Below are 72,089 nucleotides of genomic sequence, written 5' to 3'. Positions count from 1 at the left end.
ATAAAGTTGAGACATGTCAACAAAAGGAAAGCATCTCTTACTCGTTAATTTTTGCCAAAATAAAGACATACAGACAGCCTTTGTATAGAGGCAAACTTGCCATGTTGCCAAAGTTCTAGAAGGCACTACAATATAAAAAATGGATTTGCAATTAAAATAAATTAAGTTGCAAGATGTGAATATATTCAAAATCGAAAGCTTGTAAGAATAGAGATGGTCAAATGGAACATACCGACACCCCACTAAACAAAATCACGAGGCAAATGCCCCTTCCGAGAGCTCATTGCAGTAAATGTTCGAATAATATCCTTATCATCAACAAGTCATTGAACCATTCATTATTGATCTTGCTACGTAGTTTAGTCTTGATAATCTTCATTCCTGAAAAAGCTCTTTCAACAGATACCGTTGACACCGGCAATATCAAGGCCAACTCAATAAGTTTGTATACCAGTCAAAATACCAAATGTTTCTCAGTTTCAACCATCTTCACGGCCAAACTTTGAACATCATCACAAGTAGAAAACCTCCTCATTGGCAATGTTAGGAGGTGGGTGTGCCTCCAGTTCTATGTCCGGTTGCACACTATTCGCATTTTCAGTGCTTGGTCTATTAACCAAAAAAGTCCTCATCTCTGAAATTTAATATAAAGTTTGAAGTTAGTTGTTAAACAAGTAAATGAGCTACAAGTAAGAAGTTCATAGTACAGAACTAGTTGCATCAAAGAAATATTGTATTCTGAGTAAGCAACTAGAAAGTAATAAATATCGCATTAATACAAGTTCCTTTTCTTATATACTTTGATTTTCTAGTTTCCAGAAGACAACAAATTCAATTTATCTCTAGTCATGAAGTCATGATCGTTCCGAATGAAAAATTCCCTAAATTTAAGTTAGGGTTCAACGAACACGACAAACAAAGCTCTCAAATACTAATCACATTTACAAAACATTTGCTAGTTAGTTAGTTCTTGTACAGATTAGTTGACCTGAAAATAAATACTTATACATGAGAAAATCATATGAGGATCAAAACTTTCGGAGACCCTGACCTGAAAATAAACACAGAGTAACCTGTAATATGTTTTATCTTCTCTACTTGAAGAAGTTCAGTGATGTGCGCTGGTGCAAGAAGCTCTCCCTCTCCTTCCAATTAGTTATGCAAGAACAAATAATTCAGAGACGAAGATGAGGGATCCCTAGCCGGCTAACCCTAATTCTAATGGAGGATTCTCAGTTTCTTACCGAACAGAGCCGAGGCGGAATGAGAAGAAGGAGGGGGTTGAGGGAAGACCGGACGAGTAGACTGTCTGGACGCCTTGCGTCCGCTCGCCGCCGCCCGCCGGCCTTGCGTCTAGCCGTCTAGGGCTCTAGCCCCAGCCGCCAGTCCCTGCGCTCGCCGCCTGTGTGGAAACGAAGAGACAGGGAGTTCGAGCGATCGATCTGTACAACCTACGTATTTCCTTGTTTTTTTAGGTGACTTCTGTATCGGCCTGGCCTGCTGACTGCTGTTGGGCTATGAACCTATGAAAACCGAAGGCCCAGTTCTTTTTTGCCCGGGTAAACAAGCTGTCGAACATGTTTAGCGCTTCGTTAATTTGGATCGATCGCTGCTATCGAGGACTAGCGAGCCCGGGCAAGTGCCCAGGGTCGCTGGGCGGTGCCTCCTCCACTGGTTGTCTAGTTCAGCTGCTTGCACGTCCCGCCGAAGCAGAGCTCACTTTCCAAACGGCGCGGTTCGCTGTGCCCCCTGGTTCAGGGAAGCAGTCACTTGTGCGGTTCCCTGGCATGGAACGCTACAGGCTGCAGCGAGCAACGTGCACTGCTCGGCTCCGCTCCATGAGATAAGATAAGGTGACCCCACCTCTGCTCGTCCACACGTTTGGCCAAGCATAATTCAACTTCCTCACTGTTCACTCCAGCTAACACGCTACGGTACTCCCTGTGTCGAGGCGGACACACAGTAATTTGCATAATACAAATGTGCCTCGACCACTACAGGAAAGATAAATACTTCACAATTCTTGTGATACTGTATAGGTGTTGAATACGTGCCAGAACAATATGGTTGCATGTCGTCCGGGTTATTAAGGGTGTGTTTGGTTGCCGTCGCCTACAGTACCCGCGTTGCATACACATCTCCACTCGGCCTGACTCTAGAAAAACAACCTCATATACGACATCTGCGAGTTGTTTGGTTGCCTGCATATGAACTGCCTGCATTAGGAGATCAACTTTGGCACGTGTTTGGTTGCCTGCATTGTCTCGGCGCATGCAACTACACGCTATTTGGTTGCCCGCATGGGGTATGATTAAGAGCTAGCACTTGCACATAGCACACAGGGTTAAGAGATAGTAGAGGAAGTGGGAGAAGAAATGCAGTGTGCGCCGGACCATGACGACTGCGGTGGATAGTGGCCGTGGCGCCGTGTCCGACATGACGAGCATGGAGTCGTGGACGAGCGACCCCGTCGGTGGCACGGCGAGCGACACCGTCGGCGAACTAGTTGCGGTGCTCGCGCAAAGACAGTCGACAGAGGAGGAGAATGCAGTGCCCGCGCCATGGTATCGTCAGTGCAGTGGACGAGAGAGGAGGCCGAGATGATCGACACCGGAAATGACTCCAGTGTAGTAGGGCGAGAGAGAGGAGGCCAAGATGATGATCGACCCCGTCGGCGGCGCGCCGAGCTGCAGTGTGCACGGAGGCAGAGGACACAAGAAAGCAGTGTGCACGCCATTGCAGCGTCAGTGCAGTAGGAGGACGACAGAGAATAGGCCGAGATGTGCGACGCCGTAAGCGACTCTAATGTAGTAGGACGTGGGCAAGGAGATCAAGAGGAGTCGGCGTCGAGAGGCACGAATAGGAGGACTCTGAGCAGAGGACAGAGGAGCTCGACATGGCGGCGTCAGTGCAGTAGACTGCTGCTCAAAGAGAGATGAAGCTACGATCGTCGAAACCAAAAACTTACAACACGAATGTTGTGAGGAACTGCGAGATTAGGCTGCTGGTCAAAGGAAATTTCAAACGATCGATCGTGCGCGATGAATCTGACAAAATTCGTCAAGAATAGCTTCAAACGGGAAGATGAAATTAAAAACTTATAGCAGATGAAACTACGAACCGATCGCCTGAATGGAACCGTAGCATCGAGGTGCATCTTTTTCGTGTAGAGCTTACCTCGAATCGAAGCACCGTTGTGTAGATCGTAAGGGGCTAGGAAGAACAGAATTAGAGGGAAGGTTACTTGAGGTAGGAGAAGTTAAGCACGCACAGGCTGACCTTGTGCGCTCGCCTCAGCCTGGCTCGCTAGAAACTGTCGATCTGAGCGTTTCCAACGAGTCCGGCCAAGTGTGCTTTAAGGTTCGTGCCATGCGGGCCGCACAGTAAACGCAGGCAACCAAACGGGTCATTTTCTTCCCGCGCGGGCCAGACTGGGCCTAATGCGGGCAACCAAACACGCCCTAAAGTTGTGTCGAATATTGTGTACAAGATAGATTAGAGTTAGAGACTTTGAGTTGTATTGTGTTTACAGGGTATGGAATCATATCCTAGTAGGACACTTGTATCATATGCCTCTCATATATAGTGGGGGTAGACACACGAAGTAATACATGTCAACATAATAGCACATGCGCGCGCAGGGGGAGCCGACAGCATGTGCCGGCGCCCGGGTGGGCGTGGTGCGGTATTGTGATGATGTCATGGGGAGGAGCGCCCGTAGTCAGGCCCGGGGATGTATTCATATCGGTGAACTTCGTTAGCAAATCTCCGTGTCGTGTTTGTGCGATTGCTTGGTCCTTGAATGATCGACTATACGCATCGGGTATCTCATGCTGTTGTTCATTGTCGATGGCGTTCGTTTAGATGCAGCTGGCGGGTGTGGCGGACCACATCGTTATACTGTGTAGTGTACATTTAGGCTTCCTCTCATTTTTTCCCCTAAACCCATACGGTTAGGGCAAACTTTTCTTTTCAGATTTTACGGGCGAGCCTATGGATTTGCCTCCCCTCTGCCTGCCGCCCTGGCAGCCGGTGGTGGAGAGGGAAATCTCTGTGCCTCCACTCTGATTACTAGTTTAGGTTAGAGTTTTTTAGTCCTTATCGGTGTGACGCTATGATGTTAGCGCTTCTTCTTTGAGTTTGTCTATCAGGCTCCGATCCTCCTCGAGTTCATTTGTCTGAACATAGTCGACGGAGCTACGGCATAGATTCATATCGTCTTTGTGATGGTGACGTTAGGTTTCTCGTCATGTGGTGAGGTTTGGTGTCAGATGCTTCATATCTATGTAACACGTTACAGTACTATGTGTATCAAGGTGACACAGTAATCTTCATAATACAAATGTGCCTCGGCCACTACACTAAAAATAAATACTATGCATTTTTTGTAATATTGTATAGGTGTTCAATACGTGCCAAAACAATATGGTTGCATGATCGTCAAGGTATCTCGTGCTACTGCTCATTGTTTCTATACCCGGATGGCGTTTACAATGCAACTAGCGGTGGTGGCCGACCACATCATTATACTTTGTACTCCCTTTGCTCCGTATTTTTTGTTATGGTTTTAGTATGAATTATGAATTGGAGGGAGTATTGCTTATGTTTTTATGGTTACTAGCAAAAGGGCCCGTGCGTTGCAACGGGAGAAAAGAATAACACACGCTCTTAATTTACAAAAAAGATCTATAATTTGAGTATTTGTAGCTACGGCCCAAACAAAGATGGTCTTTGCCAATAAAAATGGGAGTTCAAGATTCCACATGTCTTCTATGTAAACACGGCTTGCATGTAGATTTAATACGTATAAAGAAACGGGCAGAGAAATAGGCAAGTGATTTTTAATTTGGTCTCCAATCCTGATTTTGCTAAGATGTTTATTTATCCACAATCCGGACCAGTACCGATATGAAAGAAAGACAGATAATGCACTGTTGATTAAGATTGCACCCTAAATAGTATTATTTTTTAAATGGTTAACAGGTAAAATAACATCATATTTAGATTCTATATTTTTTTCTAATATGAAAGAAAGACGGTGTACTGCGGGTTTAATGTCAGAAACATCAGGGGTTTTTCTATAAAGTAGTATGGAGGCGTGAAAAATTTAAGTGTTGGTTTTTTTTTGAGCGAAATTGAAGTGTTGGTTAGAAGGATCGAACCCACGATCTCATGGAAGCAGGCAACGTACTTACCCGCAGGATCAAACAAGGTTGTTGGGGCAAATTGTTTTTCTTTTTCTTTTTGAGCCTTCTTCACGTCAGCATAAAAAAGTCATCTTTTGGGTTTTCTTTGGTTTACTCGGTGCACTATTTTATTTGTGTTCCCATGAATTATAAAGTTTTTTTCTCATGTGTCATCAAGAAAAAAAATGTTTGTTTGAAATATCCCCTGATAAATTCTTTGTAATGAGCTTGATAATTTATGCACCACAAACCTGATAGCTTACATACAAACATCGTTAACTTTTTGACCTAGAAAAAACCATTGAAAACATATTCTCGATAACTTCTGTGTAAATAGCGTGGTAATACACGTGTCGCATACCCGATAACTTACATCTAAATATCATGGTAACTTTTAAGCCAACGGAAATTTTCTTTAAACATACCCCTGATAAATTGTGTGTAAGTAGCGTGGTAACTTACGTACTACATACCTGCTAAATTAGGTACAAACACCATGGTATTTTTGCGCCATGAGAGGCGGGGGGGGGGGGGGGGGGGGGCTAACATCTATGTAAAAATAGCATGGTAAAATACACAACGTAGAGTTGATAACTAATGTATGGACACCGTGATAACTTTTTGACTGAGGAAAGTTGTTCAAAACATAACCCCACTAAGTTATGTGTAAATAGCATTGTAATATGCACCACATACCTGATAAGTTATGGACAAACACCGTGGTAACTTTCGACCTAGTGGATAAAAGTTGTTGAAACATACATATGATAAGTTCTTTGTAAGTAGCGTGGTAAGTTACATGTTGTAGACCTGCTAAATTAGGTACAAACACCATGATAACTTTGAACCAGGAGAAAAAAGTCGTCGAAAAGATACCCTCGGTAACATAAGTGTAAATAACATGGTAAATTATACAGCGCGGAGCTGATAACTCATGTACGAATACCATGGTAACCTTTTTGACCCTCAGAAAAAAAGTTGTTGAAAATATATCCCGGTAACTTTTGCGTAAATAGCATGGTTTTTTTAACGCATTACAGACCTGATAACTTATGGGCAGGCCCCTTGATAATTCTGACTCGGAGATTTTTTAAATTAAAAATATACCCCGATAACATGATAATTTACACGCCACACACCTGATAACGTACGTATAAACACCCTGGTAACTTTTGTTTCCATTAAAAATAAGTGTAGAAACATCTCCCGATAAATTCTAGGTAACTAGTATAACATGAGGGACATGGAGACACCATATATCCATCCGTGAAAATTGTGCAGTACATAAATCCAAGGAAAAAAACTGAAAAAGCATGTTTCCTGTACTATACGTAGAAAACAAATGTCTTAATCTAATCACTAGCTCAATCTAGACCGAGTGGTTGCAAGCTACCGCGGGCTATCAAGAGGTAGCGGGTTTGAATCCCACTTCTGCCAATTGTTTTTATTGCGCTAGAAAAAAAAGAAGACGCGGATGTAGCGCCAGGAAAATCAGAGCGAAGTGGATTGTACGTGGGTGGAATCATCCGGATCTGTCGCTAACAACCGGTCGACTGGTCGTTAGCACAGTCCTTCTTTTATTAGTAGGTATAGATTACTATATAGCACGATGAAGCATGCATCTACCGGCTAGAACTTATTCATACCAATATATTTTGACTTGGTGTCAAGTGCACAACTTTGATGCATGTTTTCTATATAAATATGGTTGAAAGAAAATCCTATGAGACCGGGTCTCATAACCCATCCCGTGAGACCCAATACAGAAGATGCCACATGGCTAGCACCCATCTCAAAGCAACTTCTTCCACGACTTCGCATCTCCGCCGAGTTTCCTGTGAGCCACTGCCGTCTCCATTAGCTCGGCTAATTCTCGGTGGCCACGTCGGGTTGGCCATGCCTAAGATTCCATTAGCTCTGCTTTCACCCTACACGGTCATGGCCATGGCCACGCCAATTTGCTACGAGCAATCATCAGCGTCGGTACTATTTGCCACGTCACCGCGGCATGAAGGAATCGGTGCTAGCTTTTACATACTCCTATGCCATGAGAATTAATACGAGCTTCACTCATGTGTTGATTGATTGAACAAGGAACGACCCATGGCTAATTATAAAATACGAAGATAGCCTCCTACAGTTCATAAACAGATTGATTGGCTTTGGCTGGGGATATTTGGATAGTGAGCCGACCTCCTCCTTTTTATGGCCGGCAATGAGGTAGGAGAGGGCTAGCCACTAGACGGCAGTACGTCTCGTCTTGTGCAAGTTTATCAAGCTGCATCATGTGTTCTTCTTTTCCTCTTTTTATTTCTTCTTCGTTTTCTTATGTTTTATCGGGTCTGTCGTCGTCGATATATACCCCTCCCGATAACTTCAACACAAGGGGGGATCGATATACCCCCTCCCCGATAACATTATTTTCCCATGTATATATGTCGTCGTTGTCGATATAACCCCCTCCTGATAACTTCAACACGTGGGGGGGGGGGGGTCGATATACCCCCTCCCCGATAACATTATTTTCCCGTGTATGTATGTTGTCGTTGTCGATATTACCCCCTCCCGATAACTTCAACACGAGGGGGGTCGATATACCCCCTCCTCGATGACATTATTTTCCCGTGTATGTATGTCGTCGTTGTCGATATAAAACCCCCTCCCGATAACTTCAACACGTGGGGGGGGGGGTCGATATACCCCCTTCCCGATAACATTATTTTCCCGTGTATGTATGTCGTCGTTGTCGATATATATAACTCCCTCCCAGATAACTTCGACATGATGGACGGTCGATATGTATACCCCCTCTCGACCGTGATAACTTATACCACGGGAGCACCCCCCAGCCCTCTCGCTCGACCAAAACTCTCGAGGACACCCAAACCCTAGAAAAAAACGATGTCGGTCTCCTACCCCCTCCCGCCGCGCCCCTACCCTTGAAGCGTTGCCTAGGCCACCCCAAACCCGGAATAAGCTAGGTCTACGTTTGCACTAATATATCCACCTGCTGTCATGTTTGTGTAATAATTGCCATGTTGTAATATTTGCAGAAACAATGGAGCACGGACGAGATAAGCAAGCAGAAGAGGTGTTGGGGGACATAATCTTAGCCGGAGGTGATATCTTGTCGTATCTTAACGACAATGATGGTCTGGAAGAACAGGGTGAAGAAGCAGGCTACGGTGATCGAAGAGTGGAGGAGGAAAGACATGACGGTGACCCAATGCTGGTGCAAGAAGGAGCCCGTGGTGACGGCTCCGGTGAACGAACAGAGTCCGGCCAGGTAAATATATTAGTTAAGCCTGTGCTGACTAGCTAATTGATGCATTCATTGTTTTGGTATGTACACATATTAATTAACACTCGTCTTTCTTCTTTTTTCTAGCCCTCCGGATCAAGCACAACTGCGGTAAAGAGATGAGGCCCGAAGAGAAAGTTGCGCTCGGATGAAAGGTTTGAGATCACAGCAATCGCGCGCGACGGCCAACCGATTGAACCCCTCCGGACAAAGGATGCTTTTGCTGCTCAGTGCGGGGTTCTAGTTAGGGACAAGATCGGGATCAGCATCCACCAATGGTATAAGCCTAAGAAGGAAGACCCTGAGGTGTCTTATGTCAATGATATGCAGAAAGATGATCTTTGGACTGAGCTGAAGGCAAATTTCACCCTACCGCCAGAGGAGGATCCGGAGAAGCCAGTTATAGAGCAATTAATCAAGTCTCATGCTCTTAAGAAGATGGCAGACCTATTCAGGAGGTGGAAGAATGAGCTGAAAACGTTTGTCGACAAAGAAGAGACACCAGAATTCATCGGCCGGTATGAGAAGATCAGAGATCACTGGCCCGCATTTGTGGCCCACAAGACATCGGAAAAGAGTAAGAAGATATCAGCGACAAACAAGAAGAATGCTGCGAAGAAGAAGCTTCACCATCGCACGGGGTCAGGTGGCTACCTCAAAGCCCGGCCTAAGTGGGCCAAGTCTGAGAGGGATCTGCTTGATAAAGGGATCGAACCAGAGACAATGAACTGGCCAGACCGTTTCCGGACTTGGTTCTTCGGGGCTGGCGGAACCTTGGACTCTGTATCAGGGAGGTGTCGTTGGACGAACGAGCAACTTGCAATACCCGTCAAGAAGCTTAAGCACTATATCGATGCAGCGCAACAAGGGACGTTCGTTCCAGACAGAGAGAACGACGAGCTCACAATGGCCCTCGGGAATCCTGAGCACCCTGGACGGACACGAGGCACGCCAGGCTCCGTTCCGTGGAAGGCTGGTTTTCCGGACGCGGGCGGTTACAAAACCTAGGAGAGGAGGAAAAAAGTGGAGCATATCCAAATTCAGAAGCTGCACGAAAGGGTTCAAGCGCTAGAGGAACGAGACGGCAATCGAGATGCCGAAACTGCCCCCCAAGCTACACCGCCATCTCAGCGGAGAAGCAGCGTGGCTTCCACCGAGCGGCCTCAGCTGGAGCATGCGGGTCCTGCTAGCTACCCCGTGGATGCTATCACGGAGTCTCAACATTGCCACCTTATGGCGGAATGGCAGAACTTGAAAGTCAAGGCGGCTGTTGGCTCTGTTTTACCTACTGAACCCGGCGCAACCTACCACTGCCGGCCGATTCCAGAAGGATATGCTAGGGTGATGGTGGATGAAATAACGGAGGGATTTGAGGACCTCCAGCTTGACCACCCTACCGGTGAAGGGGAGACTCGGCTGGGTTTAGCTCTGAAGACTCCATGCCTATGGCGGAAGGAGCTCATCAAGCTTCCGAACTGGACGGCTCCGGCGAGTAAGGGCACTCCGCCTCCTCCTCCGCCGAGTGATCAGGGCACTCAGCCTCCTTCTCCGGCGCGTGGCGGCACTCCGCCTCCTTCTCCGCCAGCGCCGGCGCGCCAGAGCAGCCAGCCTCCTCCTTCTCCGCCTCGTCAGCAAGGGCGGAAGAGACCCGCCGCTGCTGCGGCTGCTCCGGCGCGTCGTAGTCCTTCTCCTCCGCCTTGTAAGCAAGGAAAGAAGATAGCCGCAGCCGCTCCGTCTGCTCTGCCGGCGTCTAGCAGTACAGCTGCCAGAGGCGGGAGGCAATACAAATTCGGTCCTTCTCTGAAGACTCCAGAGAAGTTACCATATGAGAGGACCGAGGAGGAGAACGCGAAGATCGTGCGAGCCGAAGTGAAGAACTTCTTTGAAGGGGTGAAAGCAAAGAAACATCCACCTCCGGAGGAGAAGGTAGATCCGGTGAAAGCAAAGCGCACTCTGGCTGCCCTGACAAAACCACCAAAGTCTCCGCCGAGAGGCAACTATGAGCGCGTTCTTGCAAAGGCATATGCCGAAGCGGAGCGGTCGGGAAGTACTGTCAGTGATAAAAGGATGAAAGAACGACGAGCTGGGAAAAAAATTGCCCAGCTCGGCGAACAAGCGAACCAATCGTGCCCCCCGCTCAAGGTGTCAAAAGACATCGTCGCTAATGATCCGAGTATGGTGCCCAGTTATAGCAATCTTGGAGATTACCTGCCCGACGATGTACATTATGAAATCATGGAGGTGGACGAACACAAATACCATTACGGGAAGCCTCTCATCAAAGATGTCAGATCTCTAAGCACGATGATGCGAAGACTACATGATTGGTACATGAAAACCTGCAGAGAGTCTGATGGGATGAGTACTTTGACGCTGAGAGTTAAACCGGAGCATGACCTCGTTGGAATTGAACTGCTGAATGTTCCATTTGAGGATTTGTTCCAGTTTTACAATCAAAAGGCCCTCGATAAAACAACGATCACTTGCTACTGTCTGTAAGTAGTACTACTTCTGCCATTAAGTCTCTCTATATAGGTCAGCTCTTTCATTGCATGTATTTATACTTATCCTCACTATATTATGCAGATTGAAGATCGCCGAATTGAAGAAAAGACAAATCGGTGATATTGGGTTCATTAACACAAATCTCATAGATGCATATACGGTTGAAAAACATCCCAAAGAAGCCGAGGCCAACTTGCTACAATCGTTGGTATTAAATCAAAACAAAGATATAATACTCTTTCCTTACAACTTCAAGTGAGTGTTACTGTCTTGTGCATATTCGGTTTCCCTTATTAGTCCAGGTTATGGTAATGTAATTGATGACTTATGCATGCATGCGCAGCTTCCACTATATTCTCCTAGAGATTAAGCTTGAGCCGGGAGTAGTAACCGTCTTAGACTCGAGACGAAAAGATCCCCAGGACTATGCGAACATGACTCAAATGCTCCAGAAGTAAGTTAAATCGATCATTATCCACCATATCAGCAACTTTGTTCATTTCTTGATATCAAGTAAATGTTTTGTTTGTCTGGCAGGGTTTGGAGAAAATTCACCTGAAAGCTCCGGGACTGCCGAAGAAGCTGCAATTTAATCACCCGAAAGTAAGTACTATAGTAGCATGTTCCGCGCATCTCCTAGTGATTCAAGCGGTAGTTTCATCAATACCATTTAGCATGCTTGCTTATCAGTTTGATTGACCTCTATTTCTTGTAAAGTGGTTGTGGCAGGAACCCGGGAATAATTACTGTGGATACTACGTTTGCGAGTCCATCCGCTACCATACCTGTGAGCGGGGCTACACTGAAGAACAATATGAAGTGCGTAAGCAATAATATTCACAATTCTATTTTATTACCATCATTTGTGTTGAGTTTCATTTATTCATATATATATGTATTGACCCCCTTCTTCAAATTAGATCTTTCAGATGCGTGATGAACTCCTAGCACCAGATCCTATGCGAGGAATTCAAGAGGAATTGGCGGCATTCTTCCTTGACCACGTGATCGCTGAAAACGGAGAATACTATGTGGACCCTGTGTTCCTACAATATAATTAGGAGATTGTATTGTAAGAGATAATTATTGTATATATGTAGCCGGTAGTGTCGGATAGATATACGAGAACTTGTTGTTCGACAAATATCTCGGAGAAGGAGAGGTGGTCGATATCACTTCTCTCTGTATGCATATGTTCATGACGATCTTCTATTTCCTTCATTTGATTACTAGCTAGCGTGTCTACTCCTCTCCATACGTATATAGTACGTAGCGTCGACCAAGCACGGAGATAAGAGAGGACACTTCTCTCTATTAATTAGCTAGCTAACACAATATATGAAACACCTAAATTAACCCCCCAAAACCCCTAAACCACCCCTTTAAAAAAACAAAAACCTCAGCTCCTGCCAGGTGCTGACGCGTGGATGCCTATTGGTCCCGGTTGGTGGCACCAACCGGGACCAAAGGCCCTCCTGCCTGGGCTCCCCGCACCGGCCACGTGGACGGCCTTTAGTCCCGGTTCGTGTAAGAACCGGGACTAAAGGGCTAGGGCATTAGTAACGACCCTTTAGTCCCGGTTCCAGAACCGGGACTAAAGGCCCTTATGAACCGGGGTAAAAGCCCCTTTTCCTACTAGTGATGGGATCACATCATTAGGAGAATGATGTGATGGACATGACCCATCCGTTAGATTAGCATTATGACCGTTACAGTTTCATTGCTACTGCTTTCTTCATGACTTATACATGTTCCTCATACTATGAGATTATGCAACTCCCGAATACCGGAGGAACACCTTGTGTGCTATCAAACGTCACAACCTAACTTGGTGATTATAAAAATGCTCTACAGGTGTATCCGAAGGTGTTTGTTGGGTTGGCATAGATCAAGATTAGGATTTGTCACTCCGTGTATCGGAGAGGTATCTCTGGGCCCTCTCGGTAATGCACATCAATATAAGCCTTGCAAGGAATGTAACTAATGAGTTTGTTGCGGGATGATGCATTACGGAATGAGTAAAGAGACTTGCCGGTAACGAGATTGAACTAGGTATGAGGATACCGACGATCGAATCTCAGGCAAGTAACATACCGATGACAAAGGGAACAACGTATGTTGTTATGCGGTTTGACCGATAAAGATCTTCGAAGAATATGTAGGAGCCAATATGAGCATCCAGGTTCCGCTATTGGTTATTGACCGGAGATATGTCTCAGTCATGTCTACATAGTTCTCGAACCCGTAGGGTCCGCACGCTTAACGTTCGATGACGATTTGTATTATGAGTTATGTGTTTTGATGACCGAAGTTTGTTCAGAGTCCCGGATGAGATCACAGACGTGACGAGGAGTCTCAAAATGGTCGATATGTAAAGATCGATATATTGGAAGGCTATATTCGGACATCGGAAAGGTTCCGAGTGATTCGGGTATTTTTCGGAGTACCGTGGAGTTACGGGAATTAACCTGGAGAAGTAATGGGCCTTATTGGGCCATACAGGAAATAGAGGAGGCAGGCCGAGGGGAGGTCCCCCCCCATGGGTCCGAATTGGACTAGGGGAAGGGGGCGGTGCCCCCCTTGCCCTTTCCTACTCCCTCTCTCTTTTCTTCTCTCCTACTCCTAAAAGGGAAAGGATTCCTACTAGGACTTGGAAGTCCTAGTAGAACTCCATACACTTGGCGCGCCCCTAGGGGGCCGGCCTCTCTCCCTCCCTCCTTTATATACGGGGGCAGGGCGCACCCCAAAGACACACAAGTTTCACTTAACCGTGTGCGGTGCCCCCCTCCACAGTTACACACCTCGATCATACCATCGTAGTGCTTAGGCGAAGCCCTGCGCTGGTAACATCATCATCACCGTCGCCACGCCGCCGTGCTGACAGAACTCACCCTCGTCCTCAACTGGATCAAGAGTATGGGGGACGTCATTGACCTGAACGTGTGCTGAACGTGGAGGTGCCGTACGTTCGGTACTTGATCGGTTGAATCACGAAGAAGTTCGACTACATCAACCGCGTTATTGAAACGCTACCACTTTTGGTCTACGAGGGTACGTGGACACACTCTCCCCTCTCGTTGCTATGCGTCACCTAGATAGATCTTGAGTGATCGTAGGAAAGTTTTTGAAATTACCGCGTTCCCCAACAGTGGCATCCGAGCCAGGTCTATGCGTAGATGATATATGCACGAGTAGAACACAAAGAGTTGTGGGCGATAATAGTCATACTGCTTACTAGCATGTCATACTTTGATTCGGAGGTATTGTTGGATGAAGTGGCCCAGATCGACATTACATGACCGCGTTCATGAGACTGGTTCTACCGACGTGCTTTGCACACAAGTGGCTAGTGGGTGTCTGTTTCTCCAGCTTTAGTTGAATCGAGTATGGCTACGCCCGGTCCTTATTGAAGGTTAAACCAACACACTTGACGAAAAGTCGTTGTGGTTTTGATGCGTAGGTAAGAACGGTTCTTGCTAAGCCCGTAGCAGCCACGTAAAACTTGCAACAACAAAGTAGAGGACGTCTAACTTGTTTTTGCAGGGCATGTTGTGATGTGATATGGTCAAGACGTGATGATATATAAATTGTTGTATGAGATGATCATGTTTTGTTAAAGCTATCGGCAACTGGCAGGAGCCTTATGGTTGTCTCTTTATTGCATAAGATGCAAGCGCCATATAATTGCTTTACTTTATCGCTATGCGATAGCAATAGTTGCAAAAGCAATAATTGGCGAGACGACCATGTGACGACACTTTGATAGAGATCAAGATGATGGAGATCATGGTGTCATGCCGATGACGATGGAGATCATGATGGTACTTTGGAGATGGAGATCAAAGGCACAAGATGATGATGGCCATATCATGTCACATATTTTGATTGCATGTGATGTTTATTTTTTATGCATCTTATTTTGCTTAGTACGGCGGTAGTATGATAAGATGATCCCTTACTAAATTTCAAGGTATAAGTGTTCTCCCTAAGTATGCACCGTTGCGACAGTTCTTCGTGCTGAGACACCACGTGATGATCGCGTGTGATAGGCTCTACGTTCACATACAATGGGTGCAAGCCAGTTTTGCACACGCAGAATACTAGGGTTAAACTTGACGAGCCTAGCATATGCAGATATGGCCTCGGAACACTGGAGACCGAAAGGTTGAACATGAATCATATAGTAGATATGATCAACATAGCGATGTTCGCCACTGAAAACTACTCCATCTCATGTGATGATCGGACATGGTTTACTTGATTTGGATCACGTGATCATTTAGATGACTAGAGGGATGTCTATCTAAGTGGGAGTTCTTAAGTAATATGATTAATTGAACTTTAATTTATCAAGAACTTCGTCCTGATAGTATTTTGCAAATTATGTTGTAGATCAATAGCTCGCGTTATAGCTTCCCTATGTTTTTTATATGTTCCTAGAGAAAACTATGTTGAAAGATTATAGTAGCAATGATGCGGACTGGGTCCATAATCTGAGGTTTATCCTCATTGCTGCACAGAAGAATTATGTCCTTGATGCACCGCTAGGTGACAGACCTATTGCAGGAGCAGATGCAGACGTTATGAACGTTTGGCTAGCTCAATATGATGACTACTTGATAGTTTAGTGCACCATTCTTTACGGTTTAGAATCGGGACTTCAAAGACGTTTGGAACGTCATGGAATATATGAGATGTTCTAGGAGTTGAAGTTGATATTTCAAGCAAATGCCCGAGTTGGGAGATATGAAGTCTCCAACAATTTCTATAGCTAAAAGATGGAGGAGAATAGCTCAAGCAGTGAGCATATGCTCTGATTGTCTGGGTACTACAATCGCTTGAATCAAGTGGGAGTTAATCTTCCAGATAAGATAGTGATTGACAGAGTTCTCTAGTCGCAATCACCAAGTTACTGGAACTTTGTGATGAACTATAGTATGCAAGGGATGACGAAAACAATCCCCGAGCTCTTCGTGATGCTGAATCAACGAAGGTAGAAATCAAGAAAAAGCATCAAGTGTTGATGATTAAACAAGATCACTAGTTTCAAAAAAAGGGAAAAGGGAAAGAAAGGAAACTTCAAGAAGATTGGCAAACAAGTTGTCACTCTCGTGAAGAAGCCCAAAGCTGGACCTAAGCTTGAAACTAAGTGATTCTACTGCAAAGGAAATGGTCACTTGAAGCGGAGTCATCCCAAATATTTGGTGGATAAGAAGGATGGCAAAGTGAACAAAGGTATATTTGATATACAGGTTATCGATGTGTACCTTACTAGTGTTCATAGTAGCCCCTGGGTATTTGATACTTGTTCGGTTACTAAGATTAGTAACTCAAAACAGGAGTTACTGAATAAACAGAGACTAGTTGAGGGAGAAGTGACGATTTGTGTTGGAAGTGGTTCCAAGATTGATATGATCATCATCGCACACTCCTTATACTTTCGGGATTAGTGTTGAACCTAAATAAATGTTATTTGGTGTTTGCGTTGAGCCTGAATATGATTAGATCATGTTTATTGCAATACGGTTATTCATTTAAGACAGAGAATAATTGTTATTCTGTTTACATGAATAAAACCTTCTATGGTCATACACCCAATGTTGATGGTTTATTGAATCTCAATCAAAGTAATACACATATTCATAATATTGATGCCAAAAGATGCAAAGTTGATAATAATAGTGCAACTTATTTGTGGCACTGCCGTTTGGGTCATATCGGTGTAAAGCGCATGAAGGAACTCCATAAAGATGGACTTTTGGAATCACTTGATTATGAATCATTTGATACTTGTGAATCGTGCCTTTTGGGTAAGATGACTAAAACTCCGTTCTCCGGAACAATGGAACGGGCTAATAACTTATTGGAAATAATACATACCGATGTATGCAGTCCGATGAGTGTTGATGCTCGTGGCGGGTATCGTTATTTTCTGACCTTCACAGATGATTTGAGCAGATATAGGTATATCTACTTAATGAAACACAAGTCTGCAACATTTGAAAAGTTCAAAGAATTTCAGAGTGAAGTGGAGAATCATCGCAACAAGAAAATAAAGTTTCTACGATCTGATCGTGGAGGAGAATATTTGAGTTGCGAGTTTGACCGTCATTTAAAACAATGTGGAATAGTTTCATAGCTCACGCCACCTGGAACACCATAGCGTTATGGTGTGTCCGAACGTCGTAACCGCACTTTATTGGATATGATGGGATCTATGATGTCTCTTACCGATTTACCACTATCGTTTTGGGGTTATGCATTAGAGACAGTTGCATTCACTTTAAATAGGGCACCATCAAAATCCGTTGAGACGACGCCTTATGAACTGTGGTTTGGTAAGAAACCAAAGTTGTCGTCTCTTAAAGTTTGGGGTTGCGATGCTTATGTGAAAAAGTTTCAACCTAATAAGCTCGAACCCAAATCGGAGAAGTGCGTCTTCATAGGATACCCAAAAGGAAACTGTTGGGTACACCTTCTATCACAGATCCGAAGGCAAGATATTCGGTGCTAAGAATGGATCCTTTTTAGAGAAGGAGTTTCTCTCGAAAGAAGTGAGTAGGAGGAAAGTAGAGCTTGATGAGGTAATTGTACCTTCTCCTGAATTGGAAAGTAGTTCATCACAGAAATCAGTTCCAGTGATTCCCACACCAATTTATGAGGAAGCTAATGATGATGATCATGAAACTTTAGATCAAGTTACTACAGAACCTCGTAGGTCTTCCAGAGTACGGTCCGCACCCGAATGGTACGATAATCCTGCTCTAGAAGTCATGTTACTAGACCATGATAAACCTACAAACTATGAGGAAGCGATGATGGGCCGATTCCGCGAAATGGCTTGAAGCCATGAAATCTGAGATGGGATCCATGTATGAGAACAAAGTGTGGACTTTGGTGGATTTGCCCGATGATCGGCAAGCCATAGAAAATAAATGGATCTTGAAAGAGGAAGACGAACGCTGATAGTAGTGTTACTATCTACAAAGCTCGACTTATCACAAAAGGTTTTCGACAAGTTCAAGGTATTGACTACAATGAGATTTTCTCAACTGTAGCGATGCTTAAATCTGTCCGAATCATGTTAGCAGTTGCCATATTTTATGAAATCTGGCAGATGGATGTCAAAACTGCATTCCTAAATGGATTTCTGGAAGAAGAGTTGTATATGATGCAACCAGAAGGTTTTGTCGATCTAAAGGGTGCTAACAAAGTGTGCAAACTCCAGCGATCCATTTATGGACTGGTGCAAGCCTCTCGGAGTTGGAATAAATGCTTTGATAGTGAGATCAAAGCATACGGTTTTATACAGACTTTTGGAGAAGCCTGTATTTACAAGAAAGTGAGTGGGAGCTCTGTAGCATTTCTAATATTATATGTGGATGACATATTGTTGATTGGAAATGATATAGAATTTCTGGATAGCATAAAGGGATACTTGAATAAGAACTTTTCAAAGAAAGACCTCGATGAAGCTGCTTACATATTGGGCATTAAGATCTATAAAGATAGATCCAGACGCTTGATAAGATTTTTCAATGAGTATATACCTTTGACAAGTTTTTGAAAGAGTTCAAAATGGATCAGTCAAAGAAGGAGTTCCTGTCTGTATTACAAGGTGTAAAATTGAGTAAGATTCAAAGCCCGACCACGGTAGAAGATAGAAAGAGAATGAAAGTCATTCCCTATGCTTCAGTCATAGGTTCTATAAAAGTATGATATGTTGTGTACCAAACCTATTGTGTACCTTGCCATGAGTTTGGCAAGGGGGTACAATAGTGATCTAGAAGTAGATCACTGGACAGCGGTCAAAATTATCCTTAGTGAGAACTAAGGAAATGTTTCTCGGTTATGGGGGTGATAAAGAGTTCGTCGTAAAGAGTTATGTCGATCCAAGCTTTTACACCGATCCATATGACTCTGAGTCTCAATCTGGATACATATTGAAAGTGGGAGCAATTAGCTAGAGTAGCTCCGTGCAGAGCATTGTAGACATAGAATATTTGCAAAATACATACAGCTCTGAATGTGACAGACCCATTGACTAAACTTCTCTCACGAGCATAACATGATCACACCTTAGTACTCTTTGGGTGTTAATCACATAGCGATGTAAACTAGATTATTGACTCTAGTAAACCCTTTGGGTGTTGGTCACATGGCGATGTGGACTATGGTGTTAATCACATATAGCTAGATTTGAACTATTGGTGTTAAATCACATGGTAATGTGAACTAGATTATTTACTCTAGTGCAAGTGAGAGACTGAAGGAAATATGCCCTAGAGGCAATAATAAAGTTATTATTTATTTCCTTATTTCATGATAAATGTTTATTATTTATGCTAGAATTGTATTAACCGGAAACTTAGTACATGTGTGAATACATAGACAAAACATATTGTCCCAAGTATTCCTCTACTTGACTAGCTCGTTAATCAAAGATGGTTCAGTTTCCTAACCATAGACATGTGTTGTCATTTGATGAACGGGATCACATCATTAGGAGAATGATGCGATGGACATGACCCATCCGTTAGCTTTGCATTATGATCGTTACAGTATCATTGCTACTGCTTTCTTCATGACTTATACATGTTCCTCAGACTATGAGATTATGCAACTCCCGAATACTGGAGGAACACCTTGTGTGCACTACAAAAAAAAGACACATCCGTGACATTTTGGGCCGAACGAAATTTTTTTCTGTCATACATATGACACTTCTATGACGATAATTGTGACAAAACCCGGTATCATCATAGATGTGGTGGGCTCCTACTTCTATGACAAAAAATCATGACAGAAAATGGGCTTTTCGTCCGGGGCGGGCCGGAGACGCAGCTGCATGACATTCTTTGGGCCGTCCATGACGGAAAAAACCGTGGTAGTAGCGAGGGGGAGGAAAATTTCGGGGAGTTGCCGGTTACGGTGGGAGGTCGGGGGCCGAGCGATGCGCGTTTCCCTCGTACAGGTGCAAGGCGTTGGCTCTAACTGAACCCGAGCGAGGCGTTGGGCTCTAACTGAACCCGAGCGATTGCACTACAGGCTACGCGTTACTGAACCCGAGCGATCGATCGATGGCTGTTAACTAAACCCGATCGAGCGATTCCTTCGCTACTGCTGCTAACTGAAGCTGATCGATTGGATGAACAGTGAGCGTTGCGAGGGGGTTTGGATGAACAGTGAGCGGGGGCGTGCCTCTGGATGAACAGGACCCCGTGGTGTGGAGGGCTAGATGAACAGTAGACGGTGGAGGGGTGGCCGTGGAGGGGTGGTTGAACAGGACCCCGTGGTGTGGAGGGCTGGATGAACAGTAGACGGTGGAGGGGTGGCCGTGGAGGGGTGGTTGAACAGGACCCCGTGGTGTGGAGGGCTGGATGAACAGTAGACGGTGGAGGGGTGCCCGTGGAGGGTTGGTTGAACAGTAGCCGGTGGAGAAGCGCGCGGTGGAGGCTGGATGAAGAGGAGCGTGTGGAGGCTGGAGGAGGTCGACGGTAGCCCGTGGAGGTTGGAGGAGGTCGACGGTGGAGATGAACAGTATCCCGTGGAGTCCCGTTTTGCGGTACGCCACACCCCTCCCGATGAAGGACCCCCGTTTCGACCGTAGCGCTCCAACACAAGTCCGTTTCGTCCGTTTTGCGGTACGCCACACCCCTCCCGATCAACAGTTCCCCCGTAGGAGGTCCGTTTCGTCCGTTTTGAGGTATGCCACACCCCTCCCGATCAACAAGACCCCTGTTTCGACCGTAGGAGGTCCGTTTCCTCCGTTTTGCGGTACGCCAGGCCCCTCCCGATCAACAGGATCCCGTTTCGAACGTGGTCGATCGAACACAAGGCCGTTTCCTCCGTTGTGCGGTACGCCAGGCCTCTTTTCCATCGCCTGTTCCGTCCAAGCCCTCCCGATGAACACGACCACGCATTCCGTTCCGACCCAGCCGGTTGGCTCCCCATGAACACGACGACGACGCTGTTTCTCCGTTCCGACCCAGCCATGTACGTATGCGCGAGTAGGCGTTCGAGACCCTGCCCGTACGTACGTACGTGGCCGTATTTTCTTTCTAGCACCCTCGCCGCTGTACGTACGTGTACATGCTACGTGCGCGCCTCTACTACGACACGTGTGCTCCTCTACTACGACACGTGTGCGCCTCTACATCGACCAGTATGTACATACACGTTCGCGACCAGAATGACAACGTTACGTACGCTTCGACCAGGTGGGTCCCGACTGTCAGGCACTTCCTTGCCTGCGAAGATGTAGCTGGTGGGTCCCAGCAGTCAGGGGGGCGAATCGTTTTGTTTTTTTGCCCGGACGCACTTCCTTGCGTGCGAAGATGTAGCTGGTGGGTCCCAGCAGTCAGGGGGGCGAATTGTTTTTCTTTTGCCCGGACGCACTTCCTTGCGTGCGAAGATGTAGCTGGTGGGTCCCAGAAGTCAGGGGGGCGAATCATTTTTTTGCCCGAACGCACTTCCTTGCGTGCGAAGGTGCAGCTGGTGGGTCCCAGCAGTCAGGGGGGAAACGTTTCTTTCGCGAAATATGGTGGCCCGTCCGGTGGGTCCCCGCTGTCAGGTGGAGGAATAATTATTTTCCGCGTAATAAGGAGGCACTTCCTTGCTGCGGCCGTGGACCCAGCTGTCAGCCTCTCCACATACAGTCCACGTCTGATGGAAGTCGTTCCTTGACCACGTTGACCACGCCGCGCCGAGAGCACCAGGGCGGTGGACGACGGCGAGGCCTAGGAAGGGGACGACGGGGAGCCGGGGAAGATGCGGCAGTGGAAGCCCGCGCGGAGAGGAGTACGAGGGTTCACTGGTTCGGCTGCGGTGTGAGGCTGCCGTCGCCGCAGGGCCTGGCCCGCGGTGAGAATAGTAGGGGGCGGTGAGGCCTCCGCGGCTGCACATCCGGCCACGGGAAGCAGGAGCATGCGGCACGACCGGCGCTGCTTTGGGCGGCTGGAGCAAGAAGACCAGAGGTTGAAGAAGCACTACGGCCGTTGGATGGACATCGTATGGTCACTGGAGCTAGAATCATTTATATTGACTAAGTTGACAAAGCCCTCCGTCCCCGTCAACTTAGTAGGCCCACAAGTCAGCCTCCCACCAAGGTGGGTCCCAGCTAGCAAGGGGGTATTCATTTTTTTGTGCGTAATAAGGAGGCACTTCCGGTGGGTCCGAGCTGACAGCAGGGGGAACGTTTTTTTCGCGAAATACGGTGGCCCGTCCGGTGGGTCCCAGCAGTCAGGGGCAAACGTTTTTTTCGCGAAATACTGGTGGCCCGTCCAGTGGGTCCCTACTGTCAGGTGGAGGAATAATTATTTTCCGCGTAATAAGGAGGCACTTCCTTGCGGCTGCCGTGGACCCAGCTGTCAGCCTCTCCACGTACAGTATTCTTCTGATGGAATTCGGTTGTTGACCACATTGACCATGCCGCGCCGAGAGCACCACGGTGGTGGACGACGCGGAGCCGGAGAAGATGCGGCAGTGGATGCCCACGCGGAGAGGAGTACGAGGGTTCACTGGTTCGGCTGCGCTGCCGTCGCCGCAGAATAACAGGGGGTGTGGGTGAGTGGAGTGGAGGGATGGCCTGGCCAGCGGTGGGAGTAGTATGGGGGCGGTGAGGCCTCCGCGGCAGCACAACCGGCCACGGGAGGCAGGAGCAGGCGGCACGACCGGCGCTGCTTTGGGCGGCTGGAGCAAGAAGACCAGAGGTTGAAGAAGCACTACGACCATTGGATGGACATCGTACGGTTAGTCGAGCTAGAATCGTGCATATTGACTAAGTTGATAAAGCCCTTCGTCCCCGTCAACTTAGTAGGCCCCGTCAACTTAGTGGACATCGTACGGGGAGTATTCTTTTTTTGGGCGTAATAAGGATGCACTTCCTTGCGTGCGAAGATATAGCTGGTGGGTCCGAGCTGTCAGCGGCGGTAACGTTTTTTTCGCGAAATACAGAGGCCCTTTCGGTGGGTCCCAGATGTCAGGTGGAGGAATCATTATTTTGCGCGTAATAAGGAGGCATTTCCTTGCGTGCGGCCGTGGACCCAGCTGTCAGCCTCTCAACGTACAGTCCACTTCAGATGCATGTCGGTCGTTGACCACGTTGACCACGCCACGCCGAGAGCACCAGGGCGGTGGAAGACGGCGAGGCCTAGGAAGGGAACGACACGGAGGCAGGGAAGACTCGGCAGTTGTTTCCCACGTGGAGGGGAGTACGACTATACGAGGGTTTACTGGTTCGTCTGCCGTCGCCGGAGAATAACAGCAGGTGTGGGCTGTGGGTGAGTAGAGGGATGGCTAGGCCAGCGATGGGAGTACGGTGGGGTGGTGAGGCCTGCGCGGCAGCACAGCCGGCCGCGGGGAGGAGGGAGCAGGCAGTCCCGCCGGCGCTTGTTTGAGTGGCTGGAGCAAGAAGAGCAGAGATTGAAGAAGCACGACGGCCGTTGGATGGACATCCAACAGTATACAGGCCATCTGTGGAAAGCCTCAAATCTGTGGAAAACAGCATCCAGCCCATCTGCCATTATTTCAAATAGTTTACAGCCCATTTGCTAATTCTTACGGGTTTTTTTGGAGCTCATATTCTTTTTGTTAGCATTACAGCCCATATTGTGGCCATGGTTAAAAAATTATACGAAATTTTGCATATGTCGGTGCGGTCTGAACTGTTTTTAATCCCGAAATTTCGAGTCACATTCAGACTGATTTTAAAAATAAATGTATATCAATATAAAATCCAATAAATTGTCCACGCATAAAAATCAATGCAATTTAAAATCTCGAAATGAAAAAAAAATATTTTAAACTAATTGCCGGTTTGATGTGTTTTAAAAATGTACAACCCATTTCTCATTACTGATAGGCCATTTTCTCGGCCAGTCGAATGAAGCTCTCCTCGTCTTGAAAGATTTGCAGTCCAACAGGCCTGATAAAGCGACTTACTTGACAAATCACAAAAAAACTGAGCTAGCCATTTTCAGAAAGAAAAAAAACTACTGGGCTGGTCTGTGGTAAATATAAAAGAAAAGGCTGTCTAGACATGCCAGAGTGTCCCGCACAGCCCAGTTGACACCCTGCTTTCGTCTCAAAAACAAATTAGAAAAATGCCACTCCAATTATGGCGATTCATAAAAATGCCACTGCAATTTCCAAACTTTGAAAAATGCCACTGCAATTTTTGCAAACTTTGAAAAACGCCACTGCAGTTTGCAAACTTTGAAAAACGCCACTCCAGACTTTGAAAAATGCCACTAGAAATGGCATGAAATGGCATTTTTGAAAGTTTGGAAATTGCAGTGGCATTTCTCGGAGGCATTTATCAAATTAACCCAAAACAAAAATAACTAGGCGAGCTGCTGGGTCCCTGGTGTCAGCCGCTCGTTGTGCAATTCTCTCGTTTATTGACTACGTTGACAATGGCATGGGACCCAGATGTCAGAAATCCACTAGGAGGAGCCATTTTTTTATTGGCTTGAAATAAGGAGGCACTTGCTTGCGTACTGCCATGACCTTGGCGGGCCCCTGCTGTCATCCTCTCCATGTACAATCATCTCCTGATTGTGTACGCGTCAACTTGCTAGGCCCACAAGTCAGCCTCTAAACCCGTGCAGGACAAGTACAACCCATTTAAAAAATAACAGCTCATTCCATATGTTCAAACGGAAAGTTCAACATTCAGAGCAAAGTAACAGGTCTGATCCACATATAGAGTACTGAACTTCCACGTTGACAACCATCATAGCCAAGTTAACTATCTACTCCAACTAGACAAGTACTAACTTACTCTTAGCTAACTAGACGATGCCGGCCGCCATCTGTGGTACACGCTAAACGCCGGCACCGGCGTCCTGCGCCTCGCCTCGGACTTGCCAGAGGTGCGATAGGGCGCGTTGCTCGCGCGCGTTGGCCCTTTCCATGCCGGCGTGGTCCACCGAAGCTTCGGCTTCCAAGCGGGAAACCCACTTGACGAGCTAGTAGTAAAAATCGGCATCGCGAACGCGTGCGTGCCCGACAGGCTCCAGCTCTATTTGTCGGGCGCCGGCCTCCACGTAGTCGGCCCAGTTGCGGGCGCTCTGCTCGCGACTCAAAGCGTCGGTGCGCTGCTGCTCCATGTACCGCTGGCGGCGCAAATCGGCGATACGCTGCTCCTCCGCCAGGCGGTCACGCTCCAACAACTCCTGCTCCTCCGCCATGCGGTCAAGCTCAAACAACTCCTCGGTCTGCGCATTGCCATCTAAAGACAGATAGAATGCCTCCTCCCTCAGTCTGCCTTCCGGTGAAAAACCGAACACTAGTTCCGGCGGTGACCGCCTCCGGCGTCGCCTACCGTGCACGGGCGGGGGCATGGCGGACGTGGCGAGCGACGTCGGGCCGGTGGGAGCTTATGAGGATATGGCGAGTTGGGTCACGGTGGCACCGGGGAAGGCCGGGAAACAGTACTTATTGGGGGAAGGTAGCGCCCGCAACAATTAAAGCGTATCTTTTTTCGCATCAGTTAGCTGCCTTAATTACGGCCGGCTGCATGCAGGCACTCAGAATCGCTCGCAGGCAGTACGCGAAGCAGCATGCAACGAGTCGAAATCGCTGGAATTAATTAGGCTTAAACTTCTGCATGCCGTTAATTATTGCCATGCCTTGGTCTTGCTGCTTTGCTCACGGGACTAATAAACCCGGACGGAGGGAGCACCTTGGTTGGTGAGAGGTTTGAATTAAGCCCTGCAAACCGGAAAGGAGGTACTAGTACGTGCGTGATCCGCTATTTATTCGTGTAGGATCGAGTAGGTCGTTTCTTGAATTTAGCCCTGCAAACCGGAAAGGAGGTAGTACGTGCGTGATCCGCTATTTATCCGTGTAGTGTCGATAGTGTAGCTTGTCAGTTTCTTCAGAGGTAGGCATTTTTATCCATGTAGGATCGATAGTGTAGCTTGTCAGTTTCTTCAGAGGTAGGCATTTTTATTCAAAAAACTGCCACTTTGCATCTTGCGTCGCTAATAAAACTGCCAGGAGCGCATTTGTAGGCTAGCTAGTGATCGATCAGTAACTTGTAAACACTGAGCAAACAGAAATAAGTAACTGTTAATGCATCTCAATGATTCACAGAGCATATACAAATATGTAGCTGCAAAAGCAAAGATCAGCCACTTCGGATCTTGCGTCGCAAGACTCGCAACTAAAACTAACTAGTACGATTCCCATACATAAGATCAACATGTTAATGCATCTCAATGATTCATAGATCATATACAAGTATGTAGCTCCAAAAGCAAAGATCTAAAAAAAACATCTGTTCTTCCTACTAACATGGATGCTTCTCTTGGCCAACATTCAGTACAGACTGAAATACAAATTTGTTTGTGAAGTCTACAATTCCTCTTGCAAACGTAAGTGGTTTCACCAACAGCTGGAACCATGAGAATGAACCACACGTGATGGAGGAACATCCACTGCAATATGATTTGGTCTTCTCTCGATCACACTGCGAGACTATTTTCGGAATACAAACTTTAACTTAGGGAAAATGATGCCCATTGTATAATCAGACCAAAGCAATGAAGCACCTAGTGTTGGCCAGTAAATAGTACAATACTACTTTTCTGCAGTCCATGAAGTGACTATCCAATCTTTGTGTCTATTTTCAAATGGCACTGCATGCAGTGACTATACTATTCTCTTGTGCAGTTCAACCAAAATTGCGGACACTTTGTTTGTTTGCCAAATAGCAACGGGCAGACATCTCTGTCTGCACAAATATCAAGCAGCTAGTAAACATATACCACACCAAGTTCGCAGTGATGGAAGAGGTGAAATCGATACAACCGAAATTGAGCATCCAATCATTGAATCCCGTCCTGCACCTCCAATGTACGTCCACCCTGCCAATAAATTCACATGCAAACCACTAGTATTACTATCTAATGACAGTACAAAAAGAGTAGCAAGATAGTAGCAAACCATGTACCTTCCTAATGAACAGCTCATAGTGCCACCAATTGGATATAAAGGTTTGGAAAAAAACATGCTCCTAATGTTGAACCAGTTGGACTTTTTGTGCAGTTCCACTAAAATCAAGCATCCCTGTTTGCATAGATATTGAAAGTGTGATTACTATAAAAGTGGCACTAGTTGAAGCATAGACTCACAAATATAAGCATTCCAATTTCTTAATGGGAAAAGGTAGCAAGACTGTTTCTAACCACCTGTTTGAAGGAATAAATAAAGCAACAACGGCTGATGTCAGGAAGGCATACATAGTTTTTTCTGAAAAACTGAGCCATTCCTGACCTTTCCTCTTCTTTTAAGCAAATTTTGTGCAGTTCTACTAAAATAAAATGCCATCACCGCCTTGACAATTCAGTGACACTGTACAAAAGGAAATGGCTTAACATTACATCATGATGTCGGGTATGTAGCCGACAGGCATTAGAGACAAACATACAGACCTCCTCCGATAACATAATGAACATTAATTTTAACAAAGGTGTGACTAGCTTTACCGGGATAATTTGAGTGAACTCTACACCCTCTTTTCCTTAATATAAGACGTTTTCGCGGTTCAATTTAAAGTACCCAAACGTCTAGTATTTAGAAAAACAGGTAGTAGTTTTCGTGAGCACATATCTGGGAAAGCTTGCCACACTTTATTTATGTCCATACGCTAATGCAACACCATTCGAATACTACAAATATACACTAGTCCAGTGGCTAGTGCAATTAGTAGAGTAGTTAGTTTATTACAGGGTACAGTACAATGGTTTTACTTAACAGATTTCAATAAACTCTAGCACTGGAAGGTTTCTATAAGAATTAACAATACCAAAATGTAAAGGTAACAAGTTTCAGGATTGGTATACTAGCTGTCCATGAGCATTAAACCAAATACAGAAGTCTGAAGGTAACTAGCATTATTAACTAATGACAGTATAAAAAAATTGCAAACCATGTACCTCCAAGGTAAATATCATTTCGAACTCGGGGGGACCTTAAAAATTGCTATCCCAATCTTGATAATCGATCAAACATAAAAACTTGATCGAACGAATCAAGAGAACAGCCGGAGGAGGAGGTGCCCACTCTTGACCTTTCCTCTTGTCTTCGTAATTGTCTGTGCAGTTTAACCAAAATAAAATGACATCAGCGCCTTGGCATTTTGGTGACACTGTACAAAAAAATTAACTTATCTCATGAAAGTGAGGTATGTAATCTATAAGCATTAATAGTCCAAAAATCTGAAGGTAGTAACAAGTTTCATCGTTGGTATACTGGCTGTGCAACAGCATTAGAATGCCTTAGCTGAAAAATCTTTAATACATCCACAATCAATAGCCAACCCTGAAATAATCCAGTGACATTAAATGGCATTGCTTAAATTTATCGGTGGCATTAGACTGAGAGCGGCATTAGTTAAATGTGGCATCACTTTAGCAGTAGCATTGCTTGACTTGACTGCTGGCGTTATACTAACAGCAAAAAAAGTGGCAATAAGAGCATGGGAGGCCCATTCGGACAGTGGGCGCACCAGTACGATGTACCTCCACGGACGCAGAGTGGTGAGGGAGGTATGGTTGCCCAGAGCAACAAATATCCAGGCAGCATATGTGGATTACGTCCCATTTTTGTTCTCTTTAGCCACCTTTTTCCTATGTGAGGACAACAAACTGATCGACCTGGTCATTCTCTATTGCGTTGTCATGCCTTTCTACCCTTCTTCAACCAAGAGACACGAGACTCGTTCCTTAGCTACTGATTTTCCCCTTTTCAACCTAGATGCGGGTTCGATGCCTACTCTCTTGGACAGTACAGTCTCCCTTCCTTTCCTTATTCAACCCAGACATGGATTAGTCTGCATGAAGTAGGGTTTCCTTTAATAGTGCAAATTATGGTTTTCGTCTGCGTGGCGAGCAGAGCAGAGGATAGCAAATTGGGAAGATGGTGGAGTGGAAAAAGATCCACATGGAACGACGTGCCAGATGGGGCAATAGAACAAGGGTATGGTTCGAAAAGAGGTAGCGTACCTGGGGTCGGCGGGAAGTGGCTTCGCTCGTGGTCGTCGTCCTCCGCACACACTACGGTAGCGAGCTTGGGGACGGAGGCCATCCCGCGCGGGCGCTAGGTCTGAGAGGACGGCCTTGTCGTCAGTGCGTGACCTCGCTCGCCGACGACGAGTGCGTCAACGCTGCACGTCCTTTTCTTCCCCGGCGGGTCTGTGACCACCGATGAGGAGGGAGAGAGGGGCCGTCTTTTTTAGATCTGGAGAGAGGGTGGTAGTGTGAGAAGCAAGTGGCAAGCCCTTGGCAAGAAAGCGCTGAAGCTCCAACCTATATATCTTTTTTATACTACTAGTACTGGAGGTGGAGTAGTGGTAGAGTAGTTTATATTTTCTCTGCGTACAATACCAGTTAGTCGTGCTTCAAAACTGAACGGCACGCCATTAAAAAAATAAAGGTCGATAACTAATGCGGCACCTCGGGCCAACGCGGCCAGATCGCATTTTGCACGAGAAATTACACACCATGTTTCGTTGACATGTGGTCCCGTTCCAACATATCAGTGAGAGGACGGCGAGTAGTAGGAGTATTTCCGAACCGACGTGTAGGCCGGGGCGCCCCTTCGTGAACCGTGGCAAACTGGCAACTGTCCATCGACTCTTCGCCATTCCCTCTCGATTTGGAACTGCTGTCGCACGCTCTTCCTCTCCCTCCTCCATTTTCCTTCAGCCCTTCACCCTTTCTTCTGCCATTGTTCGATCGTCTTCTCCATGGAGGGAACAGGACGGAAACGACCCCGTTATTCTTGCCCCGATCTGAAAGATGACGTGGTGGAGGAACTCATTGATCGGTGCGACGTCATCACCTCGGCTAGCATAGCAGGTTCGTTCAAGCCCATTCTTGACTCAACTAATGACATCATTACAGGGAACCCAAGAGTCAAGGAGCGGTTTGATCTCCCCTATCTTCTTCGCCGTGACCCTGATCACTGGCGCCGTCACGACGGAGGCCTCGCCCTGTGCAAGTTGATGCCGCTTGATAATGATACGTATGATGTTAAGATGCCATCGCTTGAGGGCATGGCTTGGGCAGGCGCAAATGGAGATTGGGTTGTTTACATTGGGTCCAACTGCGAGTGGGAACTTGTGAATGTGTACACTCGTGACCGGGTTCCACTTCCAAAAATCTCAGCAGACTGCCCAGAGGTTGAGCACACCGGTATTGTACGCACGTTCAAATACAATCATGGTGACTGTCTTCTACGAAAGATAGCAATTTCTCGAGTTCCCAACCGCTCTTGGAATTACAACAACTATGAAGTTGTTGCTATCTTCGACAAGCTTGTTGCCGTCCTTGCTGGTTTGACTCGATGGATATTGGTCAAAAATCAGTTTCTATACACGGATGAGTACTGTGATGCAATTGAATACGAGGGCCTTGTGTTTGCTGCCACCACTTGTGGCACTGTTTTTGCATGGAATCGTTGTTTCGGTACGTTTGTCTTCCACCGTAATTATAATTGTTTCATCCACATGCATGCGGGTTAGCAAGTTTCCCTTTACTAATTAACCTTATTCTTGTGTTTCCAAGGTCCTGCGAACATTCCACCACCTATACTTGAAGATTTTTATAACCAAGGGGGAGATGACGATGGTGATGATCACGAGCATGAGGACGAGCAGCGCCCATATACTATTTGGCGCCTGGCAACTAATTCCAATGGATCACCTCTTCTCGTGTGTATACAGCCCACTGATGATGTTACTGCTAAGGAAGCAGGTGTAGTCTCCCATGGTCGCACTCTCCGGACCTATTCCAACACCCGTTGCATGGTATTCGGGATGGATACTAGTGTGCTAGCGCCAACTCCTCCCTGGTACAGAATTGATAGTCTTGGAGAAAACTCGCTCTTCCTTGGACAAAACTATCCAATGATGGTGAAAGGCGATCCAGCTATTGTTGACACAACGTTACTACCATTTATGAGAAGCAACGGTGTCTATACCTCGGACATTTGGATGGTTCCCTACCCTGGTACTGATATAGTAGGCCGCTTCAGCCTGGATGATCAGTCCCGCGTTGGTCTCCAGATCGACAATGGATGGCCCGTCCTAGAGAATCACTTGTGGTTCAAAGCAAGCGTTTCCAACGCCGAGGAATGGTTGAGTTGAAGTTCATTTCATTGCTTATTATTTGTTGTGTGGCGAAAACTTTAGTATTTACAATGTATCCTCGTTGTCGATGTGGGTTGATGACCTGTTGTATGTAATAAAATGATATGGCTGTGATAATCTTACTAAATTTATGAATGGCTTTCGAGTCGCTTCTGTGAGTGAGTGGTGCGATGAGGCAAAAAAATATTTTCCGAATACATAATTGTACGTTCATTGCAACAGGTTATCGGATGAGGCCAATCAACAATAGTAGTACACTATTTGTACTAGCTTCACATGCTTCGCGCGTCGTGCGGGTGTTTTTACTGTAGCCATATTGTACTACGTAACCAGCACCTCGAATCCTCGATACCAGTAGTACTATATAGTAAGTAGTAGGAGTAGTAGGGTGGCACGGGCCAGAACAAGCATTCACGTCCAGGAGTACGGCACACGCCACCAGCCCGACTTCCATCTGACACCATATTTCTTGGAGTCCGTGCTAGAGCAATCTCTTCAACCTCATCGTTTCTCTAACTCAGCCATCGCGCGGCGGGCAAGGTGGGGGCTTGCCGATAGTCGGTTTCCTTAACTGCGTTCCCACTTGTAAGTGAAAATGCAACACCGCATGCATTCCCGCTTGAGCGGCGTGCCGGACCAACCGTGTGGGGGTGCGACGCGAACACGGCAGGATTTTCCTTTTGAACTCGTAACTTGTAAAATTTGGTTCTGCTCCATGGCGCGATCGATAGATAGAAAATAACGATTTTGCCTAGAGTAATGAGAAGTTTGGTTCTGGCGCCGTTCATGCATGGAGTACGTACGAAAATTATGAAGTTGATGCGAAAGGTAAGATAATTACTGTAGTATCATATACTACTACATGGATTTGACGGAAAGATAAAAATACATACGGATCCATCAACGATATCCTCACGCCCTAGTTCGCCGGGTCACCAACCGACGTGTGAGGAGCAGCGGCGTTGGCGGCGAGCTCAACGTGCTTCTGAACAGTTTCGTCCATGGTTGCTCTGCGGTCCAAGAAGCCCAGCGTCCTATCGTCCTCCTCTTGCATGTAGTAGTCCTTGTGGACGATTTGCGCGTAGACGTGGGTGATTATGTCGATGGTGTCTTGTTGCGCCAGGTGCTGCGCGGCGAGCGCGACCTCGAGGTGGACATTCTCCGGCGCGACGGCGGGCAGTCGCAGGGCCACCAGTGCATCGAAGAGGTTGTCACCATAGTGGCCGTTGAGGGTGGCGGGCATCGCAGAGCCTGGGCGCGTCGGCTGGAGGCTTACGTCAAAGTCGTCCGCGAGCTTCTTGACGACGTTGAACTTGTCGAGGAAACCGACGAGGACCTCATCGAACAAGGAGACGAAGCTGTCGTCCAAGCGGCCCCTCGCCCTGGCGGCCTCAAGCAATACTACCTGGAGACGTTCCTCGTTGCCAGGCCACAGGCCGGCGTCGTGGACCATCTGGCATAGCCGGCTGATGCTCGCGCTCATCGCCTCCATGGGTCTAGCTTAGCTTCTAGTCAACTGATCTTGCGATTCGAGTGATCACTCTTGCCCTTGGTTAGCGTGCGTAGGTGCGTAGGATTTCGTACTACTCCTCGGCCCTCTACTGCACCTGCCTTTGGCTGTATGATAGGTGGGCCAGCCACCCCTTGGGCCCACGTGTCATTCACCCAAAGGCAGTTGCCGTAAGTCAATGAAGCTGCGTCCCCCTCCGTGCCGGTGCAGTATAGTCATCTCACCGGACCTCTAGTTGGGGCCAAACGAGAGAAGTTTGATGTTTACTGGTTTATTGGTCCCCTTTGCATTCTGCGCTAAGTTTTGACCTTTGATTTAACTAATAAAATGTTAATGCATGTAAACAAAAATGTTGTGTAAGTCACATTACGAAAACCAAATAATCCCAAAACACTTAGGCACGGTGCATTAACTCCCTCCTTGTTTCTTATTTCCTGACATATCAACCAATGAGAGATGTGGGCCGTGCATGCTTTCAATGACTTGAGACTACCAAACATGACATGCAGTGTTTAGTTCATTGCATGTAATCCTATTAGTACTCTAGTTACTCCCTCCTTTCCGGTTTATAGGGCTTATCTCAAAATCTTAGTTTTTCCATTTTATAAGGCTCAATTTGGTTGTTCCCCATCACAATTTCAGATTCCAAGGTGCATTAAATAATTGCATGCAAGTATTAAGAGAAAATTGACCAATGCATGTACTTTATGCATGCATGCATTGCAATTAATACATTGGTAAACATAAATTTTTGAGGAAAACAAGAGCATTAATTGGGTGCTTTTGCAAAATACAAAAAGTATTCCACCACTCACCATCTACCTTGGTTGGTGAGATTTTTGAATTGAGCCCTATAAACCGGAAATGAGGGAGTAGCAAAAAAACATTAAGTTCACTCGCCGATAGGAATAAAACACCTTGTATTTATTTACAGAGGGAGTAGTACATTTTTTGTGACATGCATTACTAGATATTGCTAGTCAAATACTAAAATCCAGATGGACGTGGTAGTACTCCTAAATCCAGACGGTGGTGCTACTAGTACTAGTAGTAGTATACTACCAATGTAGTAGTAGGAGTACTAGCACTGTACTACCCGTTGGTCAAATTATTAAGTGCTGCTCCTCACAGTGAAGTTACAAGACCCTGCGCCGGAGATGACACCTGAGTATAGGCGCCGTGTTCGGCATACCATAGTCAGCCTCACCGTCTGCAGTCACTATCATCATGGCTGTAGAGCTAGCCTGCTTACAACTAGCCCTATTCGACATAATTTCCCATGCGTAGATGCCCGTGCATTGCACGGAACACCAAGATTGGGGGTGGACGGCTCCGGCAGCGGCCATCGCGCCAGATTTTTCCACGGCCTTCTAGATGTGGTGGGGAGGAGATAAGGCTGATTGTGAGAGACAAGGAGTTGTTTGTAAATAGGGAACAAGTGCGGGCATCTTTTTGCAAAAATGGAGAAGCTTGGTTTGCATGGGTCAGATCTAGATCCGACGGCTATTGGTGAAAGATGGGAGGCACAACATCATCACCAACTTAGGACCTGTTTGATTCGTAGGATTTTGAAAACGCAGGAATAGGACACGGCAATATTACAAGTTTCAAACTGATATTACAAATGTTAGGAGTAATGCTGCACCTAGGAAGAGGGAATTACTAGGAAGTTTACGTAAGAACTTTCGTTACTTTAGGTGGATGCAGCATTATCGTACAAACTAAAATCCACCGCCCTGACAAGTCACTAATGGGCAAATAAGTTTTCGAGTCTCTGGCCACTTGATGTTTCAAAAACAAATTCAGCTTCTGCGGAGACTTTGTCATTTAGGCTTAGATGCTTGCGGTGATCAGCACGCCATTCATTGTTGCGCCAGAGAACGCCAAACCTCATTACCTTGAGCACACTTGCCTCCAGAACAAAGAACCTGGCCAATTTAATCTCAGATGTGCTTCCTCGGTAGTCGATCTAATCAATTTCTGTAAGATGGAGATCAAGGCATTCGATGAGATTGTTATAGTGCAACACATTTTTCACTTTCGGGTCTTTTTTTATCTGCAAAAGAAGAGAACATATTAGAGCAGCTGGCTGCATAAGATTGCCGTGTCATCAAGAGGTACCAATATCATTCGCTCATACGATAGGGTTGGCTGGCTAGTGATATTTTTTCACTCTCTCTCTTTCTGTTTCCTCTCATTTAACTAGGAGCACGTGAAGAGCTTGGGCATTTGTTGCCTTCCACTATGTGGCCGATGCCATATTTCGTAAAAGTATGCCACATAATACACATCGATGTCAAATCAAAAGATTTTGGCACCGCTCTCGCGATGTGAGAGAGTTGGCACCGCTGTGCACACAGACCCACATGTATAAACAAATCAATCAAACCAACTACACCAGTCTCTCACTCTCCCAAACAAGTGTTTTTTTATTGCCTCAGTCCTCTCTCTCTCCCACGCAGTGTTTTTTCATTGCGTGAGTTAATTTGGCACCGGAGCAAAGTAGGTGATCCAGATTGGGGCACCAGGTGAGCAATGGAGGGGCATCGATGCCAAATGCATCACAAGTGAATTTGGCACATGTTTTGGCCTACATAGCCCACTTTTGTACTCCCTCCATCCCAAAATTCTTGTCTTAAATTTGTCTAAATACGGATGTATCTAGTTACATTTTAGTGTTAGATACATCCGTATCTAAACAAATGTAAGACAAGAATTTTGGGACGGAGGGAATACTACCTCGTATTTAGTATAAAATTTGGCCATAGATTTACCTAAGAAAATGCCAATGCATGTCACTAAAACTTACACCATTTGAAATTATGTTCAAATACGAATCCAACGATATAGTTCTTAGTGACATGCATTAACATTTTGTCAGTTAAATCTATGGTCCTGTTGGATACTCTAACTCAGTTAGAGGTTAGAGTTAGATTCATACCCTAAACTAACCCTGAACTAACTCTAAGTAAAGAGGTGTTTGGGTGGCAGGGTTAGATGGACCGCGGATACGGCGAGGCACCTTCACGGGCGGTGCGAGAGGGAGGGAGGGAGAGGACGAGAAGCTTCGAGGAAGTGGGGAGGGATCTGCTGTGGGGAGAGTGAGAGAAAAAAGTGTTCATTAGTGGTCCCGAGAAGAACTAACCCAAATAAGCACCTCTTGGATGGGTTAGTTTTTTTGGATGGGTTAGATGCATCTAACCTAAACTAACCCTCCTGTTTGGATCTTTTTGGGTTAGTTGACTCCAAACTAACCCAAACTAACTCTAACCCATGGATCCAAACAGAGCCTATGATGGAGTGAGGGATTATGGTACTTAGGTTGGTGCGTGTCACATGGAGAGAGAACAAGGGCGGAGAGTGTTGGATGGGTCTATATGTATAGCGTGAGCGAGACATGTGTATGTGTGAACCAGGGAGATATAAGGCCAGTTTGGCTTGCGTCATGAGCATCTTTTGCGTGGCCTGGGGTTGTGGCTGGATTTCATGCACGCTTGTTTGGTTGCTACCCTGTGAAAAAGAAAGCCCGCCTGGGCTGGGTTCCCTTGCACTTTAATTAGCCTGGCTGAACTCCAGACACTGCAAGTAGCCTGGCCCAAGCGACCGATTTCGAACGCCTGGCCGTGCCTGGTCGTGCGGCCACGAGGCTAACAGCAACATGGATGGATATTAGCATTAAATAATTGATGCATTGATTGATTGATGGGACGTTGATGCTTTGCCTGGCCCAGGCATGAACCAAACGCTTCAGCACCACACAAGCCTGGCCAGGCAGAAATATTTTACATCTCACGTCCACACCAGGCAGTACCGGCCATCAAGGCATGAGAGTCAGGTCACGAACCAAACTAACCAATAAAGTTTGAGAGAGATTGAGGAGCCCCGATAAGGTTGAGTGGTGCGTCAGATAGCTGAGAGGGGGAAAGAGATATTCCATCCGCTCGATAATGCAGTGCATGTAAATTTTTTAGAAGTCAAACTTTGGAAACTTTGATCAGGTTTACGCAAATGTTATTTATATCTACAATACCAAAGATACATCATACAAAACTACATCTCATGGTGAATCTAATGGTATATGTTTGTTGTACTAGATGTAATTCTTTTTCTCCACATACATGGTCAAACTTTGTGATGTTTGACTTTTCAATAAATCTATATGCTATGGACGGAGGAGAGTGCCTCAGTCGAGACAGATCAAGTGCGTGTGAAGGAGAATGAGTAAGTGTGCAAAAAGAGTATGTGTGTGAAACAGAAAGTGACAACAAACGATAAAATAGAGAGAGAGTGTGTTTTTTCATTTCTTATGCGAACATATCACGCATGCATCTCCGAGATGGAAAAGCGAGGCGAGGAGATACACGAAGATAGCTAGTGTGTGATTGTTTGCAACGAAGAGAGACACCCCTGTAGCACATGTCCAATAGAGGTCTGGCCAACAAGGAAAAAAGGTCGAGAGGGACACATGGATGGCATGGACGCATGGGGAGGGAGAGAGGGTGTGTTTGTGATAGAGAGATCCCCTCGAGATCGTGAGGGGACTATATGGGTGGGAGATCGAGGGAGTGCGTGCGCGATAGAAAGATGCCCCGAGAGAAATCGAGATAGACCATGCACATGTTTGTGATGGAGACTAAGATTAGCTAGTCATATACATATAGGGGGGACTGCGTGTGCCTACAATTGAGTGAGAGACCATCATACTTGGCTAGCTGGGCATGAGATTGTGTGTGTGTGTGCGTGTGAGATGGAGAGAGAACGAGGGAGAGAGAGAGTTTTAGATGGGCCTATCGAGTGCGAGTGAGATATGCATGTGTATGTGTGACCCAGATGGATGGAGAGTTTGAGAGGGGGGGGAAGAGCTCCGAGACGACAAAGTGGTGCGTGAGAGAGTTACGGGCAAAGAGCCAAGGAATTTGTGTGTGTACAATGAGTGCACCCAAGATATCTAGCTTGGACTAGCTAGAGTATCATACATAGTGTGCGAGAGAGACCTATAGATGGTGTATATATGAATGCGAACTAGAAAGACCCCCCCCCCCCACACACACACACAGAGAGAGAGAGAGAGAGAGGGAGAGAGAGAGATGGAGAGAAAGGGAGAGGGACCAACAAGGTTTTTGTGTCGGATGCGTGCGACAGAATTGAAGATTGTCGGCGAGAGAGTGTGAGAGAGAGAGAGAGAGAACATGAGTCCGGGAGAGGGGGGGTCGCGTTTTATGCATCAAAGACTGATATAAACCATGTTTCGATATAAACTTGCATTCAAATATTTAAATTGGAGAACATGTTGTCTGCAATCCACACATGAACGGATATATGCGTATATCAAACAAGTCATTAATTTGACTTTCAACATGTTCATGGAGTACTATAATACTGTACAACATGCTACTCGATTGAGGTGTTCAATTTTGGATTTAGTTCACTATTTTGACATACTGAACGAGCTAGTTCATTGAATCGAGATATTTCATTTTGGGTTTGATTCGCGTTTTTGAGTGGGTCAACTATTTGTCATATAGTAAATCGCTAGCAACGAGCATGTAAAAACACATTACTCCCGAGCATCATCTCTCCATCTAAAAAAGAAGTGGCAAGCTAATATTTCAAAATTTGATTCGAATCGACTTGGTAAGGTAAACTTGGATGCTCGTTCTCCCAAAATTTGAACGAACCGTTAAACATCCTCTCTGCTCGGTGGAATTCGCCCGAGCAAATAAATGGGAGACGCGAAATTACCGTCCTATGTGGGACACGCATCAATTGGCCCGTTGTACATCGAGGGTAGGTTCATAACTTCATCCAAGCGCGCCTTCTCCTCGGCCGAAATGACATGTGCCGAATAATTCATAAACCATGGTCGGCAAAACACGCTCTCCTCGCCCGAAATAGCTCGCACCCACTATTTCAAAACACGCTCTCCTCGCCCGAAATCGCTCGCGCCCACTATAGTTCAAAACACGCCCTCCTCGCCCGAAATCGCTCCCGCCCACTATTTCAGGAGAAGCAAAGTTACTCTACTATCCCCGACCCTCAGTACACAGACCCAAGCCGAGAAGCCTATAGGCAAGGGTAGAACTGTAACTCCCCCTCACATTTCAGACAAATGCGTCCGTAAGACATGGTTCCACTCCCCTCCCAATTCCCCCCGCCCGCCCCCATTCATACCTCGTGGGCGCCAAATCACCTTCTCCCCGGGAAGCTCCCTTCTCCCGAGCCGCGAAACCTCAGCCCCACCTCCATGGCGCCCCCCACCGCACCAATTTCACAGCCGCCCTCCTCCCTAATGCCGGAGACGCTGTCCAATTGCCGTCGTGCACTGGGCCGTGTGCCTCTTACTCCGTGCTGCTGGTGCTGCCTCGACGACGGCCGCGTGAACCGTACCGGAGCCGACTCACCCCCGCCGTTGTTCACGGTGCCGGAGCGGCTCCAACTTCGGATCCGTCCAGAGTCCTGGCGCTGCTTCCGCGTAGCCGTCGACCGTCGCGACATCGCTCTTTCCCTGCCGCCGGTCGCCACCGCAACCGCGCCGGCCTCACCGACTCGGCAGCTGGACCTGCCTACTTCACCATGCCGCCAGATAGGTCGCACCCTCATCTCAAATCACTTTACTTAGGCATCAGTTGTCTGGATTTTTATTCTGGGCCAATCGATTCCCAATGGGAAGCAGCACCCCTCGAGGCGGCGGAGCTCCTGGGCTACCGGTTGGCTGGTGTCTAACGTAAGGGTGCGGGGCCGCAAGTTCGCCGCGGAAGCAGCACTTAGATGGCTATCTTTTAGAGTTTTGTGGGTTGAAGGTACTGCCGCCGCCGGATCTGGATGACGGGGAGTCTTTGTGGATTGGCCCGGGGGCGGCGCAACCACGGTAGTGCGGTGGGGTGGGGAGCGGGGTTTTGGTCGGGGCCACGGACGGCGGAGGCAGGCTGCTCTGCCGTTGGTCGCTGGCTCTTCGGGGAAGATTCCGAACAGTGTCAGCCGGGAGGCACAAGACGGCCATCAAGCCATCCGGCGTAGATCGGACAGTACCAAAATAAAATAAAATCATGTGACCACAATTTAGTCTTCAGTCAACAGACGTGTGACCACTCTCGTACCTTGCTGTTGATCTCTTAGTGTATTTCTTCAGATCAAAGAGATATGTCGTTCTTAACATTATGCGTTATCTGCATCTTCAGACACACCGTCTTCCGACTCACCGCAGCTGCTCCAACAAGGGAAGCATACACCAGAAGGGAGCTACAGTCCCCACTCAACAGTTCCCTGCATCGAATGCGCGTGCCCGACATGGTCAGCCACAACAACTGCAGGGCCATCGACAAGTCAGCACATGATGCTCACTCCTATGGATGGCAGCCAGATAGGTTGTACCCTCATCTTACTTGTGTGCAACATTTATGGCTTTGTTATTCATCTAAGCACGGAAAATAGATCATCACATTTCACTGTATATTCATGCTGATCTCTTACGGGTCTTGTTCAGGAGTTCACGCTGTTCCATAGTTCAGCTAAGATACTTGTTCTTTAGGTAACGTTGTTCCATAGTTATCATCCATCAGCCAATGCTATCCCACAGGCTGGTGATTATAGTATTATACCACTTCTAGTATTACCTATGTTGTTCTTTAATACTTTTGTGTGCCATCTAGTTAATCTCGAGTACAAACGATACATATTCTGTAGCTTTCATCTGTGTTCTCCCTTTAGTTTATGAGACCTGTTGCTGCTAGTTAACCCCAGTCCTACTATTTATGTCGTCTCCTACAGACACTCATTTACATAAATCTAATTACTAGTTGTCTTCCATGCATGTCAGGTATAATTGCACACACTGATATATCCACAAGAACCTCACGGAGCAATGTAAAGGCCAATAAACTTGATGTCAATGATACCCAATATGATGGAACATGTAAAGGCAGTTCTTCAGAAGACTTGCAGAAAGATGATGAATCCTCTTCACCCCACAAGGTCCTTGCTCTAACTTGGCCTGTGATTTGGGTACAACATGCATATAATGTTCTGGAGTGTATCTACTATGTTGCAATGCCATGTGCTTAGCATGCTGATCATGCATGTAAATATGTCATGCCTTCCTGTTTTTCAGTACCTATTCCATTCATGATAACATGTTTTCAAATTCAGGTACTGTCATTCTACTCTATCGCAATGCCATCTGCTTAATTTCGACATCATGCTTCTGAATATCTTATGCATTGTTATTCATCAGTATGTACTTCATCTGTCTGCCATACCATGTTTTTTTTACATTGAAGTGCTGTTCTAGTGCTCTGTTGCAATGCCATCTTATTTTCCCAATCATACACGTGTATCTTGCCTTAGTTATTTCCGTACGTATTCCGCTAGCATATAGTTTTACATTCAACTAGTGATTTTTTTTGCTGTGTTGTCCTGTCGTATCCCTAGCTCTTACACCATACTCCCTCCGTCCGGATTACATGTTGCCGAAATGGATAAAAAAGGATGTATCTAGAACTGAAATACGCCTAGACCCATCCATTTTTTTCTGGATGGAGGGAATACATGTCAATATGTCATGCCTTTCTATTCTTCAGTACCTATTCCATCTCTCTGCTGTCACATGTTTTATAATTAAAGCACCATTCTTCTATACAAGGCATGCAAGGGGAAGACGACTATGTTCGAATCTGAAGGGTTACAAACAAGGCCTTTGCAAAAGATCCAAACGCCGGGAGATAATAAACCAACTCCAGTTTTTATAGATACTGCTCCAGCACAGAGAAACCCAACTCCTACTGATAATAAGCAGATTCCAGTGGCCAAAGAACTAGTCCGCTCCAGTCCAGCAAAAATATGTCAACTCAATTCTAAGAAGCGTGTGCGTATCCTTGCACCATGAAATTTTATAGCATGTTGATCATATTTTCTACATGTTTCTTACCCATCTCTCTTTTAGAAAATAAGCTTAACAGATAGAAGAATTTCTGCAATGGTATCGTTTATGAGGAAAGATTCTTGCAGGAATTCTCTGTGCTCCAATGTAGATGTATGTACCTGTTGTATATCACTATATTTTTACATCAGCATGTATTTTGTTAATCGGCGTGAATCCAACCTTTATCTGATCTAAATTTAGTTGTAGCAAAATGTATGATTAAAGGCCACAATGTTGATTTTTGTAAGGAAAACTGCCTGGTAGTTTTGCATCCTGAGATGCATGAGTGTACTATCTCATATCAGTGGGTTTGAATACTTCGGTTCTGCAGTGGGTTTTTCAGTGTTTTTTTTACTGTGTTGTCCTGTCGTATCCCTAGCTCTTACATCATACTCCCTCCGTCCGGATTAAATGTCGTAGAAATGGATAAAACTGGATGTATCTAGAACTGAAATACGCCTAGACCCGTCCATTTATTTCCGGATGGAGGAAATACATGTCAATATGTCATGCCTTTCTATTCTTTAGTACCTATTCCATCTCTGCTGTAGCATGTTTTATAACTGAATCACCATTCTTCTATATAAGTAATGTTAGAATCTGAAGGGTTACAAACCAGGTCTTTGCAAAAGATCCAAACGCCAGGAGATAATAAACCAACTCCATTTTTCATAGATACTGCTCCAGCACAGAGAAACCCAACTCCCACTGATAATAAGTACATTCCAGTGGCCAAAGAACTAGTCCGCTCCAGTCCAGCAAAAGAATGTCAACTCCATTCTAAGAAGCGTGTGCGTATCCTCGCATCATGAAATTTTATAGCATTCTGATCATATTTTCTACATGTTTCTTACCCATCTCTCTTTTAGAAAGTAAGGTTAAACGATAGAAGACTTCCTCCATTGGGATCGTATTCGAGGAAAATATCTTGCGGGAATTCTCTGTGCTCCAATGCTAATATAAGTACCTGTTGTATATCACTATATTTTTACATCAACATGTATTTTGTTAATGGGCGTGAATCTAACCTTTATCTGATCTAAAATTAGTTGTAGCAAAATGTTAAAAGCGCCAATGTTGATTTTTGTAAGGAAAACTGCCTGGTAGTTTTGCATACTGAGCTGCATGAATGTACTATCTCATATCACGCACACTACTGAATTGTAGTGCTTCTCTGGTTGCCCATTCATTCATTGTGTCAATGTTGCTTTCGTACTACCTTACCTGGCTGATGATAGCTGTGCCATATTGTGTTAATTTGGTGTAGGCTAGTTGTCCAAACGTTCGTTGTGTCAATGTTGCTTTCCTATTATCTGACTTGGCCAATGATAGCAATGCTAGTGTGTTAATTTTGTGCAGGCTGCTGAAGATAAGAAGACAAACTCTGAAAACAGCAAGGCAACCCCATTGTTTCTTTCCAGTAAATCTAGGCCAGGTAATATGGCAATTACTCATGATTAATCTGTTTGGTTCCCGTCCTAATTTATGTTATGATGCAGTGGTCGAGACACTCTCCACTATCAATAATACAAGCCTGCCAAAATCGCCATCTAAATCTGTTCAGTATCCTCTGTCTCGAATGCAACGGAATAAATGTATGTTTGTGAACCAATTAATGGCTGAAGCAATGATGGAAATGGTGGATGAATCAGAGGTGCAGAGTCGTGCGACACAACAACTGATCAATGTTTTCAGAGACAGTGTAGCAAAGCAGAAACAACTTGCCCACATGCTTATGGGCGTCATCTGTGCTGAGGTTGCAGATTGTGACGTTGTAGATGGTTAGGTTCTGCTCATTTATTTGCAATGGCATCAATCTTTGATTGCCGAGTGGATGTAATTTCCTATAATATATGCTGGATGTGCAACGTTATTCCCTGTATGTCGTACCTTTGCTTGATCGGTTTTGGTCCTGTGCATAATTGCTCGTCGTAATGGGCTCAAATTATCTAATTTGGCCTAAAGACATGTACGAACTTTAGTGGGCCCATTAAGTTAATGGGCCGTTACTAGGCCGAAAGTTAATAGTCGGCCCTCTTACCTCCCGGGTCGTTAACAGGCCGACATCGAAGCGGGCAACAGGTGGCCCCAATTTATTTCACGGGCCGTTAACAGGCCGTTACTAAGTTTGGGCTACATATGGCCCAACTATACTGTAGGCCTTTAGCAGGCCGAAAGAGACAGCGGGCTTGTACTGGACCATGAAGACCATGGGCCGCTAAGAGGCCGAAAGTCAGGTCGTATTGTAAATGGCCCAACTGTGTTGTGGGCCTTTAGCAGGCCGGAAGAGAAACCGGCCTGGTATTGGACCATGAAGGGCATGGGCCGTTAAAAGGCCAAAACTAAGGTCCGAGTACAAATGGCCCAACTCATTTATGGTCCGTTAACAGGCCGAAAGGCACATAGGGCCGGGAATTGGCCCAACACTTAAATGGGTCGCTAAAAGGCCAAAACTCAGGTCCGACTACAAATGGCCCAACTGATTTATGGGCCATCAACAGGCTGAAAGTGACACCGGGCCAGAAATTGGCCCAACACTTTAATGGGCCCCTAAAAGGCCGAAACTCAGGTCCAACAACAAATGGCCCATCAGATTTATGCGCCGTCAACAGGCTGAAAGACACACCAGGCCGGAAATTAGCCCAATATTTAAATGGGTCGCTAAAACGCCGAAAGATGTACATCCTGAAAATTGGCCCATCCATTAACTGGGCCGTTAACAGGCCGAAATCTCATCGGGCCGATATTGAGCCCAAATATATAGTGGGCTGTTAACGGGCTCGAGCGGACGATGGGCTGCAATGGTGTCAAATCTTTAACGGGCCGTTGACGGGCCGAATTGGCACATCTCGTATGGGCCGTGGGCTTAAATGGACCTGACACAAGTAGGCCTTATATGGGCTGGCCTGCTAATTTTTACTGGGCCGGCCTTTTCACAGGAATGGGCCTCTGTTGGGCCATGCCACGTGTCGACGTATCATAGGCGCCTTCCGTCCAATGAGTGGATGACATCTGTCCCAACGATGAGCCGACACGTGTTTCCTCCAGCCAATGATGATTTTACACGTGGAAAATCCCCATTGGTCGGGGATGTTAACGGGTAATCAGATCCAAAACCCGACCCGATAGCTTAATGGCGTTCCATTACGGTGGATGCCACGTGTCGGTCACCCTTGACGAAAGCACTTCTGTGACGCGCGATTTATCGTCATGGAAGTGGACACTTCCGTGATGATAATTTTGGTAATGTCATGAAACACTTCTACGACAGCACAGGTATCACTATCTTGATTCTGTCATAAATTTGTCATGGATGTACATGCATGACAAAAAACGCGACCTACTGTGACAAACACGTATCATCACGGAAGTGTATTCTTTTTGTAGTGGTGCTATCAAACGTCACAACGTAACTGGGTGATTATAAAGATGCTCTACATGTGTCTACGAATGTGTTTGTTGGGTTGGCATAGATCAAGATTAGGATTTGTCACTTCGTGTATCGGAGAGGTATCTCTGGGCCCTCTTGGTAATGCACATCACTATAAGCCTTGCAAGCAATGTAACTAATGAGTTAGTTGCGGGATGATGCATTACGGAACGAGTAAAGAGACTTGCCGGTAACGCGATTGAACTAGGTATGAGGATACCGACGATCGAATCTCGGGCAAGTAACATACCGATGACAAAGGGAACAACGTATGTTGTTATGCGGTTTGACCGATAAAGATCTTCGAAGAATATGTAGGAGCCAATATGAGCATCCAGGTTCCGCTATTGGTTATTGACCGGAGATATTTCCCAGTCATGTCTACATAGTTCGCGAACCCATAGGGTCCGCACGCTTAACGTTCGATGACGATTTGTATTATGAGTTATGTGTTTTGATGACCGAAGTTCGTTCGGAGTCCCGGATGAGATCACGGACATGACGAGGAGTCTCAAAATGGTCGAGACGTAAAGATCGATATATTGGAAGGCTATATTCTGACATCGGGAAAGGTTTCGAGTGATTCGGGTATTTTTTTGGAGTACCGGGGAGTTACGGGAATTCACCGGGAGAAGTAATGGGCCTTATTGGGCCATACGGGAAATAGAGGAGGCAGGCCAAGGGGAGGTGCCCCCCATGGGTCCGAATTGGACTAGGGAAAGGGGGCGGTGCCCCCCTTGCCCTTTCCTACTCCCTCTCTCTTTCCTTCTCTCCTACTCCTAAAAGGGAAAGGATTCCTACTAGGACTTGGAAGTCCTAGTAGGACTCCATACACTTGGCGCGCCCCTAGGGGGCCGGGCTCTCTCCCCCGTCCTTTATATACGGGGGCAGGGGCACCCCAAAGACACATAAGTTTCTCTTAATCGTGTGCGGTGCCCCCCTCCACCGTTACACGCCTCGATCATACCATCGTAGTGCTTAGGCGAAGCCCTGCGTCGGTAACATCATCATCACTGTCACCAAGCCGTCGTGCTGACGGAACTCACCCTCGTCCTCAACTGGATCAAGAGTACGAGGGACGTCATCGAGCTGAACGTGTGCTGAACGCGGAGGTGTCGTACGTTTGGTACTTGATTGGTTGAATCACGAAAAAGTTCGACTACATCAATCGCGTTATTGAAACGCTTCCGCTTTCGGTCTATGAGGGTACGTGGACACACTCTCCCCTCTCGTTGCTATGCATCACCTAGATAGATCTTGCGTGATCATAGGATTTTTTTTTGAAATTACCTCGTTCCCCAACATCTACTAAATATTATGAAGTTATAAATAAAGAAATGTGCAGATTAAATTTTAGTAGTCTAAAGAACTATGTATGTAGATTATAATCCTAGAAAATAAATCATCAATAATTATGTATATATGAATTTTACAAAAAGTGCTATGATGAACAACAACACAAATACAATTATATAAAAGTCAGTACAAAATCTTAGTTATAAAGAATGATGGATATTAAATCATGTAAGTCTTAAAGAACTATGCAGATCAAATAATGAAGATTTAATTAGTACATATTAAAGGTACAATAAACAACATCAATGCAAATATATAGAATTATGTAGCAAATTAGGCCACGCAATTGCATGGGTCAGTACGCTAGTTAACATGTAGAAATCATCACTAATGTGTCTGGAACAAAATAAAATTATTTTATTATCTTTCTGAGCAATTTGGGAAGATAGAAACAATAAACTTTTTGGTAGTATCTAGCCAACATTGGCTAAAAATAAAATCAAAGGAAAACTTACACTTCCTGATCTGCAGGTCTGAAGGACTCTAAAATAGGACATCCTGATTTAGTGATAAACACATAGTGATCTGAGCAAGCGTAGGCTGGTGAGGCTAATGATTTGTTGATTATTTATGACATGTAATATTTTCCCTAAAAAATTATGGACCATTGAGGTTAGTAATTTGTAGTTACTTTATGATTAATACAATAGTAGAGGAACCTTTGCTACCATTATTTTTTTCGAAATGTGTCAATATTTACTCATGTCATTCTCCTAGCCATTTGTTAGAATCATTCAATATCATCATCCTACCTTTATTATCTCCCTTTTATAAGTGTTGATGGTCTCTTGTTGAAAGAAAAAAACGAGAAGTGGTCAATATGGGGCTCTTCACGAAATGCTTTGCTTTATTGATGTAGAAATTGACATCTATATATGCATACCAATTGGTTGTCAGTGTCCCAAATTCTAGTAGTTCTCCCTGAAAATGTTTACACCTAAAGTGCCAACATATGACGGGGGTGCCATGGCGAAAAAGTAAATCGAAAGTCAAAGGCACCTCCCTGTGAAGGGTCCACCGCTTGCCCCTTCAAGGAGATAAGTGCAACCAATTCTGATATAAAGTTGTGAATCTTTTCCCAATTGAACATATAGGAATACTACCACCATGATGTGGACCCCTATATGCACCAATAACTTCTGTCAAACTGTGTATAGAGGGGAGTATGGTTTCATACAAGGCTTGTGACAGCCTCCCACATAGAAAAGGCACCTATTTAATTCTGACATTTTTTTAAGGTTGATATCTTTTGAACCATAAATCTAATTAGTGATATTTTTATATATATTTAAATTCCTCGCGACAAGACCATTGAAAAAGATCGATATTGGATAGATTTGGCCTAATTTATATTAGAACTTTTCATTTCAATTATTTTTTATGTTTCATCTCGGTTTTCAATTATTTCACTCAATATTAAGAAAACAGTTAACTCATATTACAGTTATTTTACTCAATTTCATACATTCAAAACATATTTTAATTATTTCACTCTATTTTAAAAAAATACATACATTTCACACATATTGAATCATATTTGAAACCAATTTCATAAAGTTTAAATTATTTTAGTAATTGTAATCAACACTTTGGAATAGTTCAAATCCAGTTTTTAAAATGATTGAAAACACTTTTGTGAAACATGAAGTCACTCTGAAAACATTGAATCAAACTTTTCTAAAATAGTTGAAGTAACTTTTGTGGGGAAATATTTGAAGTACATGAAATCCCTGTTTTGGAATAATTTGAAAACTATTTTGTGGAACATGAAAGCTTTTCTTAAAATAGTTGAACCAAATTGGAATATGAAAGTTGTGAAATGTGACACCAAAAGTGGAAGCTGTGAAACTTGTGAAATTTATTCTAAATGTTTAATCAATTTTGAGAAAACATTGAACACATATTTCAAAATTTTCACTTAATTTCAATAATGAAATCAATTTGAAAAAACTACATTGTCTCAAATGAAACCGAACACATATTTTTGTTATATCACCCAATTCCGGAAAAGTTGAACACATATTTCAATTATTGTATTCAATTCTAGTTTTAGACATGTTTCAATTATTTGGCATACATTTGGCACATATTTTAGTTTTCACTAAATTTCTTAAATGTTCAATACATACGTCTATTATTTAACTCAATTTTAGAAGAAGAAAATGAATGATTGAAATATTAATCTAAATGAAGGTAAAATATGATAATAATTGCCTTATTTTATAGATCTAGTCATTAGGAATCCAACTATGTAATCTTTTTAAAATTTCAAAAGTAAATAGAATGCATGGGTTTTGTTTAGGGATAGGGTATCGAATTTCATTCGATATAAAGGTATTATGTGGGAAGGGATATGAGGAATACATGGGAAACTTTTTGGGCCTCAATTGGAAAATAGGAAAAAAGCGTAAGATAGGAACATCATAGGAATTAAGGTGTCATGCAAGCTAAATTCATACTCAGTTATAGATTGTACCCCTAAGATGAGTTACCAGGAACAAAATAGTTTGTCGGTTCAATGTTATAATATGCCTGATGGAAAAATAAAAACTAAGGAGTGTTTTTTTGACCATTCAACATGAATGGTGAGCCATATCAGAAACAATGAACAATAGAGGAGTATTTTCCCGGTTTTATAATAGTGGATGACACATCTTGTTTGAGATTTTTCAAGGTATTGGTTGATTCTATCAAGTCCTTCGGCCTTAATATTGATGACATTAGGGGGCAAGGTTATGACAATGGTTCCCATACGGAAGGAAAATACAAGAGGGTGCAAAGTCATTTGCTTGAGATATATCTAAGAGCTTTCTGGTTCTACCAAATGAAGGGAAGTTTTTGTTAGCCATGTGGAAGATTTAAATATGAAATCCTTGAATAATACTTGTTGGGAGAATCGGATCAAAAGTGCCAAAGCAATTATATTTCAAGTTCCTAAGCTAAGATCAACACTACTTGAGTTAAGGTAAAGATAATGGTATCGAACCCTAGGGCAGGAGTGATGCAAGAAAAAATGGGGTGCTTGGCACCTATGTGTTTACACTCGATATGGTCATTTGGCATGACATTCTATGTGTTGTAGGTACAGTGCGGGAAGTTGCAACTACCAAGCATGTCCATTGAGTCTGCATTAACACAAATAGAAGGTATGAGGAATTACTTTGACACTTATAGAAATGAAGGATTTGCTTCTAGTATGATCATTTCCAAAATATCAAAGCTAAAGAGGGCGTAGAGCCATCATTACAGAAAAAGCGTCGTACTCCTAGGAAGAACCAATTTAATGAAATTGACTGCGATGAAGCAATCTTGGAAGCTGAGAAGGGTTTTGAAGTTACTCATTTTTTGGTTCTGATTGCTAAGGCAACCGGCTCATGAAAATCGTATTGAAGAACTCCGATCATTGAGAAAAATATTTTAGATTTTTAATGAATTCAATGGCCTGAAGTTATTGGACAATTGCACTAAATTTGCAAAAATTCTTTTCCTTGTGATTCATGTGATATTGATTTAAATAATCTAATTCCGAGTTAAGTGTTGTGTAGTGGTTACGTAGTTTTGTTTTTTTAAATGTTAAGTGTTATGTATTTGACTTTGCCCAATAGATCAATGTCTGTTACGAAGATTTTTGAGTTTGCCCGAGGAGCGATCGCTCGCTGCAACGGCATAACTAACGACGCAGCCTGCACCCGCCCGATTCCAACATGGTGGTCACGCTGTAGGGCGCTCCTATATGTATCCCGGGTCACACGCCCAACACCAACCATACTGTCAGATTTCACCTGATCGACTTCCCCTCAAAAAAAAAAAAAAAACCTGATCGACTCGCTGCCGATGCAGATCCGTCACAGCCCACGTTCGCATGCTCCGTCCTTGGCGGGCGCAGGGGCGCCGGGATGGACGACGACGCTGCTCCGTCCGGCACGGGGACCGGGGCGCCGGGTTGGACCGCGTTCACTGCTGGTGCCTTGGGCGCCTCGCTCGGAGCTGAAATTTTTGCACCCGAGCGCCTGCATAAGCCATGGCGCCACCACGACCACGCCCAAGCAGGCGCGTGCAGTAGCAGGTTCCGATGTACGGGCCTCGTCGGCCACCACTAGCGCTCGTGTCCAAGGCAAGCTGCTCCTGCAGAGCTCCGTGGACTCGCCCGACGGCCGGCTCAGGCTGTCCGTCCAGCTCGTCAGCGCCACCGTCGCCGGTACATACTTATATTTTTCCTTTTCCTAGCTTAAGTGCTTGACCAGATGGTCAGCCGTACGTTATACCGTGAGTGCTATATATAAAACAGGGAGTGATGGGCGTGGCATGAGAGGGGAGGCGGCGGCGCTGGACGCCGTCATAGCGAGCGGAGAGACAGAGCTCGACGTGGAGCTGCCGTGGGACGACGAAGCCCTGGGCGCGCCCGGCGCGGTGCTCGTGACAAACCACTCCGACCTCCCCGTGTACCTGAAGCTGCTGAGCCTGACCTCGCCGGCCGTCCACTTCGTCTGCGACGGATGGGTCTATCCCGTCGGGAAGCACCCGTACCGCCTCTTCTTCACCAACGACGTGCGTACAGCCGTACACACCTGCAGTAGTAGAGAGATAAAACGTTCTTGAGTTTTGCACATGTCGGTAATACGCTTCGTACGTGGTTTTTGCATTGTCAGGCGTACGTGAAGGAAAACACACCGGCGGCGTTGCTCAAGGACAGAGAAGACGAGCTCCGTCAGCTCCGGGGAGAGGGCGTGCCGGCCGACGAGCCGCTCCAGAAATGGGACCGCGTCTACGACTACGCGCTCTACAACGACCTGGGGAACCCTGACCTACGAAAGGACCTGGCACGCCCGGTGCTGGGAGGGTCGGAAGAGTACCCGTACCCTCGCCGTACCAGGACCAGCCGACCTCCGACCAAGACAGGTTAAGGGCCGTTTTGAATAGCAGTATTATTCCGAAAACACGAGAATGAAAAACAAAAAGTAGTATTGCAATGTCATGTTCATCTGAATCCTATAGTACAATTTTGGTTTGCTTGATTGCGCCACAGTAAAAATCCCGGGGTTCTTTCCAAGAGGTTTACAAAGGAGATCCTTAGGGAAAATGCTACTCCTAAATTCTTAAAAACTTAATGCTTTAATTATACTAGAGGAGTACAAGATTCAATCGTATGTACTTAGGAAGTATACTAGAGGAGTACAAGATACAATCATACGAATCAAACGACCAACATAAAAGGTTTTATTAAAGATTTTAATGCCTTCAAATTTGTATCAATGAGAACTATAAAAGGGTGAGGCTAGAGGGCCACTTCAAATTTCTAACTATTCTAATGCTTGAAAAGTAATCCGAAACATATCTATCTCATGCTCAAAATTTTCTTTTTGCATTAGTTCTAATAACTAAATTTATTGCTCCAGATCCTGAGAGCGAGGCTAGAGTGCCAGTGGAGCAAGAGGTGTACATCCCCTGCGACGAGCGGGTCGGCCCCGCGGTCTCAGCGCCCAGCCTTCCAAAACTCGGCGGCCATTTCAAGTCCTTGGCCGACATTTACAGCCTCTTTGGACTTGGCCGGCCAACGCTTCTTTACGTAGCCATCCAGATTGTGGCTACTCTCTTCCGTATACTAGATTCAAACCGTTACACTATCAAGGAGCTCATCGACGGCACCGTCAAGCCCGTGCTCTCCCTCCCACAGGTCATCTCAGGTAGTAGAATCTTGCAATTGTCGTCTCATCCTGTGTACAGTACCATGACTGAATGAAATTCCCTTTATATATAAAAAACCATGCAGTACCATATACGTGTGATTCAATTGAGCTCATCGTGCCTGATTTTGGTGCACGTAGCGAATCCAAAGAAATGGCGGACAGATGAAGAATTCGCTAGGGAAATGCTCGCAGGGACAAGTCCCGTGGCCATCAAGCGTGTCACGGAGTTCCCACTCACCAGCAAGCTTGAACGGGCTGTGTATGGTGACCAAAACAGCAGGATAACCAAAGAGCACGTTGAGAAGAACATGGGTGGTAGCATGGCTGTGCCGCAGGTACTATATATATACCCTACATGACCAGAATTGTTTTCTTTAGCATGTATACATGAACAGAATTGCTAATTAGTATGTCTCTCGAATATCAACCAGTGTATATTTGTTCCTTTGGGTCCGACATACTTAGAAAACTAGATGACGCCCCATACGATGTTGCGGGAATCTTGTTAAAAAATGCATGAATAGTTGCTTAAAACATCTAAAACTAATGGAAAGCAAATATAAGATTAAAAACTTAAAAAAATGAACATGTAAAAAGATGATCATAATGGATGTGTGGCATCATTACAACAACCTGGTAATAGCCAGCAGCATGTGCGATATGGGCACGGCCTGGCGTTCAAACTCATATACCCTCTTAGCTTTGGCTTTGGTTCCCTTAGAAAACACAATTATCATATAACTTCTAATCATCTAAATCATGACCCGTAATCGTAAAACCATCAAAGCTACCCTTCTTCGGTAGAATTGATCCGAACTGACATTGCTGGGATGTAGCATACATGCCCCACCGATTCATGTGCCTCTTCCTCCTCCACAAGCACATGACACCATTCAACGAAGTCCCAAGGAGTGTCGCGACTGTTTAGAAGCAAACCTTCAAGTGTCGTGCACGCTAATATGGTCACCAACTGCGTTGTGGCCGACGGCTTCATTGCCATCGCATGGCAGCACCAAGGGCTCATCGAGGTAGTCCCCCGTATCCTCGAGGATTTCAATAGGTCAACAGTGAGCTATCCCACATTACCGATTGAGAATGGGGGTTTGTACGTGGCCTTGAAAGTAGAACAACAATGTTAGAAATGAGAACTTGAACAAGTCTGGCTTCAAAATACACTAGATGATTAGCAAGGTATAGTTAAGTTCATGAGGCAATTTTTAAGAGGTGAGGTATTCGGATAAACACCTACTTGATGAATCTTTTTTTCTCCCTCAGGAACCAATAATGAGGTCTCGTGTTCTTCCATCAATGTTCTAATTTTTCCTTCGCACGAGTTTAAACGTTTGTGGTTTTTTTTTCTAGCTACCACTAGTAGGAAAAGGGGCTTTTACCCCGGTTCATAAGGGACTTTAGTTCCGGTTCTGGAACCGGGACTAAAGGGTCGTTACTAATGCCCTAGCCCTTTAGTCCCGGTTCTTACACGAACCGGGACTAAAGGCCGTCCACGTGGCCGGTGCGGGGAGCCCAGGCAGGAGGGCCTTTGGTCCCGGTTGGTGCCACCAACCGGGACCAATAGGCATCCACGCGTCAGCACCTGGCAGGAGCTGAGGTTTTTGTTTTTTTTGAAAGGGGGTGGTTTAGGGGTTTTGGGGGGTTAATTTAGGTGTTTCATATATTGTGTTAGCTAGCTAATTAATAGAGAGAAGTGTCCTCTTCTCCGTGCTTTGTCGACGCTACGTACTATATACGTATGGAGAGGAGTAGACACGCTAGCTAGTAATCAAATGAAGGAAACAGAAGATCGTCATGAACATATATATATGCATACAGAGAGAAGTGATATCGACCACCTCTCCTTCTCCGAGATATTGGTCGAACAACAAGTTCTCGTATATCTATCCGACACTACCGGCTACATATATACAATAATTATCTCTTACAATACAATCTCCTAATTATATTGTAGGAACACAGGGTCCACATAGTATTCTCCGTTTTCAGCGATCACGTGGTCAAGGAAGAATGCCGCCAATTCCTCTTGAATTCCTCGCATACGATCTGGTGCTAGGAGTTGATCCCGCTTCCGAAAAATCTAATTTGAAGAAGGGGGTCAATACATATATATATGAATAAATGAAACTCAACACAAATGATGGTAATAAAATAAAATTGTGAATATTATTGTTTACGCACTTCATATTGTTCTTCAGTGTAGCCCCGCTCACAGGTATGGTAGCGGATGGACTCGCAAATGTAGTATCCACAGTAATTATTCCCGGGTTGCTGCCACAACCACTTTACAAGAAATAGAGGTCAATCAAACTGATAAGCAAGCATGCTAAATGGTATTGATCAAACTAGCACCTGAATCACTAGGAGATGCGCGGAACATGCTACTATAGTACTTACTTTCGGGTGTCTAAATTGCAGCTGGTTCGGCAGTCCCAGGGCTTTTGAGGTGAATTTTCTCCAAACCCTGCCAGACAAAGAAAACAATTACTTGATATCAGAAAATGAACAAAGTTGCTGATATGGTGGATAATGATCGATTTAACTTACTTCTGGAGCATTTGAGTCATGTTCGCATAGTCCTGGGGATCTTTTCGTCTCGAGTCTAAGACGGTTACTACTCCCGGCTCAAGCTTAATCTCTAGGAGAATATAGTGGAAGCTGCGCATGCATGCATAAGTCATCAATTACATTACCATAACCTGGACTAATAAGGGAAACCGAATATGCAGAAGACAGTAACACTCACTTGAAGTTGTAAGGAAAGAGTATTATATCTTTGTTTTGATTTATTACCAACGATTGTAGCAAGTTGGCCTCGGTATCTTTGGCATGAAATTTAACCTGATAATCATCTATGAGATTTGTGTTAATGAACCCAATATCACCGATTTGTCTTTTCTTCAATTCGGCGATCTTCAATCTGCATAATATAGTGAGGATAAGTATAAATACATGCAATGAAAGAGCTGACCTATATAGAGAGACTTAATGACAGAAGTAGTACTACTTACAGACAGTAGCAAGTGATCGTTGTTTTATCGAGGGACTTTAGATTGTAAAACTGGAAGAAATCCTCAAATGGAATATTCAGCAGTTCAATTCCAACGAGGTCATGCTCCGGTTTAACTCTCAGCGTTAAAGTACTCATCCCATCAGACTCTCTGCAGGTTTTCATGTACCAATCATGTAGTCTTCGCATCATCGTGCTTAGAGATTTGACATCTTTGACGAGAGGCTTCCCGTAATCGTATTTGTGTTCGTCCACCTCCATGATTTCATAATGTACATCGTCGGGCAGGTAATCTCCAAGATCGGTATAACCGGGCACCATACCCGGATCATTAGCGACGATGTCTTTTGACACCTTGAGCGGGGGGCACGATTGGTTCTCTTGTTCGCCGAGCTGGGCAATTTTTTTTCCCAGCTCGTCGTTCTTTCATCCTTTTATCACTGACAGTACTTCCCGACCGCTCCGCTTTGGCATATGCCTTTGTAAGAACGCGCTCATAGTTGCCTTTTGGCGGAGACTTTGGTGGTTTTGTCAGGGCAGCCAGAGTGCGCTTTGCTTTCACCGGATCTACCTTCTCCTCCGGAGGTGGATGTTTCTTTGCTTTGTCCCCTTCAAAGAAGTTCTTCACTTCGGCTCTTCGCGTTCTCCTCCTCGGTCCTCTCATATGGTAACTTCTCTGGAGTCTTCAGAGAAGGACCGAATCTGTATTGCCTCCCGCCTCTGGCAGCTGTACTGCTAGACGCCGGCAGAGCAGACGGAGCGGCTGCGGCTGTCTTCTTTCCTTGCTTACGAGGCGGAGGAGAAGGACTACGACGCGCCGGAGCAGCCGCAGCGGCGGCGGGTCTCTTCCGCCCTTGCTGACGAGGCGGAGAAGGAGGAGGCTGGCTGCTCTGGCGCGCCGGCGCTGGCGGAGAAGGAGGCGGAGTGCCGCCACGCGCCGGAGAAGGAGGCTGATGAGTGCCCTGATCACTCGCCGGAGGAGGAGGCGGAGGAGGAGGCGGAGTGCCGCCACGCGCCGGAGAAGGAGGCTGAGTGCCCTGATCACTCGCCGAAGGAGGAGGCGGAGTGCCCTTACTCGCCGGAGCCGTCCAGTTCGGAAGCTTGATGAGCTCCTTCCTCCATAGGCATGGAGTCTTTAGAGCTAAACCCAGCCGAGTCTCCCCTTCACCGGTAGGGTGGTCAAGTTGGAGGTCCTCAAATCCCTCCGTTATTTCATCCACCATCACCCTAGCATATCCTTCTGGAATCTGCCGGTAGTGGTAGGTTGCGCCGGGTTCAATAGGTAAAACAGAGCCAACAGCCGCCTTGACTTTCAAGTTCTGCCATTCCGCCATAAGGTGGCAATGTTGAGACTCCGTGATAGCATCCACGGGGTAGCTAGGAGTAGCCGCATGCTCCAGCTGAGGCAGCTCGGTGGAAGCCACGCTGCTTCTACGCTGAGATGGCGGTGTAGCTTCGGGGGCAGTTTCGGCATCTCTATTGCCGTCTCGTTCCTCTAGCACTTGAACCCTTTCGTGCAGACGCTGAATTTGGATCTGCTCCACTTTTTTCCTCCTCTCCTGGGTTTTGTAATCGCCCGCGTCCGGAAAACCAGCCTTCCACGGAACGGAGCCTGGCGTGCCTCGTGTCCGTCCAGGGTGCTCAGGATTCCCGAGGGCCATTGTGAGCTCGTCGTTCTCTCTGTCTGGAACGAACGTCCCTTGCTGCGCTGCATCGATATAGTGCTAAATCTTCTTGACGGGTATTGCAAGTTGCTCATCCGTCCAACGACACCTCCCTGATACAGGGTCCAAGGTTCCGCCAGCCCCGAAGAACCAAGTCCGGCAACGGTCTGGCCAGTTCATTGTCTGTGGTTCGATCCCTTTATCAAGCAGATCCCTCTCAGACTTGGCCCACTTAGGCCGGGCTTTGAGGTAGCCACCTGACCCCGTGTGATGGTGAAGCTTCTTCTTCGCAGCATTCATCTTGTTTGTCGCTGACATCTTCTTACTCTTTTTCGATGTCTTGTGGGCCACAAATGCGGGCCAGTGATCTCTGATCTTCTCATACCGGCTGATGAATTCAGGTGTCTCTTCTTTGTCGACAAACGTTTTCAGCTCATTCTTCCACCTCCTGAATAGGTCTGCCATCTTCTTAAGAGCATGAGACTTGATTAATTGCTCTATAATTGGCTTCTCCGGATCCTCCTCTGGCGGTAGGGTGAAATTTGCCTTCAGCTCAGTCCAAAGATCATCTTTCTGCATATCATTGACATAAGACACCTCAGGGTCTTCCTTCTTAGGCTTATACCATTGGTGGATGCTGATCGGGATCTTGTCCCTAACTAGAACCCCGCACTGAGCAGCAAAAGCATCCTTTGTCCGGAGGGGTTCAATCGGTTGGCCGTCGCGCGCGATTGCTGTGATCTCAAACATTTTATCCGAGCGCAACTTTCTCTTCGGGCCTCGTCTCTTTACCGCAGTTGTGCTCGATCCGGAGGGCTAGAAAAAAGAAGAAAGACGAGTGTTAATTAATATGTGTACATACCAAAACAATGAATGCATCAATTAGCTAGTCAGCACAGGCTTAACTAATATATTTACCTGGCCGGACTCTGTTCGATCACCGGAGCCGTCACCACGGGCTCCTTCTTGCACCAGCATTGGGTCACCGGAGCCGTCATAATCATGTCTTTCCTCCTCCACTCTTCGATCACCACAGCCAGCTTCTTCACCCTGTTCTTCCAGACCATCATTGTCCTTAAGATACGACAAGATATCACCTCCGGCTAAGATTATGTCCCCCAACACCTTTTCTGCTCCGGGTGTTTGGAGCGCAGACTGTTCTTGTGTTCATCGACATACGGGGTCACCAAGGTAGAGTTCTGTAGAACTGTGTAGTGTGCTTCAGACCAAGAATATCCGTCCCTACCTATTATTAAGTCCCCCCCTCCAAGCGTGCCTTTTCCAGTCAGTCTCCCCTCATACCGCGATTTAGGGAGACCTATCTTCTTAAGACCAGGAATGAAGTCAACACAAAACCCAATGACATCCTCTGTTTGATGGCCCATGGAGATGCTTCCTTCTGGCCTAGCGCGGTTACGGACATATTTCTTTAGGACTCCCATGAACCTCTCAAAGGGGAACATATTGTGTAGAAATACGGGCCCCAGAATGACAATCTCGTCGACTAGATGAACTAGGACGTGCGTCATGATATTGAAGAAGGATGGTGGGAACACCAGCTCGAAACTTACAAGACATTGCGCCACATCACTCCTTAGCCTTGGTATGATTTCTGGATCGATCACCTTCTGAGAGATTGCATTGAGGAATGCACATAGCTTCACAATGTCTAATCGGACGTTTTTCGGTAGAAGCCCCCTCAATGCCACCGGAAGCAGTTGCGTCATAATCACGTGGCAGTCATGAGACTTTAGGTTCTGGAACTTTTTCTCTGGCATATTTATTATTCCCTTTATATTCGACGAGAAGCCAGTCGGGACCTTCATACTGAGCAGGCATTCAAAGAAGATTTCTTTCTCTTCTTTCGTAAGAGCGTAGCTGGCAGGACCTTCATACTGCTTCGGAGGCATGCCGTCTTTTTCGTGCAAACGTTGCAGGTCCTCCCGTGCCTCAGGTGTATCTTTTGTCTTCCCATACACGCCCAAGAAGCCTAGCAGGTTCACGCAAAGGTTCTTCGTCCCGTGCATCACGTCGATTGAAGAGCGGACCTCTAGCTCTTTCCAGTAGGGTAGGTCCCAAAATATAGATTTCTTCTTCCACATGGGTGCGTGTCCCTCAACGTCATTCGGAACAGCTAGTCCGCCGGGACCCTTTCCAAAGATTACGTGTAAATCATTGACCATAGCAAGTACGTGATCATCGGTACGCATGGCGGGCTTCTTCCGGTGATCTGCCTCGCCTTTGAAATGCTTGCCTTTCTTTCGACATTGATGGTTGGTCGGAAGAAATCGACGATGGCCCAGGTACACATTCTTCCTGCTTTTGTCCAGGTATATACTTTCAGTGTCATCTAAACAGTGCGTGCATGCGTGGTATCCCTTGTTTGTCTGTCCTGAAAGGTTACTGAGAGCGGGCCAATCGTTGATGGTTACAAACAGCAACGCGTGCAGGTTAAATTCCTCCTGTTTGTGCTCATCCCACGTACGTACACCGTTTCCATTCCACAGCTGTAAAAGTTCTTCAACTAATGGCCTTAGGTACACATCAATGTCGTTGCCGGGTTGCTTAGGGCCTTGGATGAGAACTGGCATCATAATGAACTTCCGCTTCATGCACATCCAAGGAGGAAGGTTATACATACATAGAGTCACGGGCCAGGTGCTGTGATAGCTGCTCTGCTCCCCGAAAGGATTAATGCCATCCCCGCTTAAACCAAACCATACGTTCCTTGGGTCAGCTGCAAACTCAGCCCAGTACTTTCTCTTGATTTTTCTCCACTGCGACCCGTCAGCGGGTGCTCTCAACTTCCCGTCTTTCTTACGGTCCTCACTGTGCCATCGCATCAACTTGGCATGCTCTTCGTTTCTGAACAGACGTTTCAACCGTGGTATTATAGGAGCATACCACATCACCTTCGCAGGAACCCTCTTCCTGGGGGGCTCGCCGTCAACATCACCAGGGTCATCTCGTCTGATCTTATACCGCAATGCACCGCATACCAGGCATGCGTTCAGATCCTTGTACGCACCGCGGTAGAGGATGCAGTCATTAGGGCATGCATGTATCTTCTGCACCTCCAATCCTAGAGGGCATACGACCTTCTTTGCTGCGTATGTACTGTCGGGCAATTCGTTATCCTTTGGAAGCTTCTTCTTCAATATTTTCAATAGATTCTCAAATCCTTTGTCAGGCACAGCATTCTCTGCCTTCCACTGCATCAATTCTAGTACGGTACCGAGCTTTGTGTTGCCATCTTCGCAATTGGGGTACAACCCTTTTTTGTGATCCTCTAACATGCGATCGAACTTCAGCTTCTCCTTTTGACTTTCGCATTGCGTCCTTGCATCGACTATGACCCGGCGGAGATCATCATCATCGGGCACTGGTTCCTCTTGATCTTCAGCAGCTTCCCCCTTGCAGCATCATTGGGCACATCGTCTGGTTCCTCTTGATCTTCAGCAGCTTCCCCCGTTGCAGCATCACCGTATTCAGGGGGCACATAGTTGTCATCGTCCTCTTCTTCTTTGCCGTCTTCCATCATAACCCCCATTTCTCCGTGCCTCGTCCAAACATTATAGTGTGGCATGAAACCCTTGTAAAGCAGGTGGGCGTGAAGGATTTTTCGGTCAGAGTAAGACTTCGTATTCCCACATATAGGGCATGGACAACACATAAAACCATTCTGCTTGTTTGCCTCAGCCACTTCGAGAAAATCATGCACGCCCTTAATGTACTCGGAGGTGTGTCTGTCACCGTACATCCATTGCCGGTTCATCTGCGTGCATTATATATAATTAAGTGTGTCAAAAACCATTACAGAACATCATGAATAGATAATTAAGTGACCAAATTAATAGAAGTTCATCATCACATTAAAACCAAAGTACATACATAGTTCTCATCTAACAACATATATATAGCTCTCCAGAGCATCTAATTAATTAAACCATACATTGAAACTATGTAAAACATTTCAATGCGAAAACAAATGCGATCATAATCGCAACCAAGGTAACAATTGATCCAACGGCATAATGATACCAAGCCTCGGTATGAATGGCATATTTTCTAATCTTTCTAATCTTCAAGCGCATTGCATCCATCTTGATCTTGTGATCATCGACGACATCCGCAACATGCAACTCCAATAACATCTTCTCCTCCTCAATTTTTTTTATTTTTTCCTTCAAGTAATTGTTTTCTTCTTCAACTAAATTTAACCTCTTGACAATAGGGTCGGTTAGAATTTCCGGTTCAACCACCTCCTAGATAAATAAAATCTATGTCAGGCTGGTCGGTATATTTGTCATAAACAATAAATGAATCAAATAGTTATAAAAATATAATATATACCACATCCGAATCATAGACAGGACGAGGGCCGACGGGGGCGGATACCAAAACCATCGCACTATGTAATAAGAAGGAATAAAATAGTAAGAAAATTAGACAAGTATCTATCTAAAGTAAGAATTTTTTTCTTTCAAAAAGAAGATAAGAACAAGAGGCTCACCACGGTGGTGCCGGCGACGAGATCGGCGCGGGCGGTCGACGGCGGTGAAGACGGGAATGGGACGTGACGGGCCGCTAAACCTAGACAAATCTCGAGGAAAATGGAGCTTTGAGGTCGAGCTTCGAGAGGACAAAGCCTAACTAGTGTGGCTCGGGCATTTCATCAAACACCTCATGTGCATAGGAGGTGAGCTAGAGCACCACAAAGCCCTCCCCTCGCCGGCCAGAGAAAAACAGAGCACTGGAGTGCTCTGCTCGCGGGCGAGGGGTATATATAGGCACCTCATTGGTCCCGGTTCGTGGCATGAACCGGTACTAAATCCGGGCCTTCTGTCCCGGTTCATGCCAAGAACCGGGACAAATGGTTGTGGGCCAGGAGCGAGGACCATTAGTCCCGGTTCGTGGCTCGAACCGGGACAAATGGTTCCATACGAACCGGGACCAATGCCCACGAGGCCTCGGCCGGCCCCCTGGGCTCACGAACCGGGACGAATGCCCCCATGGGTCCCGGTTCGTGACTGAACCGGGGCTAATGTGAAAACTGTCCTGTGACCTTTGCCCCGTTTTCTACTAGTGTACGTAGAATTCTGAAAAGTGAAAACACATTTTTTTCTCCTTTTTTGAACATAGTACATGCAAGCGCTCATATATACGCGCATACACTCACCCATATTTGTTCTCTCCCACCACCCACCTTCGCTTCAAGCTTGCCACGCCGCTTGTCAAAAAAAAAGTTACCTGTGTGCTTTGAAGAAAAAATGCACCTGACTTTTTATAAACCATGGATAAATGGACACAAGAAAGTAAAATTAGGTAAATAAGATATAGAAACTTAATAAGGTCCAATAACTATTCTTATCGAGTGATAAATAACAATTTCTTCCTTTTCTCAACGCAGCAAAGACATCACGGTCCAAAAGTATTTTTAATACTAGCGCTTTTTTTCGTCCATGGCAATCAGGCTGGGCCAGAAGCAGTGCATCAAGGCTCGGTAACACATGCTAAAGTATAGCTATTTGCTGTTTTGTTTGAATTGATATTAGTTTCTGAGCGTTTTTCAGCAGAATTTTTTGTTTCCGTCAGTTCCGTACTGAAAAAATTTTAAAAAATAAAAGTTTACAAATTCTATTTTTTTCACAAATCCAAAAAAGTTCCTGAAATGGAAAATAGTCGTGAATTTTAAAAATGGTAAAACAGTTACAAAAGGTGTTCACAAAAAAAGGCGGACTAATTTTTTGCTAGTTTCAAAAATATTTCATGCAATTGAAAAATATTCATGGATTTCTAAATTGTTCCAAAATTCAAAAATGTTTGTGAAATCAAAAAAATGTTCACGGATTATAAAATTGTCAATGAATTCAGAAAAATATTTGTGAGTTTTACTATTCTAAATTCCAGAAAGGTTCACACTCAAACAATGATTGCAAAATTTAAAATAAGTGAGAAAATAAAAAGGCAAAAGAAGCCGACGGGAAGAAACACATAAAAAGGGGGGAAACTGGTTTAGGAAAGGTGGTATATGAAACACCGGTGGGAGAAAAACACGGGAAAAAACTGGATATGAGCCGGCTTTGATGCTATATGAGCGCCGGGGGTGGGGGGGATATTTGGTGCACCCTACCTTGTGGTGTTACCGATGCACCAAACTCGCTCAACACATTTTTAAATGTTTGGAAAATTTTGAAAAACAACATACCACATTCACACAACATCGTTGTGTGTTGTCACAAAATTCAAAACATAGCTTGAAAATCAAATATGTCAAATTCGGCACTAAATAGTACATAACATAAGTTGGGCTTTAGATTTGGGCCATTATCACATTGATGTCAAATTTGTCCTTTTTGTATCTCGTATGATGTTTCGAATATTGATCAGATACATACATGATGTTGTGTGAATGTGCTAGATTTTCATTTACTTTTTTAAATACTCTGCACGCCCGGGGGGGGGGGGGGGGGGGTGTCACAGTATCCCTCGAGTTGTGCAGGGCCTAGGATTGGGAGGAGAAAGAAAGTAAATTTGCCCGTTATGTTTCATCATTTTATGAAGCATTTTGATTGATACATCTTGTATTTACTCTGTTATGTGTAATAACATGTGATAGAAGCTAGGAATTCATATTGTACACTGTTGCTCAGAAAGTTTATGCCATGCTAAAATAGTGCATCAGTTCTGCCCATGCAAAAAAAATGTTAACTGTAGCGCCCCTCGGCCCACGCATTGTGTAGGCCATACAAGAGGGCAAGCTCTACTTTGTGGATCATCACGACTGGGTAATGCCGTACCTGAAGCGCATCAACGAGCTGCCAGGCGCCGAGGAGATGGGCGAGATCTCCCAGAGGAAGGTGTATGCTGCTAGGACGCTCTTGCTCTTGCAAGACGACTCGACACTCAAGCCGCTGGCGATCGAGCTCAGCTCGCCGGACCCGGAGGACGAGCGGCACGGCGCCATCAGCACGGTGTACACTCCGCCGGTGGACAGGGCCGGCGACGATACCTTCACGGCGTGGGAACTCGCCAAGGCCCACGCGGCCGCCAACGACGCCTGCAAGAACAACTTCGTCCATCACTGGTACACTTCGCCGGCCCTTACCATCGATGTAGACGGATGACATCATGACAATGCACGGTAGTACGTACTAATTCGCATGTGGGCTGGTTCGTGTGTTGTAGGCTGAACGCGCACGCGACGATGGAGCCGGTGGTGATCGCGGCGAACCGGCAGCTCAGCGTGCTACACCCGATCCACAAGCTACTGAAGCCGCACTTCCGGAAGACCCTGGAGATCAATGCCACGGCGCGGCAGATCATCTTCGGCGCAGGCGACCGGCGAAAGGGTGGTGGCATATATCGCGGCATCCACGAGGTTGCCTTCTTCCCCAGCAAGTACGGCATGGAGATGTCCTCCAAGGCGTACAGGACATGGAACTTCACCGACCTTGCTCTCCCCAACGAACTCATTAAGAGGTACTCCCTTCTAAACGCTCGAGATTTCACTATGGACCACATGCGGATGTATCTAGATGTATTTTAGAGTATAGATTCATTCATTTTGCTCTGTATGTGGTCCATACTGAAATCTCTTCAAAGACTTATATTTAGGAACGGAGGAAGTAGAATGCAATCGGTCACTCTACAATATTCAGATACTGAATTTGGAATTGGAAAAACTAACTGCATTTGTACGCAGAGGTGTGGCGAGAGGCGATCCCAAGAAGCCCGAAGAGCTGGAGCTGCTGATAAAGGACTACCCGTACGCGGTGGACGGGCTGGAGATCTGGACCGCCATCAAGGAGTGGGTCACCGACTACTGCGTGATATACTACGGCGACGGCGACGGCGCCGTCGCGGGCGACAGCGAGCTGCGGGCGTGGTGGAGCGAGGTGCGAAACGTGGGCCACGGCGACCTGAGCGACGCGCCGTGGTGGCCGGCGATGGACTGCGTCGACGACCTCGTGGAGACCTGCGCCACCATCATCTGGCTCGGCTCCGCCTACCACTCGGCCGTCAGCTTCGGGCAGTACGCCTACAACGGTTTCGTCCCCAACCGCCCCACCATCACCTCCGGGGAGGTGCCGTCCGACGCAGGTGCGGTGGTGACCGAGGCGGAGTTCCTCGGCCACATCACCCCGAGGAACGAGGCGTTCGGCCTCATGGCGCTCACCATGAGCCCGCCGGTGAAGCCGGGAGAGCCGCTCATGGGAGAGCGGCCGGACACGGAGCGGTGGACCAGCGAGCAGCGGGCGGCCAAGGCGCTGCTCGAGTTCAACGCCAAGCTGGACGCGGTCGCGGAGGCCATCAAGAAGAGGAACGCCGACGGCGCGCTAAGGAACCGGAATGGGCCCGTGGAGGTGCCCTACACGCTGCTCGCGCCGAGGGCCGACCCTGCGGCACCGCACGTCGGCGGGATCCCCAACAGCATCGCCGTTTGAGCACCACGTACGGTGCGTCTGTCGGCGCGTGGGTGCAGTATGATGGATGTCAAAAGGTGGACTTGGTCAATAATAAATAAATAAATAAAATGGTGGACTTCAACCCCGCCGTCATCGTTTCTGGCGAGATCCTGACGAGGGTGTCACGACCAGTACAGTGAGCAACGACGGGGCCAAAGGCTCTGACCCTGAGGGCCCAGCGAACAGCGAAACAGGCGAGCAGGAGGAGAAGAAGGCGCTGACGAGTGGACCAGGCAGCGTGTGAGAACGCGTGGGTGAGCTGGCCTGCGTGCCTGGCTGGGTTATATGTGGCGTGCGTTGAGCCTAAGAGGGCATCGAGAATTATTGTAACCGAATCTTCTATGAGAAGCTGATCTTCTCCGTCATCCTTCTTCTCCTCCCTGCTACCTACTCCTCCTTCCTTAGACCTAGATCGGACCCATTACAGTTGGTATCAGAGGTCAGTCGATCTGGAGACGGCGTACCCCCGACCGCGCTACACCACCAAGCAGGCTCTCAAGACGGCGGCGATGGAGGAGCAACTCGCAGCGTTGATCCAATCGGTCAAGGAGGGTCGCGCCGCCAACGACGCCAAGCTGGAGGCGATCCAGCAGTCGCTGGAACTCTGGCGACCAGCGGTCCAGAACCTGCAAGGTCAGATCGACGAGCTCCGAACTCAAGTGGGTCGGATCGCGCTGCATTCCGTCCTCGCGGATCCGGCGGCCACCGAGGAAGGAACCGCGCGGGCGCCACCGCCTGCCGCGTCGGGGCACTTGGGGCCAAGTGGCCACGGCGAGGTCGACGACTCCGGGGGTGTGGTTCACGGGGTGGTCACCATCCTGGTACCGCCTCCAGTCAAGGGTGCGTTACCTTCTTCCTTCTCGGATAATCCAGTACAAGGGGATCTGGAATTGGTTCATGGGTCGATGAGGGAAGGGCCGCAACATCACGCCCAGCATGCGTCGCTCGCGCATTGGGCTTTGCCCAGACTTGATTTTCCACAATTCGATGGGGATAACCCTCAATTCTGGAAAACTAAGTGCGAGAAGTATTTTGATGTCTATGGAGTCAGTAGGGATGTGTGGGTGCGGGTAGCGACTTTGCACTTTACGGGTAACGCTGCCCGATGGCTGCAATTGTACGAGTCGGGGATGAAAACTATAGAGTGGGAAGAGTTGTGTGCTGCACCCCGTAGTAAATTCGGACGCGACCAATATCAGGCGCAACTCCGTCAATTTGCTCTTAGTGCAGACGAGTTCGGTGTCGGATTATATGACACAGTTCGAGGAGTTAATGCATAATCTGCTAGCTCACAATCCCGGGTTTGATCCACTATATTTCACCACCAAATTCTTAGATGGGTTGCGTTCAGATATTCGATCTGGTGTGGTTTTGCACCGTCCAAAGGACCTCGATGCTGCCTATTCCTTGTCTCTGTTACAGGAGGAGCTGTTGGAAGGACAGCCGCGGCGCGATTATCGGCAGCAGGAGCAGCCGCTGGCGCGAGGCCAGCCACGTCCGGTGCTGGCGCCACCACCCCAGAGAGCCTTGCTGCCTGCACCACCAGCAGCAGCAGAAGATCGTCGGGGGTTGGATGGATCCCGGGGGGCTGAACGACGGCCCGAACAACCACCGGCTCGGGGCGAGGATCGAGTCGCCGCACTGAGAAATTATCGCAGAGCCCGAGGGCTTTGTTTCAAGTGCGGGGAAAGATGGGGGCAAGGCCACCAATGCGCCCCCACTGTTCAACTACATATTGTAGAGAAACTGCTGGAACTATTGCAGGCAGAAGAGATCGAGCGTCAAGAGCAAAACCCTAAACCTGAAGAAGAGCAACTGATGTCTATCTCCAAACTGGCCACCACAGGGCAGATGACGCCACGGACAGTTCGGCTGTTGGGTCACATTAATGAACAGGAGGTGTTGATATTGGTGGACTCGGGAAGCTCTCATACCTTTATCAGTGAGGCAATTGTGGGCAAGTTTACAGATCGCGTTCGGGCAATGGCTCCGGTGGCAGTCAAGATAGCAGATGGGGGACTGCTCTCGTGTTCGGGTTACATTTCCCAGTGCAAATGGGAGGTGCAAGGTCAGGAGTTCTCCACAGACCTGCGGGTGCTGTCACTAGGCTGCTACGACATGGTGATCGGTATGGATTGGCTTGAGAGCTGTGGACCCATGATGGTGGATTGGGTGCGCAAGACACTGACATTTCAGCACAAGGGAAATACAGTGCTGCTGCAAGGACTGTGCCCGAAGATGCAACAACCAGCCCAGATTTCTCTATCACAGTTGGAAGAAATGGAACGCAATGACTCTATTGTGCATGTGGTGTTGCTTTATACGAGTGAAGTCGATGACCAACAACAAATTCCTCCCTCCCTCCAAGCAGTGCTCGACCAATACCCACAGGTGTTTGAGGAGCCATCAGAGTTACCATCGAGGAGGCCGTGGGATCATGCGATTCCGTTGATGCCAGGGACCAAACCAGTGAATATACGGCCCTATCGTTACACACCAGAGCAGAAGAACGAGATTGAAAAGCAGGTGGAGGAGATGTTGCGAATGGGATTGATCGTTCCCAGTACCAGTCCTTTCTCGTCTCCGGTGCTTCTGGTCAAGAAAAAGGATATGACATGGCGTTTCTGTGTGGATTTTCGCCATCTGAACGCGATTACAGTGAAGTCCAGCTATCCTATGCCCGTCATTGATGAGTTGCTCGATGAGCTCGCAGGATCACGCTGGTTCTCCAAGCTAGATTTGAGGGCGGGATACCACCAAATCCGGCTCTTGCCAGAAGATGAACACAAAACAGCGTTCAAGACGCACCAAGGGGACTTTCAGTTCCGCGTTCTTCCTTATGGAGTGACGGGTGGCCCTCCCACTTTCCAAGGGGGAATGAACACACTCCTGGCTCCACTTCGGCGACATGGCGTATTGGTGTTCATGGATGATATCTTAGTGCATTCGGTGACCTTGGAGGAGCATGCACAACTCTTGGAGCAAGTCCTGCGCCGACTGGATCAGCATAAGTTGTATGCGAAACGATCCAAGTGCACGTTTGCACAGCCGAAGATCCAGTACTTGGGGCACGTGATTAGTCAAGAAGGGGTAGCCACTGAAGACAGCAAAGTGCAAGCAGTGCAAGAATGGCCAGTTCTAGAAACAGTCAAGGAACTGCGAGGGTTTTTGGGCCTTGCAGGGTACTATCGCAAGTTCGTCAGAAACTTTGGGGTGCTGAGCAAACCGCTCACTGATTTGCTACGCAAAGGGGCTGTTTTCGTGTGGACACCGACGACAGATGCAGCGTTTGGTGCGCTCAAGAAAGCGCTCCTGGAAGCACCGGTGCTCGCATTGCCAGATTTTACCAAAACCTTCGTGGTGGAGACGGATGCGAGCGCACTGGGGATAGGGGCAGTACTAATGCAGGATTTCCATCCAATCGCATACCTGAGTAAAGCCTTGGCACCCAAGAACTTGGGACTCTCTGCTTACGAGAAGGAGTGCCTAGCGCTGTTGCTGGCAATTGATCATTGGCGCCCGTACTTGCAGCATGCTGAATTCATCGTCAGGATAGATCAGAAGAGTCTCCTGCACCTTACGGACCAGCGGCTCAATACCCCAATTCAGCAACGAGCCTTCACTAAGTTAGTGGGACTGCAGTTCACGATCCAGTACAAAGCGGGGATGCTGAACCGAGCTGCCGACGCCTTGTCCCGCCGGACCCACATGGAAGAACCATCCCTGTCAGCGCTGTCGGTGTGCAAACCAGCATGGTTGGAGGCAGTTCGCTCCAGCTATCACGAGAATCAAGTGACCAAAGACCTCCTCACCCGCATGGCAATCAACCCAGACAGTGAGCCAGACTACAAACTTGTCAATGGCATTCTTCGGTTCAAGGGGAGGGTGTGGATTGGAGCAGATACAGAGACTCAAATGCACATCGTTCGAGCACTGCATGCCAGTGCAGTGGGGGGACATTCAGGGTTTCATGCAACATACAACAGAGTGAAGCACTTGTTCGCTTGGAAAGGATTGAAACAGCAGGTCAAGCAGTTTGTGCAACAGTGCATGACCTGTCAACAAGCAAAAACGGAGCGCATCTCTCCGGCTGGGCTATTGCAGCCACTTCCCATTCCTAGGCGACCGTGGGCAGTGATATCCTTGGATTTCATTGAAGGACTACCCAAGTCTGGGGGCTACAACACCATCTTGGTCGTGGTCGACAAATTCTCGAAGTATGCTCACTTTATCCCCCTAGCCCACCCCTTCACAGCGTTGGATGTGGCGAAAGTGTTCATGCAAGAGATCTACAAACTGCATGGACTACCACTAGGGATCATTTCAGATCGGGACCGGATCTTTACAAGTCAGGTATGGCAAGAGTTGTTCATATTGTGCCGTACGAAGTTGAACATGAGTTCATCATATCACCCGCAGACGGATGGGCAAACGGAGCGGGTGAATCAGTGCTTGGAAACATACCTCCGTTGCTCGGTGCACTCATGCCCGGGGAATTGGGCACGATGGCTAGCTCTTGCAGAATACTGGTATAATACTTGCTTCCACTCGGCTCTGGGACGCACTCCATTTGAGGTGATCTATGGACACTTGCCCAGGGAGTTTGGCATCTCGCAGGTGGATGAGAGCACTGTTCCGGATCTGGCAGCCTGGCTACAAGAACGGGAAGTTCTTATGGAGCACCTACAACAACAACTTAAGAAAGCACAAGACAGGATGAAAGCACAGGCAGACAAACACCGTACGGATCGTTCGTTCGAGGTGGGAGACAAGGTGCTGCTCAAACTCCAGCCTTTCATTCAGACTTCGGTGGCCAAGCGTCCATTCCAGAAGCTCGCGTTCCGGTACTACGGACCCTTCACGATCCATGCCAAGATTGGTGCGGCAGCATACCGTTTGAACCTACCAGCCACCAGCAAGATACACCCGGTGGTGCATGTGTCCTTGCTGAAACGAGCCTTGGGAGCCACAGTTCCAGTAAGTGCTGAACTACCACCAACTAATGATGTCCTGCAGGCGGAACATGTGCCCTCACGCATCCTGGACCGGAAGGGCGTCCAAAAGCTCGGCGAACACCAAGTGCGGGTGCTGGTGCAATGGGATGGCCTTCCGTCGTCATTGGCAACTTGGGAGGACTCGGACCAGTTGCAGAAGGCGTTCCCAGCTACGCCGCCTTGGGGGCAAGGCGGCCTACAAGGGGGGGAGAATGTCACGACCAGTACAGTGAGCAACGACGGGGCCAAAGGCTCTGACCATGGGGGCCCAGCGAACAGCGAAACAGGCGAGCAGGAGGAGAAGAAGGCGCTGACGAGTGGACCAGGCAGCGTGTGAGAACGTGTGGGTGAGCTGGCCTGCATGCCTGGCTGGGTTATATGTGGCGTGCGTTGAGCCTGAGAGGGGCATCGAGAATTATTGTAACCGAATCTTCTATGAGAAGCTGATCTTCTCCGGCATCCTTCTTCTCCTCCCTGCTACCTACTCCTCCTTCCTTAGACCTAGATCGGACCCATTACAGAGGGCCTCGTCGGAGACGCCGCACCGTCCTTCCGCCGCGGAGCTCCGCGTGCACCTCTGCCGGTCTGCCCATCTTATTTGAAAACTCGAATGACACCCATTTTATATCCTTCTCCCGGCCAAAATGTAACTCCAGCTTTCTATCCAAACACAGAACACGTTATCTTCATCAGTGGGGAGCCATCCAAACTGCTACTTAGAGCATGTATGGACTCCCTCCTGCTCTCCAACTCCGCTCAGCGTTAATTTTGGGAGCTGCTAATATGGTGCTCCGCACGCTCCGCTCTCAAGTGAAGTGAAGGAGTGGAGGGCTACCGAACACAGCCTTAGTATGCATTAAAAACACTCCTTTTTCTCTATCGAAATCCATGCACGTACGCCCAAGCAACTAGAAGTCGGAGCAAAAAAGAAGCAAAGGGGCCCAAGCAAGCCAGCAACAGCCCAAGCCTGATGGCCTAAAAACTAGGAAGCGGCAGTGTGAGCAGGCGTGTGCTAGGCGTCTGGCCTGCCTTAAAAAAAGCCTAGATCTGACCTAAATCGATGAATGGTGAATTCTGACGCACAACTATCCTGCTATAGTAGACATGTCCATGGAGATTTAATGGTGTCCGTTTGGTGAACCGCATTGTAGTTGCCCTTGGAGAATGGTGTGATCTCAGGCCAACTTCATCGCACGACCCCAAACAGACGTCCGTTTTGTCCGGATTCTGTCCGTTTGGGTAGGGCAATGAGATCGTGTCCGGGCCATTTCTCGGATGCGGTGGCCGTGCGCCCAACGCGCAAACGCATCCCGGTCGCATCATGTCCGCGCACATTTTCTTTGCAAGCCCATATACTTTTTTTATCATTGATTTTTGATACATGGGAATACATTACCACATTTTGACTAGAAAAGCAAGACCAAAGAAAACAAGAACCACAAGAATACATTTTAGAAGATATCCAACTTCCATAACCGCTCCTGTAAGTTGGATTAGTGCATTCTCGATGCACTCATTGTTGATCTGCGGAGGCTCGATCTTGCGTGCTTCTTTCTTCGAGTGTAAAGAAGTCGATGTTGCTTCCTCACACCTAGTCTCGTGTCTAGCCTCTATTCTAGCAACAAGTGCACTAGTCTCATCTCTAGCTTCTATCGATGTACTCTTCTTCCCAATACCAAAACTTGCATCCACTCTACACAATAAAATGCTAGGTTAGCACAAGTAGTCAAATCCGAGAGCACAATGAAAGCTAAAGTAGCACATACCCCGTCGTTTAAGCACTTGATGAACACCCATCCGGGATGTTCCGGCGTTGTAGACACGCGGCGCACGACCTTCTTTGGGCAGTCGTCGCACTTAATGAGTGGCAACGGTGCACCGACGAGCTTTT

The 72,089-nt window shown here is 46.6% G+C and overlaps 1 protein-coding gene and 2 long non-coding RNA genes across 3 annotated transcripts in view; 1 reads left to right on the top strand and 2 right to left on the bottom strand.

Moving 5' to 3' along the window:
• The window catches only part of LOC109751943 (uncharacterized), a 1,644-nt gene extending 159 nt beyond the window's left edge, over positions 1-1,485 (bottom strand). Inside the window, exons 1-4 of the long non-coding RNA XR_005770090.2 lie at positions 1,245-1,485; positions 1,052-1,145; positions 233-634; positions 1-125 (exon numbers count right to left, since the gene is read on the bottom strand). The exon at positions 1-125 is cut by the window's left edge and continues 159 nt beyond it. This is a non-coding gene — a long non-coding RNA (uncharacterized lncRNA). The remainder of the gene's footprint in view (positions 126-232; positions 635-1,051; positions 1,146-1,244) is intronic.
• A 48,712-nt stretch (positions 1,486-50,197) lies between these two features.
• On the top strand, positions 50,198-65,200 carry LOC109738266 (linoleate 9S-lipoxygenase-like). Its single transcript, XM_040400706.3, has 9 exons — positions 50,198-50,561; positions 50,652-50,911; positions 51,013-51,262; positions 51,760-51,944; positions 51,996-52,047; positions 52,189-52,385; positions 63,480-63,823; positions 63,925-64,218; positions 64,442-65,200. The coding sequence occupies exons 1-9, from the start codon at positions 50,198-50,200 to the stop codon at positions 65,181-65,183; spliced, it is 2,688 nt and encodes an 895-aa protein (XP_040256640.2). The 3' UTR covers positions 65,184-65,200.
• Positions 53,736-54,496, bottom strand: LOC141041823 (uncharacterized). Its single transcript, XR_012203537.1, has 3 exons — positions 54,460-54,496; positions 54,244-54,345; positions 53,736-54,142 (listed from the first exon to the last, which is right to left on the bottom strand). It is a non-coding gene; the product is annotated as an uncharacterized lncRNA (long non-coding RNA).
• Positions 65,201-72,089: the final 6,889 nt, after the last annotated feature.

This window comes from Aegilops tauschii, chromosome 2 (assembly GCF_002575655.3).
Source record: "Aegilops tauschii subsp. strangulata cultivar AL8/78 chromosome 2, Aet v6.0, whole genome shotgun sequence".
Classification (NCBI taxonomy): domain Eukaryota; kingdom Viridiplantae; phylum Streptophyta; class Magnoliopsida; order Poales; family Poaceae; genus Aegilops; species Aegilops tauschii.
This window is presented reverse-complemented; position numbering and strand designations above follow the sequence as displayed.

Bases quoted from the DNA above. Each gene is read 5' to 3' on its own strand.
- LOC109738266 (XM_040400706.3), top strand. From the start codon at position 50,198: ATGCAGATCCGTCACAGCCCACGTTCGCATGCTCCGTCCTTGGCGGGC. The intron at 51,945-51,995 runs GTGGCTACTCTC...ACTATCAAGGAG, and splicing joins TTTACGTAGCCATCCAGATT to CTCATCGACGGCACCGTCAA. The intron at 63,824-63,924 runs GTACACTTCGCC...CGTGTGTTGTAG, and splicing joins AACAACTTCGTCCATCACTG to GCTGAACGCGCACGCGACGA.